Source organism: Protopterus annectens, chromosome 5.part0 (assembly GCF_019279795.1).
Source record: "Protopterus annectens isolate FY-2018-M chromosome 5.part0, PAN1.0, whole genome shotgun sequence".
In the NCBI taxonomy this organism is placed as follows: Eukaryota; Metazoa; Chordata; order Ceratodontiformes; family Protopteridae; genus Protopterus; species Protopterus annectens.
In genome coordinates, this window is record NC_056735.1 from 830,636,690 (window position 1) to 830,708,778 (window position 72,089).

At 39.8% G+C, this 72,089-nt stretch overlaps 1 protein-coding gene across 1 annotated transcript; it reads left to right on the forward strand.

Moving 5' to 3' along the window:
• The first annotated feature begins 15,507 nt into the window (after positions 1-15,507).
• Positions 15,508-17,359, forward strand: LOC122802053. Its single transcript, XM_044071772.1, has 2 exons — positions 15,508-16,603; positions 16,925-17,359. The coding sequence occupies exons 1-2, from the start codon at positions 15,993-15,995 to the stop codon at positions 17,115-17,117; spliced, it is 804 nt and encodes a 267-aa protein (XP_043927707.1). The 5' UTR covers positions 15,508-15,992; the 3' UTR covers positions 17,118-17,359.
• Positions 17,360-72,089: the final 54,730 nt, after the last annotated feature.

Sequence of the window (72,089 nt, forward strand, 5' to 3'; positions counted from 1 at the left end):
CCCACTCCAAAAGGGAGGATCCACCTTGGATCCCGGGAACTACTGCCCCATCAGTCTGACGAGCCTGATCTGCAAGGCCATGGAACGTATTATCATGGAACTTATAAACAAAGATATTGGCAATCTTCAAACACTAGACCCCACCCAATTTTGGTTCGTGAAGGGCCGATCTTGTCTCCTGAACCTGACTGATTTCTTCGAATCAGTCTCCAGAGCCGTGGATGAGGGTAAGGCAGTCCACACAGCCTATCTGGACCTTGCCAAGGCCTTTGACACCATCCCCCACTCTGGAATCATAGATTAACTTATTAAGCTGCACATTAATCCCTACATCACTCAATGGGTTGCCAACTGGCTTACTGACAGAACCCACACTGTAAAAGTAGCTGACTCCATAACTGAATCCCCAAATGATGTGGATACTCTACAAAAGGGCTTTACAGAAACAGATGCTTGGTGCCAGATCCATGGGCTCAAACTCAATGCCAGGTAATGTATAGTTATCACCTTTGGGAAAAAAACATGTACCCATGAATTATGACATAGGTGGCAGTACACTAAACACCTAAAGTGTAATAAGAGACTTAGGGACACAGGTGGACAGTGGTCTCACCTTAAATAACCACATCGCCACAACAGTCAGGAAATCCTTCTATGTGGCACACCTCATGACTAAGGGATTTTCATCCAGAAAAAAAGAGGTCATTGTCCCACTGTACTCATCCCTCATTAGACCCATTATAGAATACAACACCCCATTTGGTATGTACCTCTCAAGACATCTGCAACAACTGGAAAGGCCGCAGAAATACCTCACTAAAAGAATCACAGGCCTAAAGCACATGTCCTATGTTGACCACCTTAAAATACTCCAGCTATACTCTGTCGCATATCGTCTACTCAGAGGTGATCTCTGCTTAACATACAAGGTCATATCAAACCCAGATTTGTTGGACATGCTACACTTAAAGAAATCCCAATCCCTCAGAGCCACACGCTCCAGGGATCTAAACCTTGTCATTAAAGGAAAACAACGGGATATGCCCTACTTCAACTCAACTTATTTGAACCTTTTCTCCCTATTCCCTCCACCAACCAAAAAAAATTAACAATGCTGCCCTGAAAAACTGTGATTTCCTCTGTTTTCCTTCAATGCTACATTCTTTTCCCGTACTGTATAACTTTCACTTGAAAAAAAATTTCTCGTGCCCTGTAAAAGTTAGCTTTTGGCTCAGAAGCTGTGATGTCACAAGGGCTACAAATCAGCAGTAGTTCCTATACAAGATACCGCCCAGAAACCTACATCATCCCGGCACTATTAGCATGCTATTGTTAAAAATCCCCCCCCCCCGCCTCTTACGTGATGTAAGAGATTCAGACCTTCCCACACCTGTAAGGTGTTAAATACTTGCTGCAGGGAGTGAGAACGCCTTTTCCATAGTGCTGTATCCTGCCGAGTGGTTTATCTAGCTGGACATCTGGGAACACGTGGACTCCTTATCCAGAGGCTCCTACTGCATTCAGAATTTGCATTCCAACTCATTTCAACTGTAAGTTTTTTTTTTTAAGTCTGTTCCCCTGCAAACATGAAACTTCATGCTAAGGACTAAAAGAAATCCTGTTTAAAACATCCGGCAGCATATTTGTGTGTTTTAAACAGGATTTCTTGCAGTCGCTAGCATGAGGTCTCATTTTTAAGCTGTGTGCGTGTTTAAACAGCTTTTCTTGCAGTCGCTAGCATGAGGTTTGACTTTAGATGCTTTAAAGTCAAACCTCATGCTAGCGCCTGTTGAAACACACAAAATGAACCTCATAGCGACTGAAAAATATGTCCGGATGCTTTAAACAGGATTTATTTCAGTCGCTAGCATGAGGTTTCACTTTTAAACCCTGTGTGTGTTTTTAAACTTTTTCTTGCAGTCGCTAGCATGAGGCTTCACTTGAAAGCATCTAAAGTGAAACCTCATGCTAGCGACTGCAAGAAAAAGTTTAAAAACACACACAGGGTTTAAAAGTGAAACCTCATGCTAGCGACTGAAATAAATCCTGTTTAAAGCATCCGGACAGCATATTTCTTGCAGTCGCTAGCATGAGGTCTCATTTTTAAGCTGTGTGCGTGTTTAAACAGCTTTTCTTGCAGTCGCTAGCATGAGGTTTGACTTTAGATGCTTTAAAGTGAAGCTTCATGCTAGCGACTGCAAGAAAAAGTTTAAAAACACACAGGGTTTAAATCTTGATTGAACATGGTGTATTAATACTGTAATGTAGGCAGAGAGATTGTCATATTTGAAACTGTGTGAAATTTGGAAAACTTAGATGCTGACAATTTGTCCAGTTCAGTCAGAAGTGAGAGCTCTGGATTTCAGGAAGGCAGTGTTATAATTTAGCAGTGTCTCAGAAAATCTCTATTGAATAAGCATGCTGGTTAATTGAGACCACCACACTGCTGCAACACAAGAATGCAAAGTAAAAAGAAGCATAGCATAACTACAGTTTTTGATTGTAGCAGCATCAAAGATTAGGTAAATCGGAGAAATCAGGAAATAAGGAACAACAATAATAAAGGAAAGCAAACAGTATTAATATAAGCACTTTATATTCTATCCCCGTGTGACAGTTGGAGACCACCTTTAGCCTGTCTAGTGCTTCATTTTTCCACTCCCTATCGCCTCTTCTTATGGATTCCCTCTTCACCATCCCTTTCAGTGAAGAAGTACTATCTCAGGTGCAGGGAATGGTTGATCCTTAAAGTCTTTGCATTCATTTTCTGCAGATTTTTTTTCCCAAGGTGACCCCTTCACATCTAAAGGTTATCTAGTGGCTGATTATATTTTTCTCATCTATGCCATATTACTTTGTTTTTGTGGCATCCACAAAAAGCTATTTTTAAGAGACCTGAGAAGCACATTTTCAGGTGCTACAGCAGAAATGTTCACTTTTTTTTACTTCCACTGCCAGCATCCTCTCACTCTGGGTTCCTATTGTAAGATTGAGGATCTTGTAAGTGTGATCATTAGAAGAGAGAGCATTTAAGTGCAATATAGTGGAAATGCATACTAACTAAAATTGTTGCAGCATGAAAGATTCTCTAACATAAGTACCAGGAGAGTGGGAGATGCAGACCCCCCCCCCCTCAGCCCACACACATTGAGGGTGCATATGAAAAAGCTATTTTTAATATGTAACAGTGACTTTTGCAGTTTACTGTTATTTATGGTAAATCATACATAACGTTTTTTAGTTTGGGTACTGGCACTTTTAAGTCACTAACATCTGTTAGTCTAATCCAGGTGTGATAATCACCCTGTATCTGTCCTGTTCAGTTTTTATTAGTTTTGATCCCCCACAGATGCCTCACTCCAATCTAAGTGTGATATTCACGGTGTATTTATGTTCTGTTCCTATCAGTTTCTCTCCCCCAAGTAACATGCTGATTGTGACCTGCTGATTGTGTTCCAGAAAATCAAAAATGTTTTCACTCAAGTTATTCCTTGCAATTACCCTGCCACCTCCATTAGGCTTACTGGTTTGTAGTTTCCTAGATGATGTTCCTCTTCCATTGTTCAGTGTCATAACTCTTGCTATCTACCAGTCCTCAGGCACATCTTATTCTGGCCAGAGATTGTTGAAGACATACCCAGCCTTAGGTATAGGCCAACTAGGCGGCTGCCTAGGGCTCTGCTCTAGCAGGGGCACTTTTCCAGTATTTATTTGGTGTAAGTAGACCAGGATGGGGGCACCGGGTGGTGTGGTGGGAGGGTGCCACGGAGCCCTTTTGCCTAGGGAACAGTTGACCTAAGGCAGCTCCTGGTTGAAGATCTCCATCATGGACTTCTGTGCACACTGGTCAGATTCCTAAGGTCTTTTGAAACCAGACCATGTGGTTCCTGTGCCATTTGTTCCTACAGCTTCTGTCTTTCCATTCTACTAACAGTCTGGTGCTCTCTCCACTCTGCCCTTGCATGCTTCAAGCAAGGCATCCTTCCCTCCCATTCCCCTTGTAAAACTCTATTCCTTCCTTCATTCCATATACTATTCCAAATATTTTGTGACCTTTCTCCCATCCTTATTCAGCCAGGCTGCTTTGCCCTTACTTCCTTCTCAAATACTTCTCCCAACTCTATTGTAACTTTCACCTTTGCTGCCGTCTCCTTCTTTGCCAATGTTTGCTTCCCTTCTTACACTGATTTCTCCAGCTCCCCATCCTGCCAATCTATTTCTTATATGCCCTTTCTTTTGCCCTAATTGATAGGCTCATCTTGTACTGCAATCACATTGCATATTGACTTTCTCTTCTTTTTTCCATTTTCAGCTTTTCCTCAAATGTCTGCCTTAAGTAGTCTAATAATTAACAAATTCCCACAGCTTCTTCATCCACTGATTTGCTTCTAGCAATCAGTTCATTGTTGGGGCAAAGAAACACCCACCCAGCCAACTATTATAGGTTCATAGGTTGTACTAGGCTATCGGCCCTAGGGCCTATGCAAGCCAAGCCATAACAATTCCCTGGATATTTCTTCCCACAATATTTACTTCTCTGGACCCCTGTCTAGCAGGGCAACTGACATGATTCCCGGGGTGAATTTCCTATCTCCATCCAATCATCAAGGTTCTTTTTGAAGAGGGCCAATGAGGTGCTCTGCTTGACATGTATGGGCAGTCTATTCCAGAGTATGGGGAGACTCTGGGTCAGGAACCTATCCCTCCAACATGTTTTGTTCATTGTGATGACAAGATTTAGATCCCTGGAGTGTGTGGCTCTGAGAGATTGGGATTTCTTTAAGTGGAGCATGTCCAACAGCTCAGGGTTTGACATGGTCTTGTATGTTAAGCAGAGATCACCTCTGAGTATACGATATGCCAGAGTATAGCTGGAGTTTTTTTTTGACGGTCAGCATATGGCATCTGCTTTAGGCCTGTGATTCTTTTAGTGAAGTATTTGTGGCCTTTTCAGCTGTTGCAGATGTCTTGAGGTACATACTAAATGGGGCATTGTACTCTATAATGTGTCTAATGAGGGATGAGTACAGTGGGACAATGACTTCCTTTTTTCTGGATGAAAAGCCCTTAGTGATGAGGTGTGCCACATAGAAGTATTTCCTGACTGTTGTGTTGATGTGGTTATCGAAAGTGAGATCACTGTCCACCTGTTTCCCTAAGTCTCTCATCACAATTTTGATGTTTAGTGTCCTGCCACCTATGTGGTAATTCATGGGTACATGTTTTTTTCCCAAAGGGGATAACTGTACATTTCTTGGCATTAAGCTTGAGCCCATGGCTCTGGCACCAGGCATCTGTTTCTGTAAGGCCCTTTTGTAGAATATCCACATCATTTGGGGATTCAATAATGGCTCCCAGTTTGCAGTCATCTGCGAACTTTGTTAGCCAGAGTCCCTTAGTGTTGGCCTGTACTTCAGAGAAGTAAATGCCAAACAAGAGTGGTCCCAGGACTGAACCCTGAGGTACTCCACTTGTCACTTGTCTGGAGCTGGATTTGGAGTCAGCTACTTTTACAGTCCGGTTTCTGTCAGTAAGCCAGTTGGCAACCAACCCATCGAGTGATGTAGGGATTTATGCCCAGCTTAGTAAGTTTATCTATGATTCCAGCATGGGGGATGGTGTCAAAGGTCTTGGAGAGGTCCAGATAGGCTGTGTGGACCGCCTTACCCTCATCCACAGCTCTGGAGACTGATTCAAAGAAGTCCAATCAGATTCAGGAGACAAGACTGGCCCTTCACAAACCCAAACTGGGTGGGGGTCCAGTGTTAGAAGGTTGCCAATGTCTTTGTTTATAAGTTCCATGATAATGCGTTCCATGCCCTTGCAGATCAGGCTTGTCAGACTGATGGGACGGTAGTTCCCAGGAACCAAGGCGGGTCACCCCTTGTGGAGTGGGATAACTGTAGCTGTGATGAAGCCTGAGGTGAGGCTATGATTAAACATGACACTTAGGTGAGGTGCCAGTTCATTTTGTAGTTCATGTAGTACACAGCCTGGGATGTCATCTGCTCCCATGGATGCTGTATTCTTAGCTTTGGAGAGTGTGGTTTCTACCTGTGTGGCCGTGATTACCTGAATTTGGCAATCTTTTGGTATTGAGATGGGGGTGAAGTTGGCACTAAATCGATCTGCCAGGATATTGGCAATATCCTTGAGAGCAATATAATGCCATTCTGTTGTGGCTCAGAGCAGATCTGAGCATCGCCATTTAGATTCTTGACAAAACTATAAAACGCCTTGTGGTTGTCTTTGGAATCTTTGGCAATTTTATTTTCGTAACTAGCTTTTGAGGATTTTATGAGGGATCTCAGCTTCTTACTGAGGCTGGTGAGGGAGTTTTTTGCATCCTGGGATTTTCTCTTTTCTGCAACAGTTTCTTCCTTCTGTTGTATAGTTTGTTTATAGCAGGGGACCACCAGATTGGCTTCCTTTTTTTGGAGAAGAGCATCTTGGTTTTATTTGGGATGGCACGATTCATGCACGAGTGGATGTGCTCATTCAGTGCCTTAGTGTCGGATTCTGTAGTCGAACTTGGCTTTGGATAAGTTTTTTAAGGAGGTTTCCTTACTGGGGGGGAGGATGTGGATGTCAAGGGTGATTTGCTTATGGTCAGACCTGACCAATGAGGGGGAGACCACTGGTGTGGAGCATCTATCTCCCATGTTGGTAATGACCAGGTCTAGGATATTGGATCCCCTGGTGGGACAATGGATTAGTTGATCCAGGGCATTGAAATTTATGAAATCCAAGAGCAGTTGGGAAAAGGAGTTGGTACCCGAGTAGTTTTCCCAGTTAATGGCAGGGTAGTTGAAATCACCCAGTATTATGGTGTTTGGTTGTATCTTAATATTTTCCAGTATGTTTAGAAAGGTGTAGTTAGAATCTTGGGGCATGGTGGGGGGATCTGTAGCAAGCTACAGTTTGGATTGCAGTCTTACCTAGTGTTAGTTGCACCTGGAGAATTTCAGATGCATTGTGTTGGGCAACTAGCGTGCAGGTGTGAATATCCTTGGTGAATATGGACACTCCTCCACCTTTAGTGTTTCGGTCTTGGTTTTGTGGCCGAAAAGTGTGGTGAGAGTTGTAGCCTGGTATTGCAGGGGTGCTCTCTGGATCCTTAAACCAGGTCTCAGTTACTGCACAGATATCGATGTTCTCCATTTTTAGGAGTGCCTCGAGAGAGTGCATTTTGAGGTTTAGACTTCTAGCATTGAGTAGCATTACCTTCAGATTTTGCATGCTTGTATCTGTTACGGTGGTGGTTTCATCCTTTGAACCTTGCCTAAAAAAGGCACTATAGGGGTGGCAAGAGCTTTAGCCAGTATCCTGAATCCCAGGGGTGACAGGTGCAGACCATCTCTGACAAAGCATCGTGGTTTGTCGATCATGTCTTCCCAGGGAGACAAATACTGGATCACCTTTGAATGACACCAGAAGCTTAGCCAATTGTTGAAGTCAATCATTTTGTCCTTATACTGTGCTAACTCAGGTGTGCTAACCCTAACCGTAATACTGTCCACAACCTGAACCCTACACATAACATTAATAAACTGTCTTTTCCTGTTTTCGCCTCACAGTAAGACATTGTCCTGTTCGATTCTCAGCTAAAGCGTCTTCTGTGTGGAGACATGCATGAATGGGCATACCTTCGTTGAAGGTTGTGCGTCAGGCCTGGGAAGTCTGTAAGTAAAAATCTACTGCCAATCATTAGCGGACCAGAGTTCCGCTGTGGCGACCCCTAACCGAGAGAAGCCGAAAGATACAACAACCATTAAACAAGATGCTCACACACTAAAACATAAAAAAAATGCACTACAGACCAATAACATAATATCTATCCACTTTCCTAACAGAGCGTTTTTATTATCTACACTTATTTACAATATAAACTGCCATGTAACCTTGAAAATAGCTTTCTTATTACGCTACTTTAATTCTTTTGGAATTGACAGGTATGCCTCATTGGTTCGGACGTAAGCATAGTGTGCTGTGACTGATTTCTTGCAGCAGTCTGTGGTTTACTTATCACTAACTTTTGTGTTTCTGGGTGTGTGATCAATTTAACAGTTAAAACAAGGTTTTCCAAAATTAAATAAATACATAATAAAGTAATCCTTTCTTCACTTTTGAGCTATTGACAGTGTGGGAATTTGTTTTTTTCAAAAGCGATGGTCATCCTGTGAATAACTTCAGCACAAATTAAAATGTCTGAATGTCAAATGACTTTAGATTGGAGGGAAGTTATATGTTTACTCCAGTATATAGTATGATCTTAGAGAGTTTATAGATTTCTTAATTTAATTTTTGCTGAGCGGTTTGTTGATTTACTGATGGTCCTTTTGATGGTGGGAAATTGCATGGATAAATCCATCTCTATTATGATTTTTTTTCAGATATTTTGACTTCCAGACAATTTCAATCAGTGAGACTGTGTCATGTTATTACAGAGGTTGACTATTTTACAAGTAGGGGCTCCTTTTCTGTGTGTGTGTGTGTGTGTGTGTAAGAGAGGGAGAGATTCAATATGTTTACTGAATATATATTTGCAAATGGTATTCGTAGTTAAATAGGCTCTTCTAAGGCAAGTAGATTTGAGTAACCAATATTAGATCTTAGCCATCCAGCTAGGACAGTTTAGTATGTGTATTTTTCTTCCGGTTTGATGAAGGCTATGCTGCTTACTTAATTTAATTTTTGCTGAGCGGTTTGTTGATTTACTGATGGTCCTTTTGATGGTGGGAAATTGCATGGATAAATCCATCTCTATTATGATTTTTTTTCAGATATTTTGACTTCCAGACAATTTCAATCAGTGAGACTGTGTCATGTTATTACAGAGGTTGACTATTTTACAAGTAGGGGCTCCTTTTCTGTGTGTGTGTGTGTAAGAGAGGGAGAGATTCAATATGTTTACTGAATATATATTTGCAAATGGTATTCGTAGTTAAATAGGCTCTTCTAAGACAAGTAGATTTGAGTAACCAATATTAGATCTTAGCCATCCAGCTAGGACAGTTTAGTATGTGTATTTTTCTTCCGGTTTGATGAAGGCTATGCTGCTTACTTAAGGAGTATATTCATGGCTATCCATCCAGTTGTAGTGTTGTAGAACTACATTGTTTGATAATGAGAGGAGCTTTTTAAAGAAGTTGAAAGTTTTTGTCAAGAACCTGTCCATACAAAGTGGCTTGTTTATGTTGCAGTGAAGGTTGTGGTCTTTGTGGTAAGTCTTTTAAATATAACCAGTATTTCTGAGGTGGAGAAATTCTCTTAAGGCAGGATCTTTCTTGGCCTGGAAAGCAAGCCAGTGATGGAAATTTATAGGGGCCAGTGAGAGACAGAGGAAATAACCTAGTATAAACCTATGAACCTATCTGCCCTAAGGCATTTATAAGCCTAGCCCAAAGGTTTGTGGCTTACGCCACCCCTTATGTTAAAAAAATACTGTGCCCATTAGTTTGTTGTGCCTCTGTCCAGCAGTGACAGAGATGATTCCCGGGGTAAACCTACGATCTCCCATCCACCGGTCAAATTTTCTCTTGAACAGAGCCAGCGAGGTGCTCTGCCTCACATGGACCGGGATTTTATTCCACAGCATAGGGAGTCTATGGGTGATAAATCTATCCCTCCAGCACATCTTATTTATATCCGTGCTAAGGTTTAAGTCGCTTGCTCTAGTGGTTCTGGTGGATTTGGATTTTTTGAGGTGGAGCATGTCCATTAATTCCGGGTTGGACATGGCCTTGTATGTCAGGCACAGGTCACCTCTGAGCAGACAGTATGCAACTGAATAGAGCTGGAGTTTCTTCAGTCTGGTAATATGACAGATTTTTTATCCTTTTGGTGAGGAACTTTTGGGGTCTCTCCAATTGCTGCAGGTGTCGGGTGAGATACATCCCGAATGGGGCATTGTACTCTATCATTGGTCTGATAAGTGAAGAGTACAGGGGAACAATGACCTCACTTGATCTGGATGTGAATCCCTTCATGATCAGGTGGGCAACGTAGAAGGTCTTTCTAACCACTTTAGCAACGCAAGTGTCAAAAGAAAGGCCAGTGTCAACCTGGGTCCCCAGGTCCCTGATAACCTCTTCTGTGCTTAGTGGATTGCCACCTCTATGGTAGCTTGGGGTTACCTTGCTTTTCCCGAAGGGTATGACTATACATTTTTTGGCGTTTAACTTCAGGCCATGGCTCTGGCACCAGCTATCAGTTTCCGTGAGACCCCTCTGAAGGATATCTGTGTCCGATGTACTTTCCACTATGGTGCCCAGTTTGCAGTCATCTGCAAACTTTGTCAGCCATAGTCCTCCTATGTTTGCCTGTACTTCTGAGAAGTAGATGCCGAACAATAGGGGGCCAAGGACTGAGCCCTGTGGGACATCACTTGTGACCGGCTTGGAGTCTGACATGGTGCCAGCAACTATTACCCTGTGGGTTCTGTCCTTTAGCCAGTTTGCAACCCATCTTGTGACATATGGGTTTACATTTAAGCTGGTAAGTTTCTCTAATACCCGAGTGGGGTATTGTGTGGAAAGCTTTTGCAATGTCAAGGTAGGCTGTATTTCCCTCATCAATGGCCTTGGTGACTGTTTCGAAGAAGTCAACCAAGTTCAAAAGGCATGATCTGCCCTTGACAAAGCCAAACTGGGTCTGGTCCTAAGTCTGCGAGTCCCCTATGTCTTTGTTTATGAGTTCCATTATGATCCTCTACATAGCTTTGCAGACCAGGCTTGTTAAGCTGATGGGGTGGTAATTACCAGGGTCTGTAGAGGCACCGCCTTTGTGGAGTGGGACCACAGTTGCCGTAAGCCACTCCTTGGGCACGTATCCTGTGGTAAGGCTAAGATTAAACAGCTGCCTTATGTGCGGGTTTAGTTCCTCATTGAGTTCGTGTAGCACACAGCTGGGGACACCATCCGGTCCCATTGATGCTGTGTTTTTAGCTTTAGATAGAGCAGCTTTCACCTGGGCATTTGAGATGTCTGGGAGGCTACACTCCGCTGGGATAGTTATTTCTCCTTTTGGGGGGGGGGGGTTTCCACTGAACCTGTCTGCCAGTATGTTGGCAATGTCTGTGGGTTCAGTGATTTTTGTATCATTTTGGACTAATTCTAAGCATATCTGGGAGTTTCCACCCAGGTTTCTGACATAGCTGAAGAAGGCCTTATGATTGTCTTTTGAATCTATGGCAATTTTTCTCTCAAAGTTGGCCCTGGATGATTTTATGAGTGCTCGTATTTTTTTACTAATAATGATAAAGGGTGTCTTCCCTTTTATGGATTTTGCTCTATCATGTAATAGCTTTCTCCTCTTATTGTATAGTTTGTTTATGGCTGGGGTCCACCAGACTGGACGTTTGCCCTTGTTGGAAAGAGTCTTGGTTTTATTAGGGATTGCCTGATCCATGCAGTCCTGGAGGTGTTCGTAGAAGGCATTTGTAAGGGCTTCCGCAGCTTGGGTTGTGGTTTCCACTGGCTCCGGGGGCCTTGAAGGATACCACACCAGTCTTGAGTAGTGTGAAGTTTGCTTTATAGAAGTTCTTCACTGTGGTCTTTATTTTTTGTTTGGGGTGGGGGCGGGATGTGGATTTCCAGTGAGATTAGTTTATGATCTGATCTCACCAATGAGGGATATACTTCCGGTGTGGAGCATTTTGTCCCCATGTTTGTGATGATGAGATCTAGTATATTTTCTCCTCTTGTGTGACTAGTTGTTCCATGTCATTTGAATTTATGAACTCCAGGAACCGTTGGGCTCGAAAGTTGGGGCTTGAGTAATATTCACAGCACACAATAGTCACAAACAAGAAACTTTTAATGAAGCTTTCAGGTTTACACCCTTCATCAGCATACAAAATCACAACACACACTGTTAATGTGTTGTGATTTTGTATGCTGATGAAGGGTGTAAACCTGAAAGCTTCATTAAAAGTTTCTTGTTTGTGACTATCGTGTGCTGTGGATGATTATGGTATATAGTACTTCTGGAGTATTTCTGCTTGAGTAATGTTCCCAGTCTATATTCGGGTAGTTGAAGTCACCCAATATAATGGTGTCTGGAGATACATTTATACCCTCCAGTGTCTTCAGGAAGGCTGTGTGGGGTTCCTGAGTTTGAGAGGGTGGCCTGTAGCATGCTACAAATTGTAGAGCAGTTTTGCCTATGGTTAATTGCACCTGGATGATTTCCGATGCTTCGTGCGTTGCCACCAACCTGGAGGTGTGGGTATCCTTGATGAATATGGATACACCCACTCCTTTTGTGGTGTGGTCCGGGTTTTGGGGCCGGAACGCATGATATGAGGTAAAACCTGATGGTGCCGGGGTGCTTTCAGGAGCCTTGATCCAGGTTTCAGTCACAGCACAGACATCAATGTTCTCCATACTGAGAAGGGCCTCGAGTGCTTGCATTTTGCGATTTAGACTTCTGGCATTGAGCAGCATTACCCTTAGTTTCTTCCCATTTTTGTTTTCTAGGGTGGTAGGTTTAGAATTGAGGCTTGCCTAAAAAAGGCACTATGGGGTTGGCAAGACCCTTAGCAAATATCAGGAATCCCAGGGGTGACGGGTGCAAGCCATCCCTTGCGAAGCAGCATGGCTTGTCAAGCATGTCATCCCAGGCAGACGGACACTGGATCCCCTTTGAATGACACCAGAAATTAAGCCAATTGTTAAAGCTGATCATCTTGTCTCTATATTGTGGCATCATTCTTGGTGAAGGAAGGATACTGCTCAGGGTCTGGGTCATACCTGCCTGGGCTACATAATCAGGGAGCTCCTCTGTCTCTTTTCATGTAGTCCAGGGAGGTACATCTCAGGTTGTTCACACCAGCATGGACAATGGTCATATTTGTACTTGCTGTGGAGTGACCCGAGTGCTTGTGTTATGTGGCGGATTCTAGCACCCGATAGGCAGCTTACTGTGACCCTCTCCTTGTTCAGCCTGGTGAGTGGGACGTCAGTGTGTCTGACTATGGAGTCACCTATGACAAGTATGTTTGGTGTTCTATTTGGCCTTAAGGGCTGTGACTGCTTTGCACACTGATTTTGTGGTTTGTGTTGCCTGTGGTGTGTCATGAGGTGGCAGTTGCTTGGGTGTCTGCTTTGGGGGCCTCTGCTGTTTAGGTAAATTTTTGCTCAGAGCCTCCGGGTATGTCTGTGTTTGTGTTTGATTCATTGTTGTGATAGCTTTATGTGAGACTGTTTTGTGGTGTGTGTAGTTGCCTTCTCCTCCTGTCTGGTCTTGCCAGTCCTTGGTTTTGTGGTGTGTGTAGGTGCCTTCTCCTGTCTGGTCTTGCCAGTCCTGAGTTGAGAGAGCTCACCCTCCAGTTTGGCTAAATAGCTGCATCTCTCGCAAGTATTTGTGTTATGTGGGAGGAGGAGAGGGCTGTCTGTGTACATGAGGCAATTGTAACCTTGCCTCAATATTCCCAGATTCACCAACTGGACAGGAGAGGACGCTAGCATCTGGCCCTTCGACATGCTAGAGAAATTAAGAAGTTAGGGGTGTAACTGAATAAGAGAGGACTTAGTAAGGAAGTGGGTACTCCTGGGGGCGGGGGTTCGCTAGTGAGGGACTTTGTATAATATAGAAGTGCTTAACCTGAAATGAAGATGCTTTTAAGAAAAGTGCTGAGCTTTTTTTTTTTTTGGAAAAAAAAAAGCTTTTAGGAACAAGTGCTGCGCTTTTTAGTTAAGGGATATACTGTTTAGATTACTAGTAGAGTAGTTCTAAGGGAAAAAAATGAAGAACAGACTTTATGGAGCCAGAAAAAGTTTAATCTTGTTAAACCGGTGCTGCCCGATGCTGCTCTAAGTGGCAATTCCGCGCTAAAGCGTGCTTTATAGCAGGGGGCAGGAAAGAGCCAGGAATTGACCCAAAACGGTCAATAAAACTACAGTTTCAAGTCATGAACCACTCCCACGGGGGGCAGGGAAGCTGCTCAATGTTTTTCACTGCCACTGATCAACAGAGAGACCTTCCTTTAGCCCAAGACAAATATGGCCTCACAAACTTACAAACAGTTCAAGAACAGCAAGCCTGTAACGGAACTTTTTTCAATCTCAGTAAAGTGGGAAAAAAGCAAGATTTTTTTGTTTTGTTTTTGTTTTTTCAGAGATAGCGAGGTTCACAAGTAATATCAAGTTATAACAGTGCAGTAAATGACCCCACACGAGTGCTAGGCCAAAGACAGAAAATATGCAAGTTTTGAGAAAACTATTTTAAAATTAAGTGCAAACAGGAAATTCAAAGGACTAAGTTCACTTAGTTATCCAAACAGAATAAAAAGCAAGAAGCTTTTTAGTCTGGATAACTTAAGGGAACTTAGTCCTTTGACTTTTTTTGTTAGAAATGGTTGTACTCTTTCTTTTGGCATGTGGTTTTGCTGAGGCACGTGCCAAAAGGGTGCTGCGTTCAATAATTGCACTTTAAAGGAAGAATACAGGGATGTTACGACCTTGTCCCTGGATGAGATACCCTTACTAATTGAGGTGGGCCATGTAAAAAGCTTTCCTTACAACCGAGACAATGTGCTGGTCAAAAGTCAGGTTTCTATCAACCCGGGTGCCCAAGCACCTCACGACTGATTGCGTGCTTACAACATTGTTATTAACGTGATAATTTGTGGGGACATCACTCTCCTCAAAGGGGATTGTACATTTTTTTTGCATTTAGCTTGAGGCCATGTTTCTGGCCCAAGTTATTTGTTTGGGTGAGACCCTCTTGTAGCTTATTCAGAATCATTTTATTAAGTCAGTAATGTGAATTCTTTACTTAATTACAAATTGTTTGGCTTATTTTTGTGGATTATAGTATTGTAGGGCTGCTAATGTTGACATTGTATGTAGATGGACTGCTGGAGATGTTTTCCCAGTGAGAAATGCTAGTGCTGTAGTGAATGTTTATTTGTAACAAAAAAAAAATCTATATATTAACTAAGATGCAACTGATAGATTAGAGAATTAAAATCAGAATGAGAATTAGAATTTTAAGGCAAGTATTAGGCATTTATTACATTTATTTATTTCTGGAGCATTTCTCCACAGGCCTCCGCTGAGAACAGGCTCTGTGGAACCTAGTCGGACTTTACCGATCAACAAATGATTAAAAAAAAAATTATTAATTGTTTGAAAAATCATAGATGTGATATGTATATGTAAGGTGGTATCTGTTAACAGCCTGCTTGTGAAATTCTGGATCGACTGGAGCTGTTTCAGGACGCCATCAGGAGGCTTTACAGCAGTTTAAGCATGATAAAACAGTGCATCAACATATTCCAACTAAATTGTGTCACAGGATGTTTTACACTTTTACAAAGGCTTTGACCACTTCAAATTATGACATTTCTATCTGGCCTTCCTCTAAGCTTGCAATGTTTGTCAGTGTCAGCTGTAACTTTCTAGTTGTGAAAAATCTGAGTATTTCCTTATTTAGATTAATGTTTAGTTACAGATTTGCGTGCAGCATTGGTACAAGGCTGTCTTCATGAGAGTGAGGGAAAAGTCTTGGTTCTTATTATGCCAAGTTTGCTAGCACTGCTAGTAGCACAACACAATGATTTTCTTTATTCATATAGTCGTGCTTTCTACTCTTATGGTCAGTTTTGGAAAACTGAAACTGTACTTTGTGGTACTTGTGGGAGGATGCTGCATTCCTCAGACTGTCATTGTGGAGAAGCTATGTAATTAGTGTTATGCCATCCATTCCCGTTTGCAATACTACTCTCTTATATACTTCTGTCTGGAAGATAGACAATGTCTTCCAGGGCAGCTGGCGTTCATCCTGCCAGTGAAGTAATCCACTTTGATTTCTTGCAGGCTTTGAACATTCATATATATATTTAGACATTCACTTTTTTATTGGGCTTTGCCTGGTGCTTTCAAATCTTATTTCCACACTTTCACTGCTCTTGGTGCATGTAATGAACCCATACAGCTGAACTGGACACATGAAAGTAAAGATAACGAAGTAGCCTTTTACACTTCGCAATGCACATGTTTTCTGGGCACAGTAGCCAATACAAATTTCTCCAGGACATGCCTGATCTACGGACATTGGTTAACTGCTCAGCGGATGAATGGCTTCAATATATCTGTAATCCTTGTATTTTGGATTTACTTTTTACACATGTAAATGAGTATATGCCGATGAATAATGTAGTCTTTCGTGATCCAGTTATCCCTTCTTTTTTTAGTGTCGCTGTTGACATGGCATTTCAAGGTCACAGTTCAAGACAGGGTTATCAGTTTGAGCCGACCTATCGCCCAGGAGAGCCTAGGAGGAAACGGCGTATGAGGAGCAGCAATGACAGTGAAGAGCCAACAGTACAGCCTGAAGGCTATAGTCTAGAGGATATGCAGTGGTGCTTGTGTGGCCACTGCACAATTATGACCACAGAACGTGAATGTCACTGTTGTGCGTCATCACCACGCGCGATCGAAAAATGGAGACAACTAAACTCGGGATCAGAAAGTAACACATGCATCACCTTCCACCCCCAATTTGAGACGGCTTGCTTATTACCACACGTTCTAGAGCTACTATATAGGTATCACTGTATGCTTAGAGGAAGATACCGACATGCACAGTGGACAAACAGGTAAATTTTTCAATGATTACACTGATGCCCAAGTGGGACTGACTGGCTGCTTGTGCTGCATATTGTAATGTGTAAAGGGAGGGCATAGTTAGCAACAATTCATGTTAGAAGCATTATATCTATACAGTTTGTATGTGGCCTCTTCTGTGCAAGTGGTTAGTCTTGCATGCAACTTGAATACCATTGGTGAAATCATTGCTGCTTGACATGTATGCACATAGCCAATCCGTCTCAGTTGCTGAAGGCTCAGAAGCATATCTGGACAAATGTTGATGAGTGCTTATGAAATGGTGCAACTTACTGAAATTTGTTTTATTTCAGGTTGTACCGCCTGTTTGCTTACAGAGCGTATGTCTTGTGGGTGCACAACAATCGCAAACTTGGATTCGGAAATCGCATGATACTTCCCGCGTGTGTTGTAGCACGAATAAGAGCTGAATTTCCAGCTGAAGAAGATGACTGTTACACTGGGTTTCAACCATTTGAAGGACTATGGATTTTCTCTGAGCATTGATGTGGACTTCTGTTCATCTAAGTTTGTTTATCCTGCTGTAATGATTATAAGAAAAGGAATGCTGCTATACATTAATGTAACACTCCTGAATGTGCACTGTAATGGAGAGCAATAAAGTGTTTGAAGATTAAGATGTGTCTGTAATCATTGCTGAGCCAATAATGTCTTCATAAAACAATTAGATTTTCATTTCTGATCAACTCATGTAGACCACTGTAGCGTCTTGCCAGTAATGCAGAAAGTTGGTTGATTCATATGTCCACTAAACTACAAATACCTCTCAGTGGTAGAAGTCATTATCGTATGTAGCTGTGGATTCTACCATGATGCCACTGTAAAAGCAGAGCTATTAGGAATATGTATGTGTACTGGATAAAGGGAGGTTAGGCACTGCAACCTCTTGCCGCTATTGTGCAGTTTTCACTGTGCATCTAACTTATTAGTAAAAATTCATTTTTCATGGTAGGTCACAGTGTGTTCAGCTGAGATGTTACAGTAATCCATCCTGAAGTGGATATACGGTACAATTTCCTGATAGCTTCCTTGGTTTGCTTGAGTCGTGCAAAAGCAATAAATGTCATAGTTGAAGTATGGTTTTCAGTATGGTACTGACAAAGGCAATCAATATCGCATGTTAGTATGGATGCATTGCAGACTAACTGTAGTTTATTTTGCTAACAGAAGTACTTTGATTTGTATATGGTCTGAATGGCGACTCGGACCAAGGCCATTTAGAGACTCAACGGTACTGCGGTTATGGTGGGTAGGTGCTCTGAGTAATTGCGTGCATTTTAGCGGATATGATGTCTTGCTCAGCATTGCTGGATGGACTGTGGGATATTGCTGTCAATTAATGGATGGATTCACACCATACGTGGCATTTGCCTATTTGGTGTCGCTGAGTAATGAATTACTTCTCTTTTGCTAGCTTTTTAATAGAGAAATAGATTAGCCATGGTGCTTAACTTAGCAGAAGTTAGAATGCGAGTATACCCATAATGTCACTCATTATTTTCTAATGAGTCATGAATTGCAACATGCTGGGACAATTCGGTCCAGTTTACAATGTATTTTTCTATCTTGTAGGTGTACAACAGCCATGCCTCAGTGCTTTGCATATGGTTGCCGTATTTGCCGAGACTGTCTGCCTCCCGGTGTATCATTCCATCGGTTTCCACGTGAAATTAAACAGTGTACCCAATGGGTGGTTAACTGTGGCACAGATGTTGGTAATGTAAGCCAATTTGTCAAAGCTGAGGTAACCAGTGTAAAGCCACGGCATTTCCTGTGTTCAAACCATTTTGAAGAGAGCCAGTTTGAACTGAATTTCATGCATCAGTTACTTCCAGAGGGCATGAAGCCACGACGTCCAATTAGGAGACTAATTAGTAATGCGGTGCCTACACTATTCGGTTTCTCCATGAAAAACCGACGGACATCAACAATACGTCGCCTTCGGCGCAAACAACACAGAAATGTAAGCAATCTTCAAATATTTGCTTATTTGTTTAGTCGCAAATCTGTCCAGTAAGTGCTGTGGACATCGTAATGGGTATTATAACTATTAATTTTGTGACCATTGCAGCTTATTGATGAATTACTAACTACCACACAGCCCACATTGCCGGCGATTGTGACTGAACAACTGTCGCGAGACCGAAAGGTAAGTATTTGCTGCATTCGATTATTTTTTGAGTATCATGCTGTGATTTTGGTCACCTTTCAGTTGATGAGTGGTTGAGGTTAGACTGTGTTGTCTCTGACAGACTGACAGTGCAGCAAAACGTACAGCAAAACGTAAGCGAAGTGAACCAGCAGCTGAGTTAGTACAGCAGAATGATGAAGAGCAACCAGAAGAAAGTCCGGCCTGTGCAGAACCCGTGCAGGTAAGCAGGCATCCGTACTTGCAGGAAAACAGACTAGACAAGCATTTCTTTGCTATACTGCTACGCTTATGTATGTCACAGTAAGCTTCATTTCTATAGGCAATATGAGAACTGCTGTTGTCCAGTAGACATGGAAGAATGTCTCTGCTCTTCACAAAAGATGGTGAAGTGTTGACAGGCTTGTAGGCTGTCATTGATACGCAATCCTGGATTCAGGGAAAACTGGTTTGAGTTGATGACACAGCATGTTGATGTCAGCATTGTGTAAATGGTGTTATGCAGATTCACGTTTGTATCTTAACTAATAATTCATAGTAAACAGTCAATTTAAGGAAGATTTTTATTAACGCTTTTTTACTAAGGGGGAAATTACTGAAAGATGTACATAAGAATGTGAAACATTAAAAACAAAGTTATCTGAAGGGAGGTACCTGCTCAGAACGCCAAGAAATTTGGCAATTTGGTAATGTCTGAAAATTGGTTGCCATGTGTATAATTTCATCAATTGAAAAGCAGCCATTGCGGTGGATATACTCTTCCGTTTCTTCCTATATTTAAGGTACCTTCTATGACTATGACCTTATTAATGTCAATGCTATTGCAGGTGCAAGCAGCAGAATTGGAGGAAGAGGTGGTGCAAGATATCGAGGTATACACAATGGAAATTCAGACTTGTGATATGAAGACGGTGGCATGTCAAACAAAAAAAAAGTTTGGAAATAAAGGTCGTAGTGTCGGAGTGCAAGCAAAGTTAGATCTGGTAAGCAGAAGTTGTAAGATGATTGATGCAGCTGTACAGTTTCCAGAGGTTGCAGTGTCACCATTGACAGACCACACGTATGTCAAAAAGTCCAAAGTTGTTCAGACGGAAAATTGTGAACCGGGACTTGAAGTTAACAGTTGTACAGAATTGGGAACATGTAGCAGGAGAGTGACTGAAGATCTTCAGCAGGAGGCTAATTGCGTTAGTGAGGCATCCACAAGTAGATCCTGTACATATACACCTCTACAGATAAAGGCTTGCAGTACCCCAGTGAAGCTTCCAGCAGAACTTCTTCAGACAAGCATGATTAGTGAATCCTCATTTTCACACTGTGGAAGTGATGACAATGAGAAGGATCCAGACTGGTGCTACCCTTCTGACAGCATGTCAACCTCGGAGATGGAAGACACAATTGAAGAACTGGACGAAGATGAAAAAATGATAAGCGAGACCAAGTTCATTGTATTCGAATCGTGCCTTGATTCTCTACTCTTGAAACTGACATGTCCTCAATGCAAAACACCAGCAGTGGAAGTGGAAAAAGATTGAAGATGGGTTCCTGTGTATTTGTGAGGGTGTCTTGCATTAGTGGACATGAGGTTCTGGAGTGGCAAAGTCAACCGGTAATAGGTAGAATGCCAGCTGGAAATCTACTGCTTGCATCGTCTATACTTTTCAGTGGAAGTACATATGCCCATATTGCGCGATTCTGTGCATATGTAGGACTGGAATTTATAGGCGAGACAACCTTCTATTCAATTCAACGAGAGTACTTGTTTCCAGTGTTGCAACATACCTGGACTGAGCATCAGAGGCGGCTGCTGGAAGATGCAAAGGGCAAGGAAATCAGGCTAGCTGGAGACGGGCGATGCGACAGTCCTGGATACTCAGCAAAGTATTGCTGCTATAGTATGATGGACTTGGATTCAGGAAAGATCATTGATTTTGACCTGGAGCAGGTTACCACAGGAATTTCATCGGTAGCACTGGAGAAGAAAGCTTTCAAGAAATGTATGACTAATTTACTGGATAAAAATCTAAAGGTACGACTGGTGGCAACTGACAGACATCGTGGGATTAGATTCTTGATGCGGAAGGAATTTCCAGCGATTGAACATCAGTTTGATGTGTGGCATATGTCAAAAAGCCTGACAAAGAAAGTATGTGAAGCAGGAAAAAGGCAAGGTAGACGTGAATTACTGCAGTGGTGCCATAGCATTTCCAATCATCTGTGGTGGTGTTCGGAAACATGTGAAGGAGATGAAGTTGCCCTTGAGGAAAAATGGTTGTCTCTGCTCTACCATGTTACAGACCGTCACAGCTGGAGTGGTGCAAAGAAGGTTTCCTGTTGCGGAGATGCCAGTGATAGACGGAGATGAGAAGAAGTGGCTCGAAGAAGATGATGCGTGTCACAGCTCATTAAGGAAGATTGTTACAAACCCTGCATTTCTTAAAGATCTGAAGCACATCACGAAGTTCTGCCACACCGGAAACCTCGAGGTGTTCCATGCATTACTATGCCGGTACTGCCCCAAATTTGAGCACTTCAGCTTTGCCGGAATGAAAGCAAGAATCATACTTGCCATCCTTGACCATAATGAGAACCACAACCGGGAACAAGCTGTTGTCCGATGCCCTACCACCAAGTCAGCTTCTAAAGGAGAGCTTCGATACAGAGTGGTGTACCCAAAGGCCAAACAGGAATGGGTGGCGAAACCTATCTTTGAGAAGCGAAAGTTCGACTACATTTATGACCTCATGTTAGAAGTGGTACGAGCCAAAAGAGGCATTTTAGAAGTTTCACCCATGTTGGTACCAACTTTGCCAAAGAATATAGCTAGATGTGAGCGACCAGAGAAGACACGGGTGATCGCAAAACACATTTCTAGATTTGGAAAAAGTAATTGAGAAAGCAAGGCGATCTTTTACAGTAGCAAGTCCTGCAGTTTACTCTGGTGCGTATGTATGTTGGTAGTATATGCTGTGTGTGGTGCTTACGTATGTCTGTAGTATATGCTGTGTGTGGACTAAACAGTGATGCTGAATGTTGTAGCAGTTTACATACAGGATTCGTGGAGATGTGTTGCTGTCTTCCAGTTTAATAACTGGATTTTGATTTGTATCGTATAGTTGTGTCAAGCATGTCTGGGTATAATGTAAATCTGTGGTGTTTTAAGTAATCAATGAATGGTGATATGTGAAAGTCATTGACCGTTTATTATGCAAGTAGTAGTGTTTAGTTGGAATCTGGTGTGGCTGAATAAGAAGGTTTTACATTAACTGATTAATTTCTAGGACTTCTTGTACTTGGTCACATTTGTGACATGGTGTTGCTGATGACAGTTTTTGAAGTGTGATGTTTATTTGGGTGAGCATATTGACAGTGCCATGTAGGTAATGTGTGCTGGTTCATGAGGAGCCAATTTATGAAGAGTACATGTGAAAAGTATTAATGACTTTGATAACGGAAATCTATACTTGCGGCCTGAAGACTGGGTATTAATACAGGTGAGTAACCGTATTAATGACTTTCTGTGATAACGGGAATCTATGCTTGCGGCCTGAAGACTGGTTATTAATATAATACAGGTGAGTAACCGTATTACTGACTTTCTGTGATAACGGAAATCTATGCTTGCGGCCTGAAGCAGGTGAGTAACCGTATGAATGACTTTCTGTGATAATGGAAATCTATGCTTGCGGCCTGAAGACTGGGTATTAATATAATACAGGTGAGTAACCGTATTAATGACTTTCTGTGATAACGGTAATCTATGCTTGTGACCTGGTATTGATATAATGCAGGTGAGTAAGACTTAAACCAATTCCCGCGTAAAAATGACCTAATGCGCTACATTACAAGTGGTTGTGGCGGCGTCGGATTAAGTGCCGTGTTGTGTGGTGGCAGTCGGATTAAGTGCCGTGTTGTGTGTTGGCTAACCTATTTCGCCCCCCACAGCCATGTACAGACCCTCCAAGTTTCACTTCTATCTTTGATCTGCTACCGATGGCAGTACTGTGTATTTTTAACATTCCCTAAGATCTCCTTTCAGTCACCAGTACTGTGTATTTTTAACATTCCATAAGTCACCCCTTGCATCTTACCCCCACCATGTATTTCCATCTGTACTACCCACTCTGTATCTGCTATCACTGATAAACTTTACGTACCATTTCTTCCTAGTCTCTGCACTGGCTTCCTCCATTGCAGCCAGCAGTGCTTTATATCTGGCTTAGTGTACAGATTCATCGGCGCTGACTGTTCCTATTATAGAAATATTTTGTTATGTGCCATCGGAGATGTAACCAATGCTCCTATGTATGTATGAATGCATAGCTCACTAAAATGTCTGTGGCTTTGGCTCGCATTGTTAACTTGCATTTATATCAATTTTATTAATTTATTACCATGTCTGTACTTAAATATTTGTGTGGTGTCCAGTCTTGTTTTCCTAGTAAATGTAAATAAAAGTAATACATTTTGATGCAGGTGATGTATTATCCTTTTCACTTTGACATTCACTTTTTCACAAATTTTGTACAGTACAGGTGTACTTGGCAAGTTGAAGAAACAGGGCTGTGCAGTGTTAAGTACCTCAGTATATGTAACCTATTTTGGTTTGCCCAATAGTAAAACTTGGAGGCTATTGTAATTATTGTAAGTATTGTAATTAGTCATTTACTAAGTCACAGGCTGGTCTGATGGAAGACATTGATATTGGCACAATGCTGAATTGGGTTGCTATTGGCATTGGGGATTGTTGGCACTATGTATAGTCAACGTGAGGAGCTGTGTTTGTAGCAGTGAATATTTTTCCAATAGCATAGTAGAATGGAGAGAACAGCGTGTAGTGCATTATCTTGACATACTGTGTGGTACGGAACTGATATTCGGAGAATGATGGTGAGTTAGAAGAGTTATTATGAGAAATGGTTAAATAGGTATGTATTGGACAATGTTGCATGTAAATATTGCACATTTGGGTGTTGTGTTAAAGCAGTTTGTGGTAGTTGCTTGAATGGTGTTGTACCATACATGTTTCAGTCAGATTTTTGGACAGCTGCAGTTAAATATATGGAGTGACTGATTACTGATTCTTCGAAAAAGTCGGGTGTCTAGCATTAATAACATGGTACATGTGAGTGGAAGCAAGATTTGTATGCGCTGAGTATGGTGATGTGAGTGCAGCTCTGACTGCAGCTGTCAGTACTGTTGTGGTGTGAATGGACCTCTGTGATGCTGGCTACCTTGACGAGGTACAGAGGCTTCAGACAATAGTTCAAAGTCAAGATTGACAATTGTACATTGTAACCAAAAGCCAGCTTTCACTGAACACTGACACCATGTCTTTGGAGACGTGGTATAGTATGTTGGATGAGTATTAAGATAAAATTGCTCTGGAAGGTATGACCTGAAGAAAAATTGACATGGAATCTATGACATTAATAACTGAATATTATCTTCTACTGACAGGTGTTGTGCAAGAACCATCACGGTCAGATTTATCCATGGAGCGGTAATGTGTGGTATCCTGGCAACCTGTTATTTCATGAAAACATAAGTGGCCTGGCTGACGTATTGTGCAAGCTTGGAACTGACTGGGACAGTAGTTCTCCAAACATCTACTAGTACTTGGACACTGAGATGGGCTGCAGCACTGGTTTGCAGTGACCTTGTGTAAGGTAAGTGAATTACACTTCTAAATCCTTCCCAAGAAATGTGAAATGCAGTGTCCGACACTGATCCATACTGCCTGATCATAGCTAAACATAAATGATGATTCTGGTGTGCCTTGTGCAAGACTTATGTAACTGGCAGCTAAGTCCTGAAAACTGTTTGTCTGATACAGTCATGAGCAAGTGTGTTTTTTTTTTTTAGCAATTGGACAGTGTTATGGAAAGTGCACTGAGGACAGTCATTTGATTACAGATATCCTGTAATATACAAAGATAGTTACTATTAAGTGAATAAGGTTATGGAGAGATTGCTCGCAGGACCATATAGAAAGTTTTGTGATAGGTTCATATGTTGAAACCTATATGCCCGAAGGCATAAGACTAGCCAGAATGTGTTGGCTTTCAAGGGACCATATGATTAGTTCCTGTGCCTCTGTCCAGCAGAGCCACTGAAGTGATCCCAGGGGGAAACTTTCTCTTTCCCATCCTATCAAGGGTTTTCTTGAGTTAGCAAGGAGCTCTGCGTAATGTAGATTGGAATCTTGTTACAAAGCATGGAAAGTCTCTGGTTTAGATCCCTAGAGCCTTTGGCTTGAGGGAATAAGCTTTTCTTTCGGTGGTGCATGCCCATCAGTTCTGGGTTGGACATGGCCTTGTATGTCAGGCAGAGATCACCTCTGAGCAGGCGTTATGCAACCGAGTAAAGCTGGAGTTTCTTCACTCGAGCTGCATAGGGTATCTGAGGCCAGTGATCCTCTTGGTGAGGTGCTTCTTTAGTCTTTTTTTCTAGCTGTTGCAGGTGTCTTGTAAGGTACATCCAAAATGAGGTGTTGTACTGTATGATGCGTCTGCGTACAGGGGCACATTGACCTCTCTTGATCTGGACGTAAACCCTTTTGTGATTAGGTGGGACACACAGAAGGATTTTCTAAACACTTTGGCAATGTGATTATCAAATTAGAGAGTATCTACTTTGGTGCCCAGATCTTATGTGTTTCGTATTTAGGGGAATACCACCTATGTGGAAGTTTGCGGTACTTTGTTTTTTTCCAAAGGGGATAACTATGCACTTTTTGACATTTAGCTTGAGGCCATGGTTTTGACACCAGGTATCTGTCTCAGTGAGACCCTTTAGTAGAATGTCCGTGTCAGCCAGAGTTTTTATAGCCCATGTATACCAAAACCACCAAAAGTCTTTCGAATAATAAACTAACAAAATTAGAATGGAATAAACTTCACAAGAGTCTTCAAAAAACACAAACACCTTCATGGAATACAAATTCATCTACAAATGCTGTTTATATACATTATAAAAATTAAACAATAAAATAGGTTCATAGATCAGTACTAGGTTAACTGCCCTTTTGGGCCGATTTGAAACTTGGCCAGTTAGCCTATGTGAGAATCAAACGCTGAACCTTGTGTTTTAAGGTTAACACCTTAACCATTATGTCATCCTCCCACCCACAGACTCTTGTGAAGTTTATTCCATTGGGATTTTGGTTGTTTATTATAGCCCCTAGTTTGGGCGGCCACGGTGGTACAGTGGTCAGCATTGCCGCCTCACAGCAAGAGGTTCTCCGGTTTGATTCTCGGCTGGGGTGCCTTCTGTGCAGAGTCTGCATGTCCTCCCTGTGGTCGCGTGGGTTTCCTGCGGGTGCTCCGGTTTCCTCCCACATCCCAAAGACATGCTGCAGGTGGATTGGACACTCTAAATTGGCCCTAGGTGTGTGTGCCTTCTGTGGAAGGTTGGGCGCCGGGCTGGCAACTCTACACTGTAAAACTCCACTGCCAATCAATGTGTGGACAAGGTGATCCGCTGTGGCAACCCCTAACTGGGAAAAAGCCGAAAGAAGAAGAATTATAGCCCCTAGTTTGCAGTTGTCTGCAAACTTGGGCAGCCATAGTCCTCCTGTACTTGCCTGTTCCTCGAAGTATATGCTGAACAGGAGGGGTCATGGGACTGAGCCCTGGGGAACACCACTTGTAACCGGTTTCGAGTCACACCTAGCTCTCACAACTCTCACCATGTGTGCTCTGTCCATAAGGCAATTGACAACCGATGTTGTGACATAGACGTTTATGTTCAGGTTGGTGAGCTTGTCTAAATGGGTATGGCATGAAATGAGAGGCAGACATTGTAACATTTCATCTTTATTGTCCATGACAAAATAGTGGCAACAGTAGTGAGACCTAATGTAACGTGAAGTCCTGCATTAACAAGACAACATCTTCCAAAGTTATGTATGCCCAGTTAGTAGAAACAGTCGCAGTTGTAGACATTCCAATTATCTGTGTAGCATTTAGTTGTCCCTAGTTGGCTACTCTTTGGCTGCAACTATCTTGTGTAGTCTGCAGTGAGGGAATAGGCAAAGGCAAACATACCCATGCTATCGAATGAGGAATTGCATGCATAAAACAAAGTTGTCTGCCAGGAAAAACTATCACTGCTGCACTATTGGCAAGTTTTGTATGCAAGTATTGGGGCACTAAGGACACAGCAGCAGACATGGACCCAGTTTTTGAATCCAAAACTGATATTGTGTAAGCAGTTAATGGCTGTCTGATCAGAAGCCCCTCCAGCAAGACTGTCATTTTCTGCAGTTCACACACTGTGCAGTGATAATTCAGATAATGGGCTGCTGATGAGGGCTGGGGAACCACAATTTCTTTCAAGTATGAATTGCAGGGTTTAGTTGTACAATAGAAGAAAAGTAATTGTACAGGCATTTGAATACCTCTTAAAAGCAAAATGCATTAGGGAATAGAAGCTTGTGTTTGGGTGAAGCTGTATGGGCATGCGAGGGCTGTTACACTGCTAATGTAAGTTTTAATACTGGTAGTTTTGGAAACTGTTCATATGAGTGTATTTCACCAGTAGACAATCGTTCGGAAAATAGGAATTCAGGAATGCATTTCTACTGCCTTAGTTCCTTAGTCAGTCCAGGGAGTGATGCATATTACCTGGGATACCTGTTGTCTGTGTAATATTTAAACTGGTGCATGTGAAATAATTCCTGCTTTAAAACTTCAGCTTGGCAAGCTAAGAACTTGGTTATATTCAACTGGACGTATAAGAGAATTTAAGTACCTTTTTATGCACTTTTTCTTTTAAAAAATACAGTATTTAAATTGATTTAAACTGTGTATGAAGGAGTGTTGAAGGAATTTTTAACTGGTTATTCTGCTCTTCAGTAACTTGAACTAAAAGCTAGTGTTGGCTGAATTTTGTTATTTGCTAGTAATTACAGGTGTGGGGGTAGCCACATTCAGTGATTTCCTGTCCTTGCATATTTAAACTGGTGCATGTGAAATAATTCCTGCTTTAAAACTTCAGCTTGGCAAGCTAAGAACTTGGTTATATTCAACTGGACGTATAAGAGAATTTAAGTACCTTTTTATGCACTTTTTCTTTTAAAAATACAGTATTTAAATTGATTTAAACTGTGTATGAAGGAGTGTTGAAGGAATTTTTAACTGGTTATTCTGCTCTTCAGTAACTTGAACTAAAAGCTAGTGTTGGCTGAATTTTGTTATTTGCTAGTAATTACAGGTGTGGGGTAGCCACATTCAGTGATTTCCTGTCCTTGCATATTTAAACTGGTGCATGTGAAATAATTCCTGCTTTAAAACTTCAGCTTGGCAAGCTAAGAACTTGGTTATATTCAACTGGACGTATAAGAGAATTTAAGTACCTTTTTATGCACTTTTTCTTTTAAAATATACAGTATTTACATTGATTTAAACTGTGTATGAAGGAGTGTTGAAGGAATTTTTAACTGGTTATTCTGCTCTTCAGTAACTTGAACTAAAAGCTAGTGTTGGCTGAATTTTGTTATTTGCTAGTAATTACAGGTGTGGGGGTAGCCACATTCAGTGATTTCCTGTCCTTGCATATTTAAACTGGTGCATGTGAAATAATTCCTGCTTTAAAACTTCAGCTTGGCAAGCTAAGAACTTGGTTATATTCAACTGGACGTATAAGAGAATTTAAGTACCTTTTATGCACTTTTTCTTTTAAAAATACAGTATTTAAATTGATTTAAACTGTGTATGAAGGAGTGTTGAAGGAATTTTTAACTGGTTATTCTGCTCTTCAGTAACTTGAACTAAAAGCTAGTGTTGGCTGAATTTTGTTATTTGCTAGTAATTACAGGTGTGGGGGTAGCCACATTCAGTGATTTCCTGTCCTTGCATATTTAAACTGGTGCATGTGAAATAATTCCTGCTTTAAAACTTCAGCTTGGCAAGCTAAGAACTTGGTTATATTCAACTGGACGTATAAGAGAATTTAAGTACCTTTTTATGCACTTTTTCTTTTAAAATATACAGTATTTACATTGATTTAAACTGTGTATGAAGGAGTGTTGAAGGAATTTTTAACTGGTTATTCTGCTCTTCAGTAACTTGAACTAAAAGCTAGTGTTGGCTGAATTTTGTTATTTGCTAGTAATTACAGGTGTGGGGGTAGCCACATTCAGTGATTTCCTGTCCTTGCATATTTAAACTGGTGCATGTGAAATAATTCCTGCTTTAAAACTTCAGCTTGGCAAGCTAAGAACTTGGTTATATTCAACTGGACGTATAAGAGAATTTAAGTACCTTTTTATGCACTTTTTCTTTTAAAAATACAGTATTTAAATTGATTTAAACTGTGTATGAAGAAGTGTTGAAGGAATTTTTAACTGGTTATTCTGCTCTTCAGTTATTCCCACCCACCCGCCCTGTTTTTGTGTTAATCTTAGTGGCATTGAAACTGCCCGCCCCTCAGCCTGCCTCTGGGCCCATCTCATTTGCTCACTCAACTGAGTGCAGTGAGATCATATTCTGATTTCAGGCACTCCTACTGTGTACAAAGAGAGCATCTGGGAAATAGAAAAAAAAAATTAAGCTTATTTCCTGCCTTTCTTGTTAAGTGGTACAGACTATTTGTAGGCTTCTGAGCCCCCAAGCCCTTCTGTGTTTGAGGGAAGCCTTCTAGCTTGTTTTTTTTTTCTTGTAACTAGCCAGTTTTCTAGTTTCAGCACTCAAATCTGTTTCTTTGATCTCAGCACTTGTTCAGAAAAAAAAAAAAAAATTTCATCTGCTTTTACTGTACTTGTGTTTTTACCTACTTCTTTTACTTTTGCATCATCTTAAAATACTCAATTGTATTTATTACTGCTTGGTGTAACTCATTCTAAGCCTTTTGGTTTAAACACTTGGGCTTCGGACCAGTTAGTTGTTTTGCACTGAGAGGTTTGTGGTCTGCACTGTTGTGGCAGAACAGGTAGCTTACATCCTTCTAGGTTGAGAACTGCTGATTGAGGGCTCAGTGTCTGTTATTCTAAAAGTGTATTAATTCTGGTTTAAGCACTTGGGCTTTCAAGCCAGTTATTTTACATTAAGAGGGTTCGTGGTCTGCACTCTTGTGGGAGGAGAGGCTGGACTCTGCCCTTCTGAGCTGGGAATTTCTGGTTAAAGGCTTATAGTGCATGCATATCTGAACTGTTTCTTACTGAAGTTGGTGCGCCTTGTTTGCTGTGGCATAGACTGGATTCGGGCCTGCTGGATCTAGCTTTGTTTGTGTAACTTGAGCACTAATCCAGACATTCTCTAAAGTATTCAATGGTATTTATTACTGCTTGGTTGTAACTTGATTAAAGTGTAGCTATCATTCAAGTCTTTTGGATTAAGCACTTGGGCTTCAGACCAGTTGTTTTACATTAGGAAGGTTTGTGGCAAGCACTGTGGTGGCAGGACAGGTAGCTTTCATCCTTCTAAGTTGGGAACTGCTGATTGAGAGCCCAGTGTCCAAGTGTATTAGTTCTGGTTTAGGCACTTGGGCTTCAGGCCAGTTATTTTACATTAAGAAGGTTCGTGGACTGCACTCTTGTGGGAGAAGAGGCTGGACTCTGCCCTTCTGAGCTGGGAATTTTCTGGTTAAAGGTTTATAGTGCCTGAATATTTGAACTGTATCTTATTGAAATTGGTTCACCTTGTTTGCTCTAGCATAGACTAGATCCAGGCCTACTGAATCTAGCTTTGTTTATATACTTGTTGTTTGTTTGCTTGTTATTTCCTGGAAGCTAATTCACCTAATATGCAACTTCTCAGCGCTTCTGTGGATCACTAGTGATATCTGCATTGCTTACTGTACTTATTTCCTTGTTTCACTTGAAAGAAAGTTACTGTTTGTCGTTTTGCATTTAGTTACTTGTATCACATTGCACTCAAGTTACCTGGCACTTGCTCACTAAAGCAATTATATAAGTCAGCACTAAAAATTAAAAGCACTACACCCTCACTCCCCACTGGCCCTTGTTTTCAATTAAGGATTTCCCAATATTATTCTAGCATGTCCAAAGGTCAGTTGTCAATCTCCTCTCCGGTCCAGCTGGTGAATCTGGGAATCTTGAGGCAATGTTATAACTGCCTCATGTACACAGACAACCCTCTCCTCCTCCCACATAACACAAATACTTGCGAGAGATGCACCTATTTAGCCAAACTGGAGGCTGAGCTCTCTCAACTCAGGACTGGCAAGACCAGACAGGAGGAGAAGGCAACTACACACACCACAAAACCAGCCTCACATAATGCTACCACTCCACTGAATCAAACACATAAACACACAAAGACATACTCGGAGGCTCTGAGTAAAAATTTACCTAAACAGCAGAGGCCTCCAAAGCAGACACCCAAACAACTGCTACCTCAAGACACCCCACAAGCAACACATAAACCACAAAAGCAGTGTGCAAAGCAGTCACAGCCCTTAAGGCCAAATACAACACCAAACATACTTGTCATAGGTGACTCCATAGTCAGACACACTGACGCTCCACTCACCAGGCTGAACAAGGAGAGGGTCACAGTAAGCTGCCTATCGGGCTAGAATCCGCCACATAACACAAGCACTTGGGTCACTCCACAGCAAGTACAAATATGACACAGTCATTGTCCATGCTGGTGTGAACGACCTGAGACGTACCTCCCTGGACTGCATGAAAAGAGACATAGAGGAGCTCTCTGATTATGTAGCCCAGGCAGGTATGACCCTAACCCTGAGCAGTATCCTTCCTTCACCAAGAATGATGCCACAATATAGAGACAAGATGATCAGCTTTAACAATTGGCTTAATGTCTGGTGTCATTCAAAGGGGATCCAGTGTCTGTCTGCCTGGGATGACATGCTTGACAAGCCACGCTGCTTCGCAAGGGACGGCTTGCACCTGTCACCCCTGGGATTCCGGATATTGGCTAAGGCTCTTGCCACCCCATAGTGCCTTTTTAGGCAAGGCTCAAATTCTAAACCTACCACCCTAGAAAACAGCAATGGGAAGAAATTGAGGGTAATGCTGCTCAATGCCAGAAGTCTAAATCTCAAAATGCACGCACTCGAGGCCCTTCTCAGTATGGAGAACATCGATGTCTGTGCTGTAACTGAAACCTGGTTCAAGGCTCCTGAGAGCACCCGGCACTATTAGGTTTTACCTCATATCATGCGTTCCGCCCCAAAACCCGGACCACTCCACAAAAGGAGGGGTGTATCCATATTCATAAAGGATACTCACACCTCCAGGTTGGTGGCAACGCATGAAGCTCGGAAACCATCCAGGTGCAACTAACAATAGGCAAAACTGCTCTACAAATTGTAGCATGCTACAGGCCACCCTCTCAAACTCAGGAACCCCACACAGCCTTCCTGAAGACACTGGAGGGTATAAATGTATCTCCAAACACCATCATATTGGGTGACTTCAACTACCCGAATATAGACTGGGAACATTACTCAAGCCCTAACTTTCTAGCCCAACGGTTCCTGGAGTTCATAAATTCAAATGCCATGGAACAGCTAGTCACTGTTCCCACGAGAGGAGAAAATATACTAGATCTCATTGTCACAAACATGGGGACAAAATGCTCCACACGAAGTATATCCCTCATTGGTGAGATCTGATCATAAACTAATCTCACTGGAAATCCACATCCCGCCCCACCCCAAACAAAAAGACCATAGTGAAGAACTTCTCTAAAGCAAACTTCACACTACTCAAGACTGGTGTGGTATCCTTCAAGGCCCCTGAGTCAGAGGAAACCACAACCCAAGCTGCGGAAGCCCTTACAAATGCCTTCTATGAACACCTCCAGGACTGCATGGATCAGGCAATCCCAAATAAAACCAAGACTCTTTCCACAAAGGGCAAACGTCCAGTCTGGTGGACCCCAGCCATTAACAAACTTTACAATAAGAGGAGAAAGCTATTACATGATAGAACAAAATCCATAAAAGGGAAGTCACCCCTGATCATTATTAGTAAAAAATACGAGCACTCATAAAATCAACTAAGGCCAATTTTGAGAGAAAAATTGCCATGGATTCAAAGGACAATCATAAGGCCTTTTTCAGCTATGTTAGGAACCTGGGTGGAAACTCACAGATATGCTCAGAATTAGTCCAAAATGATACAAAAATCACTGAACCCACAGACATTGCCAACATACTGGCAGACAGGTTCAGTGCAAACTTCACCCCTCTCCCCTAAAGGAGAGATAACTATCCCAGCCGAGTGTAGCCTCCCGGACATCTCAAATGCAGGTGAAAGCTGCTCTCTCTAAAGCTACAAACACAGCATCAATGGGACCGGATGGTGTCCCCGGCTGTGTGCTACAGGAGCTAAATGAGGAATTAAACCCGCACATAAGGCAGCTGTTTAATCTCAGCCTTACCACAGGATACGTGCCCAAGGAGTGGCGTACGGCAACTGTGGTCCCACTCCACAAAGGTGGCGCTCACGGACCCTGGTAATTACCGCCCCATAAGCTTAACAAGTCTAGTCTGCAAAGCTATGGAGAGGATCATAATGGAGCTCATAAACAAAGATATAGGGGACTTGCAGACATTGGACCCGACCCAGTTTGGCTTTGTCAAGGGAAGATCATGCCTTTTGAACTTGGTCGACTTCTTCGAAATAGTCACCAAGGCCATTGATGAGGGAAAGGCAGTCCATACAGCCTACCTTGACCTTGCAAAGGCTTTCGACACAATACCCCACTCGGGTATTGTAGAAAAACTTACCAGCTTAAATGTAAACCCATATGTCACAAGATGGGTTGCAAACTGGCTTAAAGACAGAACCCACAGGGTTAGAGTTGCTGGCGCTGTGTCAGACTCCAAGCCGGTCACAAGTGGTGTCCCACAGGGCTCGGTCCTTGGCCCCTATTGTTTGGCATCTACTTCTCAGAAGTACAGGCCAACATGGGAGGACTTTGGCTGACAAAGTTTGCAGATGACTGCAAACTGGGCCATAGTGGAAAGTGCATCGGACACTGATATCCTTCAGAAGGGACTCACGGAAACAGATAGCTGGTGCCAGAGCCATGGCCTGAAGTTAAACGCCAAAAATGTATAGTCATACCCTTCGGGAAAAACAAGGTAACCCCAAGCTACCATATAGGTGGCAATCCACTAAGCACAGAAGAGGTTATCAGGGACCTGGGGACCCAGGTTGACAGTGGCCTTTCTTTTGACACTCACATTGCTAAAGTGGTTAGAAAGACCTTCTACATTGCCCACCTGATCATGAAGGGATTCACATCCAGATCTAGTGAGGTCATTGTTCCCTGTACTCTTCACTTATCAGACCAATGATCGAGTACAATGCCCCATTCGGGATGTATCTCACCCGACATCTGCAGCAATTGGAGAGACCCCAAAAGTTCCTCACCAAAAGGATAAAGGGACTCCAAAATCTGTCATATGCTGCCAGATTGAAGAAACTCCAGCTCTATTCAGTCGCATACCGTCTGCTCAGAGGTGACATGTGCCTGACATACAAGGCCATGTCCAACCCGGAATTAATGGACATGCTCCACCTCAAAAATCCAAATCCACCAAAACCACTAGAGCAAGCGACTTAAACCTTAGCACGGATATAAATAGGACGTGCTGGAGGGACAGATTTATCACTCAGAGACTCCCTATGCTGTGGAATAAAATCCCGGTCCATGTGAGGCAGAGCACCTCGCTGACTCTGTTCAAGAGAAATCTAGACCTGTGGATGGGAGATCGTAGGTTTACCCCGGGAATCATCTCTGGGTCACTGCTGGACAGAGGCACAACAAACTAATGGGCACAGTATTTTTTCATATAAGGGGTGGCGTAAGCCACAATAATTTGGGCTAGGCTTATAAATGCCTTAGGGCAGATAGCCTAGTATAAACCTATGAACCTATGAACCTATGAACCTACTGATAATGCACAGATTTTCATGTTACAAGGTGACATGAAGGCATTCACCATGGGCCACAGCAGTTTCCTTGTAGATATAGTTCTTGTAATATGTAATCTGTACTGTGTGTGTATATAATATATATATGTGTGTGTGTATGTGTGTGTGTGTGTGTGTATATATATATATATATATATATATATATATATATATATATATATATATATATATATATATATGTATATATGTGTGTGTGTGTGTGTGTGTACATATATTTATATCTGTGTACATATGAAAAAGCAACGGCCAACCTCCACTCGAAACCAACAACAAAATTCTTGGATTATTGTACCATTGTGGAATTTGTGGTCTGCAACAGTCTCCTGATCAGTTTGGCTTTCCTGTTATCTGTGTACATATATTTATATCTGTGTATATGTGTGTGTGTGTGTGTGTGTGTGTGTGTGTGTGTGTGTGTGTGTGTGTGTGTATATATATATATATATATATATATATATATATATATATATATATATATATATATATATATAATGCATTTGCATATGTAATATATTTGTGTTAAAGATGAAAACAAAAATCTCTGATATATGATGAATAGTGATGTGGCTTTTTATAAGGAGAAACACAAAAAGGGTGTGTAAGCAGGTATACTTATCAAAATGCAATTAGACACTGTCTTGCAAAAGCCTCCATCGAACATGTTGTTGCTGTACTACATGTATTACTGTTTGCACATAGTGCTTTTCTGCATGTATCTACATTACAGTATGATCACACACTGGGCCACTGTTTTCACGTAAAAAAATCAAGAAATAAACACCAGCAAACCTGTTATTGAAATCATGTAATAAGACATGTGTAACTGTTGGCATAATGGTAAACTATAAACAAAAATGTGTACATGGGCTTTACAAGACTTCGTATAGTGAGTCAGCAGTGATTTTGAGTAAGCAGATGATACCTGAACCTTAAGCAAGTCAAATTAGTATTTTTTGTCCATTAACTATTCTGTTTACAGCACTTAAAAATATTGTGTGTATTTCAGGCAAACAGGCTAGCCCAGAGAAAGTAGGCAGTTTTATTTGGCAAGCGTGTTTCCAAATACTCTGAACTATGCATCCCTGTTTCATGACAGGAAGCCATGGTGCTGCATAAATAAGTGTCCCACTGTTAGAAAGAAAAGGCTAGAACTAGGAAACATTGGATGAGTCAAGTCCCCTGTGGTGAGGTGTCAATCAAAGCAACAACAGGTAAAATTACTTTTAGCACTTTGACAGCTTGGGAGGGGAAGTGTGAAGGGGGAGGGGAGATGATCTAAAGAGCTATGGCTCAGGCATCACAAAAGAGTGCAAATTAGGATCTCTGTAAAGAAAAAGCAGTAAAACAAAGACTCCAAGTCTGTTCTTTGGCTTTGTCTCAGTTAGTTTTTTTAAGTAGGCATTTAACAGCAGTATATTTTAGTTGAAATTTGCAGAATGGAAAAACCTTTGTGTATGCATGTAAAATGAATGCAGTGACAGAAGTTTCTGAACAAAAAAGGCTGCGTGATGTAATGTGTTAAGGACAAACACTGAATTCTGGGATACATGGAGGTTTACAAAAATGTTGAACTTTCAGCAAAATGCTTGACCCCATGTGGCCAGACTCTTAAATTACATATAAAAATATTTAAAAACTTGTAAATAGTCCCACAGTGGTGTTAAAATATTGGAAACATCTAAACATGATGAAATAAACATGTTTTTTTAGTCTGTGCATGCGGTTCTCCTTTAATATAAACAAAACATGCTGGAGGGATAGGTTGTTGATCCAGAGACTCCACAGACTCTGGAATAGACTGCCCATACATGTCAAGCAGAGCACCTCCTTGGCACTCTTCAAAAGGAACCTTGACGATTGGATGGGAGAAAGGAAATTCACCCTGGAGATCTCGTCAGTCGCCCTGCTAGACAGGGGTCCAGGGAAGTAAATAGGGTGGGAAGAAATAGCCAGGGAATTGTTATGTCTAGGCTTGTATAGGACCTAGGGCCGATAGCCTAGTACCAGCCTATGAACCTATGGAGTACACATCTCTGAATTCTGATATGTAATTTTGAAGTTGTTTAATAGTTATACAAATCTTTTGTTTGATTGCTTTAAAATGAAAAAAGATAGGTGAAAACACTTTTCAACTAGCTCTTCAGAATTCATGGCAGATACATATATATATATATATATATATATATATATATATATATATATATATATATATATATATATATATGAGTCCAGTTGATCACTTTCCATTCCTTAGCAATAATTAAGATAACCAGGACACAGATGAAGGACATTTAAGACATACCTGTGGAGGCCATTCATTCTTCTTACAAAGAATCTTAATTAATTAATTAATTAATTAATTAATTAATTAATTAATTAATCTTAATAATTGTTAAAGATGAGTATATTCATCATGCCACCCATACCTCCTAATCTCTTAGCAAGAATTCTGGGCAAAGCTTAAATTAATGAGGGCTGGTGCAATGGCCCAAGACTAGGGACATATTATAAGTATTCCTCTTATAAATTTAGAAAGTTGTGAGAATAACAACATTTATATTAGAATGCATTTTCTGAAGAATATGAACTCTAAAACTCCAATGAATTTCATTATTTAATGACTTCAATCCTCTGTGATTTGCCAGAAAAAAAAAAATTTTATGAGAATTAGACTAAAAATGTGAGTCAGAAATCTGGACAGTCTGTGAAAATCTGTACAGTTGAGATATATATGCCAATTTTTACATCAAGAATCGGATACTGGCCAAGGCTCTTGCCACCCCCATAGTGCCTTTTTTAGGCAAGGCTCAAAAGACAAACCCACTGCCGTAACTAGCACAAGTAACAAAAAACTGAGGGTAATGCTACTCAATGCCAGAAGTCTAAACCTCAAAATGCACACACTCGAGGCACTCCTCAGTATGGAGAAAATCGATATATGTGCAGTAATAGAAACCTGGTTTAAGGCTCCAGAGAGCAACCCAGCACTACCAGGCTACAACTCATACCACACATTTCGACCACAAAATCCCGACCAAAACACAAAAGGCGGGGTAGTATCCATATTCATCAAGGATACCCACACCTCCAGGTTAGTGGCACAGCACAATGCTTCAGAGATCATCCATGTGCAACTAACAACGGGCAAGACTGCTATTCAAATTGTAGCTTGCTACAGATCACCCACCATGTCCCAAGACCCCCACTCCGCATTCCTGGAAACACCGGGAAACATAAAGGTCCTACCAAACACCCTAATATTGGGTGATTTCAATTACCCAAAAATTAACTGGGAGAACTACTCAAGTACAAACTCCCTTGCCTAACATTTCCTAGAATTTATAAACTCAAATGCCCTAGATCATCTGGTCAACACCCCAACCAGAGGTGACAACATATTGGACCTGGTCATCACCAACATGGGCGACCGGTGTTCCACACCGGAGGTCAACCCCTCGCTGGTTAGATCTGACCATAAACTAATCACTCTGGATATCCACATTCCGCTACCACCCCGGTCAAAGAAACCACTGTGAAAAACTTTTCAAAAGCAAACTTCATGTTATTTAAGACCAATGTGGGAAGTTTCAAAGCCCCCATGCTAAAAGATAATGCTGTCCAAGCTGCAAAATCCTTTACTAATGCACCATATGGGCACCTACAAAAATGCATGGATTGTGCTATCCCAAATAACACCAAGACTCACTCCTTCAAGAAAAGGAATCCAGTCTGTCGGACCTCTGCCATAAACAAGCTATACAATAGAAGGAGGAAACTAGTACAGAAAAGAGTAAAATCCCAAGAAGGGAAGACATCCCTGATCACTATCAGCAAGAAACTACGTTCCTTCATAAAATCATCTAAGGCTAGCTTCGAAAGAAAAATTTCCATGGACTCCAAAGATAACCACAAGGCATTCTTTAGCTATGTCAAGAATCTAAGTGACAATTCTCAGATCTGCTCGGAGTTAGTGCAGAATGGCACAAAATACACTGAACCGAACGATATAGCTAACATCCAGGCAGACAGGTTCAGTGCAAACTTCACCCCCCTCTCACCCCCAAAAGGGCCCATAACTATACCAGAAGAATGTAGTGCCCCTGAAATTACAGACACTCATGTTAAAACAGCCCTCTCTAAAGCAAAAAACACAACATCAGTGGGACCGGACGGTGTCCCAGGCTGCGTCCTACATGAGCTCAAAGATGAACTAACCCCTCACCTAAACACACTGTTTAAACTCAGCCTCTCCACAGGATATGTGCCCACAGAGTGGCACACAGCAATGGTTATTCCACTCCACAAAGGTGGAGCCACAATGGACCCCGGGAACTATTGCCCTATAAGCCTGATTAGCTTTGTCTGCAAAGCTATGGAGCACATCATCATGGATTTCATTAACATAGACATTTGATACCTCCAAACACTGGACCCTACCCAGTTTGGCTTTGTTAAGGGCAGATCATGCCTCCTAAATCTGGTTGACTTCTTTGAGACAGTTACCAAGGCTATAGACGAGGGAAAGGTGGTCCACACAGCCTACCTAGACCTTGCAAAGGCCTATGACACCATTCCCCCACTCAGGTATTATAGACAAGCTCACCAGCCTGAACATAAATCCCTATGTCATGAGATGGGTTGCCAACTGGCTCATGGACAGAACCCACATGGTAAGAGTTGCGGGAGCTAGGTCTGACTCTAAACTGGTTACAAGTGGCATTCCCTAGGGCTCAGTCCTAGGACCCCTACTGTTCAGCATATACTTCTCAGAGGTACAGGCAAACACAGCAGGACTATGGCTGACCAAGTTCACAGACGACTGCAAACTAGGGGCTATAATTGACTCTCCGGCTGACACAGACATCCTCCAAAAGGATCTCACTGAGGCTGATACCTGGTGTCAAAACCATGGCATCAAGCTAAATGCCAAAAAGTGCATAGTCATCCCCTTTGGAAAAAACAAAGTACCCGTAAACTATCAGATAGATGGTAGCCCCCTAAATATGGAAAACATAATAAAGGATCTGGGGACCCAAGTAGATAGTAACCTCTCCTTTGATAATCACATTGCCAAAGTGGTTAGAAAATCCTTCTATATGGCCCACCTAATCACAAAAGGGTTTGCATCCAGATCGAAAGAGGTCATTGGACCCCTCTATGCATCACTCATCAAACCCATCATAGAGAGTACAATGCCCCATTTGGGATGTACCTTACAAGACACCTGCAACAACTGGAAAGACCACAAAAATACCTCACCAAGAGGATCACTAGCCTCAAGCAGATGCCCTATGCAGCTCGACTGAAGAAACTCCAGCTGTACTCAGTTGCATACCACCTACTCAGAGGTGATCTCTGCCTGATATACAAGACCATTCCAAACCCAGAATTGATGGACATGCTTCACCTAAAGAAAACCATATCCCCTCGAGCCACACGCTCCAGGGATGTAAACCTCACCACAACAATAAATAGGACATGCTGGCGGGATAGATTTCTGTCCCAGAGACTTCCCATACTCTGGAACAAGATTCCAACCTACATTAGGCAGAGCTCCTTGCCAACCCTCTTCAAGAGAAACCTTGACGAGTGGATGGGAAACAGAAAGTTTACCCCAGGGATCACTTCAATGGCTCTGCTGGACAGAGGCACAGGGGACTAATCTAAGGGGGTGGCGAAAGCCAACACATTCCAGCTAGGCTTATAAATGCCTTCAGGCAGATAGCCTAGTACCTACCTATGAATCTATGAACCTAAGAGTTTATAGAATTATAGATTATCATCTTTAAATATAGCACAGCTTATTACCTCAAGTTTAGCAACACTCATCACACCATAGTCATTAGTGCCTATGTTGTTGCACTGAATGTTGATGAAAATATCAAGTAGATTTCTATACCCTCATCCAAAAAATACTAATTCTTCTTTGAGATATCATTAATAGGCTTGGAATTTATTCAGAATTTTGGAGTAGTATCATATATAAGGTTACTATAGAAAGAGATCTTGTATGCATTCTTCATATGAACATATGTGTACAACATGGCGTCATCCCCATGAATGCTGTAATGATATGTACAAAATTGTTTGGAGATATATTTCATCTGGATAATCAGCCACGATGCCTTCACTACATATTGACTATATAATTATTTGATGCTGTGATTAACTTGGAATCCCCAAAAAACTCAAAAAAAACAACATGTCACTGAGCATCAAAGTTGTAGGATTGGGAGAGATAAGTGATCTGTTCCTAAAACAACATTGCCAAGAAAAGTGAACGACATTTTATATAAATATGGGCATGCATTTTAATATCATTAAATATATCCATTAATTAGCCATATTCCAAAAATTTCCTTTATAGGAAATAAACATTACAAGAGTTTTATTTTCTGGACTACTACAATGTAACTGCAAAAGTTTGGATATTGCCTTGTTTAATCTTGTTATGCCGCTCTAGATGTTGGCCATATATATATAGATAAATACTTATTTTTATAATATTCATCTGTATAGTTAGGAATGTCTATTGCAGTAACACTGACTTTGTGACTACTACAGGGGGTTGGAATATGAGTACTGGTTTTAGCACTTGATGATCAGCCTTGCAGGATAAGGAGAATGGATGGTCATCTGCTGTAGAGGGCTAACCCAAGCAAGACTTTGCAAATCTTGATGTTCTTTAATCTTATCTATTTAATGTGCTTCTTAATTTGGAAGATAGGGTTTGTCTGCCATAGTAATCTGGTGGAGACCTGGAAGAATTGTCTTGTACAATAAAGCATTGAATGAGTCTGGATGAAGATGACACATTGTATGGTGACACTAAGGTAGCAAGGTTATGCATGCTCAATTAAAGTAAAAAAAAAAAATAATAATTTCTAGGTATATATGATGACAACCCAATTCTTGATTTTTACCTCTGTAAATTTAGAAATAGCTATGGTGCATAAAATTTAATTTTATCCTGGAAACAAGGCATGCACAAAATGACATTGTGCCTAGTAGGACAAATGACTAAGTGGGTCTATATTGCAGTAGGGTTAGAGGATAAACAGTAACAAAGTAAAAAAATAACATGTAATGGCAGGTCTGTACACACTGCCTATTGGATAACATTAAGCTGAGCATTTGTTTGTTGTTAGGTATTATTAATACTTTTTTGCCAGAGTTGGTCAGGTATTCATGCAGAATTGGGGTGAGCCATATTGTCTTCTGTGGTTCTATCAGAAATGAAATAATAAATGTATGGTTGGTTCATTTACTATGGTTAGTAAAAGTCAAGACTGAAGATATGAGAATTGTCAAAGCTCTAACAGAGCAGTAATATACCCACCATAGCCATACATTTAAATGCAAAGTTTATTAGACTCAAGTAAGGAGCTCATGGTTAATTTTCATGAAGTTTGTCTAACAGTGTTGTTTTCCAGGGACTTTTTGGCCTGATGATTTTCCAGTAATAAAGCTGTGTTTCCCCTGATTATGACAGCTAGCTACTTATACAAATATGAAGTGCTAAATACGGGTGACTCACATTCTTTGAATTTTGCTTGCTAATTCAGTGAGAGGTCATAGAAAAATAAATATTGCATTTCAAAGACTGCAAATGGAACAACATTTTTTTCAGGATTTTTAGCCTTGGGTAGATGTAACACATTAATGGGGGAATGAGTAAATTATCTTCTTCAGACCACCTGGATAAATCGAATTTAAGTTACACTACTGAATTGGCAATCACATGCGAAGGATTGCTGATTTATTTTGTGCATACAGGTATTATCACGTGGAAAGGTGTGCACTCTGATTAGTTGATACTTCTGAACATACGCATGTTTTTGACAAGCTTGACTTTTAGGGGCCGACCTGCAAATTCGATCTTACGTGTAACTCATAGGTTCTTCCTTTTTGCTACTGAGCTGTAGTGGTGAAGAAAGTCTATGCTTACTTCTTATAATCTCTCAGTTGATAATGTGGAAAACACTTTACTGTGTGTGTGTGTGTGTGTGTGTGTGTGTGTGTGTGTGTGTGTGTGTGTGTGTGTGTGTGTGTGTGTGTGTGTGTGTTAGTTTGTTTAGGTTTCTAGGCTCCTACTTAACTTACTGACAAGAAAACCAGTGAGACATTCAGCCATGTCACCCGATACTGGTAGCAGATTAATAGTGCCCCCATTAAGTATATCATCCCCATGTATCACAAGTGAAAACTTATGATCGAACCTCCAATTATCCAGACTTGTTTTAAAGGTTGGCAAGGAAGTACTCTGATGCAGAGTAGCATCAGCTGCTTTTTTTACATGGAAGTATAGGTTTAGGTCTCATGCTTTTATTTGCTTTACTATCTGCCCTATTTAGATGAAGAATTTTAAAGAATGTGGGGTTGTTTATACTGCACAAGGCTAACCAGACATTTCCCCTTAGGACCCAGTACTTTGACTGAGCAAATGGACAAGGCATTTAGTGTATCAGAATATCTAAGATTACCTAGATCTGTGATCTCTTTGGGAAGGAATCTGAAGTATTTCAAATCAGCATAGCGGCCTACTGAGATACGTACCAAAAGAGGCATTATATTCAATAATGGACCTAGTAACAGAGGAAATAAAGTGGGGCATAGTCTATCTTCGATGTATGACAACTGTTGATATGAGTCATTTTCTATGACACAGAAGTGAATTTACAACAGGTGTGCTGGACAATTTCTTATATTGCTTGGCACTTAGGCAAGAGATGTTAGTGAAGTTTGTCTGACAAAGCTTTGTTTTTTGGGGGGGACTTTTCAGTCATATGACATTCCATTGATTAAGCCGTTTTTCTGCTTATTATGACAGGTAGCTAGCTATGCAAATATGAATGACTAAAAATGTATGAATTAGATATATTCAGCACCTAAAATAGTCAGGTGAAGAATCCATCTAAGAATCCATCTAACTGTTGAACAAATAAGTAAATAAATACATTATAAAAATGAATGCCTGTTGACATGAAACTGCCCTATTCTAGTATGCACTGCTGATAACATTGATCGTACCAGATGTACTGATGTGTACATGTTGTGTACACACACACACACACACACACAAACACACACACACACACACACACACACACACACACACACACACACACACACACACACACACACACACACACACACACCTAAATGGACTGCTGGAGTGATCATTTAAAAAATGTACTGCATTTATTTTGTGGAAAGCTGTGCACATCAGCAAACATTGTGTTAAAGGTTTAACATTTTAAGGAAGCTGACACTTTACTAAATGATTTGAATGTTCTAAATAGTAGTCTAGTTAATGATGAGAAGTTTACATCTGTCAAGTGGGGTTATGACAATATTTTTAAGGAGGTTGACCAGCACTGTTTAAGGATTCTGAATCGAAAGATCCACAAGTTAGAGAGGGATTTGAAGGAATATAATGAAGGGGTGGCTTACCCACTGCATACTAAAGTTAAACAATTCAATTATAACAACAGTAAGGCGCAGGGAAATTTCAACAATAGTTACAGGATGGGGATGGCCTACGAGGCACCAAGAAATAATCGTAGGTTTACAGAAAAGGAAAGGAGTACACCCCAGCAGGAATTTCTGTTTCCCCCGAACAAGGAAGGGGGGGGTGGAACAGGTTTCCCCAGGGGTGGCAGAATCAATAAGGCAGTTTTTTCAAGCTGCTCCAGGTGCTTTAGCAATTAATGATGCTGTAAATAACACAGATGTTTTAAATAAAGTGATGGTGGTAACAGAAAATAATTTTTCTGTTTACAATTATACCAACATCAACTTGAGGAGAGAACATTTTGATTTGTTCACAAAAGGATTACATTTTGTGCCAGCAATTTCAAGTAGATTAGAGCAGGATTTGATAGACTTGAAGCTGTTTAGTAGACAACTAAACTTACTGCTTTATTTTAAAGGGGAAATTCCTTCAAACATGGGACTCTCCAGAAAGAGTGTATTCAATCCACCTATGGATCCAACAGTAAAAATATTTGAAGAAATGACGGAGAGAGATATTAGGATGATTGGCAGAAACAAACAGAACAGTATCCCCCAAAATATTTGCATGAAGGAGATGAACTTGATTAAGGAACTTAGAAGCAGTAACTGCAGGGCAATGAAAACAGATAAGGGGGGGTCTTGTTTTGATGTATAATACAGAATATGTTCATCACATTAATGAAATGCTGCAGGACCCAGAGCAATATGAACAGGTATCTAGCAATGAGCTACATATGGCATATTCCAGAATTGGTTTCATTCTGTATGATCACCTTTTGCAAGGTGTTTTTAATTAAAGATTGTATAACTTTTTAACTGTTGCCAAACCAAGAATTCCTGTAATATTTGGGATCCCGAAAACACACAAAGGGTTGGATCCCTTAAACTTTAGGCCTATAGTATCGGGACAGGGGAGTATTACAGAACCTGTTGGGAAATTTATAGATCATACCCTGAAACAGTTTACAGCTTCTTTAAAATACATTTGCAAGGATTCTTGGGATTTCCTCAGGGGCTTACAATCCCTAGAATACCATCCAGATTTTTTATTAGTTACTATAGATATTGCTCAACTGTTTCCCAGTATACCGCATTCTACAGGATTAAATTGGTTTAGTGATGTTTTTGTCAATGAAGCTAAGCTTGTTCCCAATACCACCAATTTACTGGTGGAACTTATGGAATTGGTTCTGGAAAACAATTTTATATGCTTTAATGGCCAATTTTTTAGACAACAATCGGGTGTGGCAATGGGGGCGGCCTGTGCCACCGTTTACGCAAACATTGTGTTGCATAAATGGGAACAGACATATATCTTTGGCACAGAATGGTCACGATACATCAGGCATTATGTCAGATTTCTAGATGACATTTGCCTTATATGGGAAGGTACCAGGGCCAGTGTCCAGGAATTTATCGATTACATCAATTCCACTACCTCCTTCTTAACCTTTACGCATTCTTTAAGCTTGGATAGCTTAAATTATTTGGATGTGTGTTTAGTTAAGGACAATGTCAATAATAGGTTTAATTCTAAAGTGTTTAGGAAATCCACTTATTCAAATGCATTTTTGCATTTTCAAAGTAATCACCCTGATTATCAAAAAAGAGGAATAGTCAAGGGCCAATTTATTCGTGCCTCCAGAATGTGTAATACATCACAATTTTTCAGAGAAGAAGTTAATTTTTTAAAAGAAAGATTTTCTGAAAGAGGGTACCCAAGTGGTTTGGTTGAGGAGCTGGCAAAGGAAGTGAGCACCAATAGGGGGACGAAATACCAACCACTGCTGATTAATACAGGTATGTTAAATGATGGGATTGTTGGTGTGAATATTCTACAATAAAGCGAAGGTTTTTTACTCTACTGGCAGCCTTTTATTTTCTACTAGTGTGGAAGAAGGAGTACCAGCATTTGTTTTGGACTTTTTTGCTTCTGGATTTCCAGCGCCACCTTTGCAGCTGTGGAGCAATTTGTTTTATTGGCTTTTTGTCCTTTCTGGCAGTTTTAAACATTGTGTTAAACATACAATAAAAACTACTCCATAATATAGCTACCACTTCTCTGTCTCAGTAATGTGCACCTATAAAGAAATTTCAGAGGGAAGATACACCACTAGACAATATTTAAGAAGAAATTTTCGAATAAGCTCATTCATTAAGAACATGGTCCTGCATTAGATGTTCATCTGTGCTGTTATGATGTGCTTCTGTTATAGATAACTTTAAATGCATATAATCTACATCAACTTTGTCATCCAACAGTGAAGTTAACATTGAGAAATATAGTTGGTCAAATGCAAACAAATGACATTATATTCTATGCAACATGGAAGCTGTTTTCGCTGTCATAGCACATGGAATACCTTAGGAAACAATGACTTTGTTAAGTAACAGCAAAACCATTAGCACACGTCTGTTGACTAACATAAAGACCAACAGCACTGAGGTGAATATGAATGAAAATAATGGCCCCCAGTACCAAATATATGGGTCTAGTAGTTTAGTGCTCTGGATCGCCATGTCTTTCTTCTCTTTGGAAGGCCCACCCCATTTTTGTTTATTGTCAGTTGTATTGCAGCGGCTTTCTCATTTCTTTGCTACAGGGTTTTCACTTTTTCTTTGAGTCCGCCCCAAGCCCCATTGAGGAATTAAGCTAAACATTTCTGAATATCTAACCACAGGACATGAGCACCAGTATTGGCTTTAACTGAATGTATCACTGTCAAGCAAGTCTGTCATATTTAGCAAAGGGGTACATCCTTACTTTGCTGAAGACTTTGCAAAGTATGAGATACAAGATTTTCATCAAAATAGAAAAAGAGTTTTCTATTTAAATTCTGCTTAAATAGTTTAAGGTGCACTTATAGTGACCTGTGTGGTGATACGTTTTGGTACTTCTTTGCTTTTTGTCCATTTATCTTTTTGCATTTTAGGTGCATTGTGACCTTAGTCTTCTAGCTTCATTTGTAGTTGTGTGAAGATTGTGCATTGCTGCAAGATTTTGGCATTGTTTATACATTATACTTCATTTCTCTTTCCATAAGTAGAATTATGTGTAAAAGTTTTTTTTAACCCAGTCTGGACAATCTTGTAGCTTTTGTCACAAGTTTGGCAAGACTGGGATATCCTGCTAGATTTGAACCTTATTTAGTAATTTATTACAGCATTATTGCTAAATGTCTGCATTGTCTAGGGTCTTAATCTCTGGTCTGATTGCAGTAGTGGCAGTATTGTGAATTCTGCTGCAGGATTTTTGCTTCAGTATTTTTTATAGCTGTATATAACTGCTTAATGTTTATCTTGCTACTGTCCCACCCCCCCACTGAGACATTAAACTAACAATTTCTGAAATTCCAACTGCAGGACGTGAACTCTAGTCTGTTTTTATTAACCCTCCTACTCTTTTCTTTTTGTGGTTTAAAAAGGTTGTGTGTCTAGCTCCTGGTCTTTATGGTAGTCTGACTTGCAATGTCCCTCCCTCCCCTTTTTATTTATTTATTTATTTATTTATTGCAGTTGGTTTACCAGGATAGTCCATTGGGCCACAAGGAACCCGTTTTCAATGGAGTCCTGGGGAGAAAAGCTCCAAAAATACATTTTACATACCTACAAACATATATTCACACATACACTCAAAGGTTAACAATAAGGTAAAAAAGCAAAAAATGTACAGCTAGATACAGTGTGCAAAAAATGTAATAATATTAATTTGTACAGACATATCCATTTATACATAATAGTTAGGAAAAACTTAATCACTAGAAAATTAGAGGAGATTCAGTGAGATGATGAAGTGGTGGAAGAAGAGAATCACTGGACTTACCTAATAATTTCTGTAGAAATTTAGGTATAGTAAGATGTAGCAGAGTATGGAGGGAGATAATGGAGAAGAGTAGGTTATGTAGGGTGGGAGCAGGAGCATTCCCACTGAGATGCTAGGTATGTATAGAGAGATTTTTTGAAAGCAGAGTGATTAGAGGTGGTACATATGAGTGAAGGAAGGGAGTTCCAGATGCGAGCTAGGGTGAAAGATAGAAGGTTTTTGCCTGGGGGATATGTCGGTTTATGGACTTTGAGTAGGTTTTGATTGTTTGATCTTAATACTCTATTGGGTAGATGCATATTAAATGCAGAAGAAAGGGAAGGACAGAGGGAGGGGTTGAGAATAAGCTTGTGGGCTAGAGTTAGCTGAGTGTAAGTGAGTTGATTGGGAAGTTCTAGCCATTTTAGTTTCTGGAGGGAAAAGCAGTGGTGAGTGGAAGATTTGTGGCTGGTGGCGAATTTTGCAATTTTGTTGTAACAACAGGAAAGTTGTTTTTTGAGAGAGGATTGAAGATTAGTTAGGAGTGGGGCACCATAGAGGAGGGAGGGGATAAGGAAGGATGAAGCAAGTGTTATTTTGGTAGCAGAGGTAAGGTAGGCATTTTGTCTATAAAGCATACCAAGTTTTTGGTGGGTTTTTTTGATGTTTTTTTGTAGGTGGGAGGTAAATTTAAGTTGGCTGTCAATTAGTACTCCAAGTAGCTTGGTCTCTGACACTAATTCTAGGGAAGAGTTATCTTGGCTAGTGATTGAAAATGTATTCATGTTGAGATGAGTAGCTTTAGAGGGAGTAAAAATCATTAGCTTGGTCTTGGAGGCGTTAAGAGCTAGGTGATTCTTTAACATCCATTGTTCTGTTATAGAAAAGGCATCTTGAGTTAGTTTTTGAAGTGTAGAGATAGAGGTGGCTGAGCAGATGATGGTGGAATCATCTGCATATTGGATGATGTTTTAGAAAGGGATTGATTTGTGGAAGTCATTTATAAATATGTTGAAGAGAACAGGTCCTAGAATGGAGCCTTGTGGAACACCTGTAGGGGTATTAAGGAATGAGGAGGTAGTTTTTTTCCATTTTACTGCTTGTTTCCGGTTGGCTAGGTAACTAGAGAACCATTGCAAGGAAGAGGAAGAAAGGTTAAGTTCTGAGAGTTTAGATATGAGCAGGCTATGTGAGATGGTATCAAAGGCTTTGGAGAGGTCTAATAATAAGGTAGAGACAATTAGGCCAGAATCACGAGCTCTATTTACTGTTTCAAGGAAGGAAAGGAGGGCTGTCATAGTACTGTGATTAGGTCTAAAGCCATGCTGTGTAGGAGTTATAAGGTGATTTTCTAGGAGATGAGGGAGGAGTTGAAGGTGGACACATTTTTCTAGGATTTTGGAAATGGGGGACAGGATGGCTATGGGACAGAAGTTTTTGACGGTGTTATTGTTGCCCCCTTTGTGGAGTGGAATGATGTATGCTTGTTTCCAGATTTGAGGAACTGTACATTCTTTTAGGGAATGGTTAATTAGGATGCTGATGGGATATGCGAGTGTATCAGCAGCTATACTAAGAAAGTAGGAAGGTATATTGTCAGGGGCATTGGTACAAGGTTTCAATTTCTTAAGCAGCTTCTTTATAGAGGATGTAGGCATGGGATTGAATGAGAGGGAAGTGGAGTTTGGGGAGGGAGAGTTGGAGGGTGGAGGTGTTTGGAGTAAAGGTTGTGTAGTAGAAGTGGTAGAGGAGTTAGAAGATGGGGAACAGGGAGTAGAAGTGGTGAAGGATAGAGTGTGAGTAGGGGGGAGGGGGGTGTTAGAGAGCATAGTGGAGTTGGAGAATGAAGATATCAGTTTTGCAATAGAATCAATAAAAAATGAGTTAAATTGGGTGGCTAGGTCTAGTTCAGAGGCATTAGAATCAGGGGTGGGAGTGTCTGGTGTACTAGGATGAAGCAGAGTGGAGATCCCTTTCCAGAATTTTTGAGGGTTGTTTTTATTTTGGTTTTGGAGTGTATAAAAATAGTTTTGTCGATCAGAGGTGATGAGTTTCTTTACTTTATTTCGAAGCATTTTATATTCATTAAGGAGTAGACTTGTTTTAAGCTTCTGGTAGCATGACCAGACTTTATTTCTATGTGTCATGGTAGCAAGAGTGTGTTTAGAGAGCCAAGGGGCAGATTTTGTCTTTATTCTCTTTGTCCTTAGGGGAGCTTGAGAGTCAAGTAATGTCAAGAAAGTTGTATTAAAGTGTGACACTGCTATGTCTAGTGGAAGGGTTTTTAGGCAGTTCCAATTAACTGCTTGTAAGGAGTTTACAAAGGTAGTTGGGTTGAAATGTTTTTGGTCACGGATAGTTATATAGTTGTGAGTTTGTTGAAGGGCAGTGGGAAGTCGGTTGGCGAAAATGGGGGAGTGATCGCTAAGGGACTCTGGAAGGGTACCACTGTTGGAGAAATAGTGAGGGTGGGAGACAAGGATCCAGTCCAGTATACTTCCACTGGAGAGGTTTTTAGTAGGGCGAGTTACTGAATTGATTAGTTGAGAGAAATTGTATAGGTTAATATTTGAGGAGTTTGTTGGAGATTGGATGCAGGCCCAGTTGATGTTTACATCTCCCATGATTATGGTTTCATTGGTAATGTTATTAGACATCCAAGAGAGGATATGTTCAAGTGTGGAGATATTGTCCCCTGGGGGTATATAAATGGAAGCTAGACAGATGTGTTTGTGATTATTGATTTGTAGTAGAGTAAGGAGAAGTTCAGCATTGTTGAAGTGTGGAATAGGTTTATTGTAGGGAGTGACTGCTAGGGTGGATGAATATATGAGGGCAACCCCACCACCCTTTTTGAGGGGCCTGTCTTTCCTGATGATGGAGTAGTTTGGGGGAACAATTTCAGGGTCTTTTATATGTGGTTTTAACCAGGTTTCAGATATAGATAGGATATCAGGTTTATTGTGTATGAGCCAGGCATGGAGGTTTGGGACTTTGTTTACAATGCTTTGGGAATTTAAAGAAGTAAAAAGTAAGGATTTCTTTGTGTTTATTGTAGGGGAGGGGCCTGGGTTTGGGTGGATATCACCAGACAAGAGAGTGGTAATATGATATAGTATGGAACAGTTTATGTGGGCGGATAGTAAGGTAAAGATGTTGGCTTTTGTTGTAGAGTGGAGGGATTTGCTAGTAGTTATGAAGATGGGGAGTGTATGGTAAGAGAAGAGTTTGTATTGGAATAAAAGGAGATAGTTAGAAGGATATAGATAGGGGGAAATAATAGAGTATGAATGAGGGAGAGGTAAGTTTTGATAATTAGTGATGTGAAAGTGTTGCAAGTGTATTGAAAAAGTGGGTTCGGAGAGATGGTTGTAAATGAGTGAAGAGGCGAGAAAGAAAAGAGAAAGAGATATGAGATAAAGTTTTAAAGACATGTTTGGAGGAAGGAGACAGAATAAATGGATGTGAGTAGAGGTAGATGGTGTATAAAGGAAACTAATTATAGAGTAGCAGGTAGTTTACTGATGTAGTTATAGAAGATATAGTTATAGATATGTGGAGAGTAGTACTATATGAGAATATATATGGAAGAGGAGTGTTTAGGCCAGGAAAATAGATGATGGGGGTTTGTAAGAGGGCTAGTTTTGGCGGGAAAAAATGGGGCATGTCCAGATGTTTGACACTGATTGGGGTAGAGTAATAGTGGGTGTGGTGTATGGAGGTATAAAGGTAGATGTACTGGGGGCGGGTGGAATTTGGGGGCAGGGTAGGGGAGCGGAGTCAGCCCGCAGGGCGAACGGAGCGGGTAGAGCCCAGTAGAGAAGAAGAGGAGCGAAAAACTATCAGTAGAGCAGTGTACAAGAGGGGTAAGTAGTATATGGGTTTCATGATTTCATTAACTGCTCTTTTACATTGTTATTGTCTGTTGTTTAACCTGCTTAACTACTTTCCCACCTGCTCTTTTTCCATAGATCTCTAATACATAGTGCCTACCCAGCAAACTATTGCACTTTAGAAAACCTCCCCTGCTACAAATTTTCTCCTGCTCATTTCCTAGACCTCCCATCTGCTTGGCACCCTATTCATACTCTGAGGGGTCCTGAGTTAATCATGCACCATTCTTGGTAGATAAGAGATTTATTTTATTACTTTGCACTTCCGTTTACTCTTTAGAGTGCTGCTGCTTTATTTTTCTTTATTTGCTGATTTTGTCTTTAAATTATTCTAGTGGTCCTTAATACTTGAAATTGCCATGTCAAAGTAGTTTTTAGAAGTACACCTGCAAGCAGTATTTCTTTCTATTATTACACCAGGAGGTTAGCAGTGCCATGTATAGACAAAATGACTTGAAAGTAAATGTTATATATAAAACTTCCCTTAGAAGAGAAACCTGCAATTTAGTGTGGCTAAAACAAAGCAGTTGTGAGGAGACAAGCTTTGAACATCTGGTTTGCACATTAAACAGCACTACTAATACAGTCTAACTTAGTGCAGTGCTAAACCCCAGATACCAGCTAAGAAGACCTCTGAACAACCCATTCCACAACCTACAGTACCCCCCCCCACACCAAATTCAGGTCCAGGCAACATGGATATGCAATTTCCAAATGTTTCCATAGTCAGCTTCGTAGACATGGGCTTCCTGAGATAATGTAGCAGTTGTGTCATATCTACAACCATTTAATCCTTAGAACACAATCAAAAAAAAAAACTTAGGGAGGGATGTACATACACAATTTCACTGGAAGCAAGAATCCCACATAAAACAAGTTTGTCAAGAACACGCACAGATGCGCGCACACACACACACACACACACACACACACACACACACACACACACACACACACACACACACACACACACACACACGCACGCACACGCACGCACACACATACACACACACCCACATACACACACACACACACACACACACACACACACACACACACACACACACTACTTTCACCACACAGTGTCCACTACATACACATAGACCAACTTATGCTGAAGCACTAAAAAGCAATCTTTGCAAACCTCCAAGAATTGCTATCCTGTAAATGGTAATGCCTATGCTCAACAATCTCTAAAGCACTCACAAAAATCAACAACCAACTCCAGTCATACTTCTGCACCCACTGAAGTCTCAAAAGCAAAGGCCAGAAAGCAAGCCAACAGATTACCGAGGATTCTTGTCCTAAGGTACTCCATTGTACAATGCACAAAAGTACCCCCCTCACCAGACAGAACAAGAAGAAGATGACAGTTACTTTTTTATCTGGAACCAGGATCTGCCAACTTACAATGCACTCAAGTGACTACACCATCAGCAAGAGTATAATTCTATCAGTTCACTTCCCTGGACTATATTAAGGGAGACATTGTTGTTCTCTCTCTGAATATGTGTCTAAGGCAGATATGTGTCTTGCATTGAGCATCATTCCACCTTCACCAAGAATGATGCCTTTGTATGAGGAAAAGATGACTGATTTCATTAACTGTGTTAGTTTCTGGTGTCTTTCCAGAGGAATTAAGTATTTGTCAGCATGGGAGGTAATGGTAAATAGGCCATGTTGCTTTGCAAAGGATGGTTGGCATCTGTCTTCTCTAGGCTTCCTAATATTGGCTAAAACTTTATCCAACTCAATAGTGCCTTTTTTGGCAATGTCACATTGACAAACCTACCAACATAGCAAATAAAACCCAAGGGAACATGGAGGTGTTACTGCTCAATGTTATGAGCCTAAACAAAAACTTCACACTCTACAAGCTCTCCTTACTCTTGAGAATATCAACACCTGTCCCATTACTGAGACATGGTTTAATTCTGCAGAAAATACTCCAAACATTGCAAGGCTTCAGTGCCTTGCACAAATCTGGGCCATCAGCTACACAGACAGGGAAAAAGTGGAGAAGTCTCAATGTATATTAGCAACAAACACAACTTTATCTTGGTTAAACAGGATGATACTCTGGAATTTATCCTAGTGTAAGTCATAGATAAGGTTCCATATCATATACTTAGCAAGCTATATTTCACCCTCAGTGTCCTCAGAATCCCATAGCTTGTACCTAGAATTACTGGAAAATTAACCATTAAATCAAATACCCTATTTATAGGAGGCTTTAACTATCCCTGTATCGACTAGGTAACATATAGTACCTCATACCCACAGGGATAATGATTCTTGGGCTACAATAACACAAACGCCCTTGACCAGAAAGTGCACACACCTACCAGAGGTTCAAACATACTGGACTTGATATTCACTAATATGGGACAAAGCTGCACTGTCATATCCTCACTGGTGAGGTTGGACCACAGAGCTGTCTCTTTTATAATAAAAGTCACCTTAATAACCAAAGCAAACCTTGTAACATTTAAGAACTATTCCAAAGCAAGCTACACTCTATTATGTAATAGTTTTTCAAAATTCAATGACCTTCCCAACCCCAAATTCACAACAACTTATGTGGAATTGTTCACAGAGACCCTGTACAATCAGATAAAAGGCTGTGTAGAGGCTGCTGTATCTACTAAAAGTAAGCTCAAAACAAACTAAAAACAAACCACACTGGTGGAGTCTTAACCTTAATAGAGTATAAAACAAAAGTAAAAAAGTTGTGGCTAAACTATGGAAGAGGAACTCCCATAGGTTCATAGGTAGTTACTGGGCTATCAGCCCTCATGCCTATATAAGCCTAGCCAAAAAGGTTCCCTGATTTTCGCCACCCAAGAAAATTATTTTCCTGTGCCCCTGTCGAGCAATGCCACAGAAGTGATTCCCAGGGTGAATTTTCTATTTCCTGTCCAGTCATCAAGATTTTTCTTAAAGAGGGCCAATGAAGAACTTTGCTTGACATGAATGGGTAGCTTGTTTCAGAGTATGGTAAGTCTCTCGGACAGGAATCTATCCCTCCATCATGTTCTGTTTATTGTGGTGACAAGGTTTAGGTCCATGGAGCATGTGGTACGGAGAGATTGGGATTTCTTTAAGTGTAGCATGTCCAACAGTTCTGGGTTTGAAATAGCTTTATATGTTAGGCAGAGATCACCTCTGAGTAGGCAATATGAGACAGAGTAGAGCTGGAGTTTTTTTGAGATGGTCTGCGTATGGCATCTGTTTGAGGCCGGTAATCCTCTTAGTGACCTGTTTCTCTGGTCTTTCCAATTGTTGTAGGTGTCTTGTGAGACACATACCAAACGAGGCATTGTAGTCTATAATGGGTCTGATGAGGGATGAGTAGAGAGGAACAATGACCTCCTTTTTTCTAGAGGAAAACCCTTTTGTGATGAGGTGTGCCACATAGAAGGATTTCCTGACTACTGTGGTGATGTGGTTGTCAAAGGAGAGACTACTGTCCACCTGTGTCCCAAGGTCTCTTATCACAATTTTGGTGTTTAGTGAGCTACTGCCTATGTGGTAGTTCATGGGTACCGAGTTTTTCTCAAAGGAGATGACAATGCACTTCTTGGCATTGAGCTTGAGGCCATGCCTTTGACACCAAGCATCTGTATCTGATAGGCCCTTTTGTAGAATGTCTGCATCATTAGGTTATTCTATTATGACTCCCAGTTTGCAGTCATCTGCAAACTTTGTTAGCCAAAGACCTTCTGTGTTGGCCTGCACTTCAGAGAAGTAGTTGCTGAACAGGAGAGGACCCAGGACAGAGAGCTATGGTACTCCACTAGTCACTGGTCTGAAGTCAGACTTGGAGTCAGCTACTTTTACTGTGTGGGTTCTGTCAGTGAGCCAGTTGGCCACCCATCTTGTGACATAGGGATTTATATCCAGTTTAGTGAGTTTATCTGTAATTTCAGAGTAAGGGATGGTATTAAAAGCCTTGGCAAGGTCAAGATAGGCTGTGTGCACTACCTTGCCCTAGTCTATGACTCTGGAGACTGCTTCATAGAAGTCAATCAAGTTTAGTAGACATGATCTACCTTTTACAAACTCAAACTGAGTGGGGTCCAGGGTTTGGAGGTTACCTATGTCTTTGTTTATAAGCTCCAAGATGATATGTTCCATGGCTTTGCAGACTAGGCTCATCAGGCTAATGGGCTGGTAGTTTCCAGGGTCCATGGTGGCACACCCTTTGTGGAGTGGGATAGCCATCACTGTGCGCCATTCAGTAGGCACATAGCCTGAGGTGAGGCTATGATTGAACATGGTACTTAGGTGGGGTGCCAGTTCATTCTGTAGTTTGTGCAGTATGCAGCCAGGGATGTTGTCTGGTCCCATGGATGCTGTGTTCTTGGCTTTGGAGAGTGCGGTCATTACTTGTTCATCTGTGATTACAAGGGCTTTGCATTCTTCCGGTATTAAGATGGGCCTTTTGGACGGTGAGAGGGTGGTAATGTTAGCAGTGAACCTATCCGCCAGGATGTTGTCAATATCAGTTGGTTCAGTATATTTAGTGCCATTGTGCTGTAGGTCAGAGCAGATCTGAGTGTTGCCATTGAGATTCTTGACATAGCTGTAGAATGCTTTGTGGTAATCTTTGGAATCAGTAGAGATTTTATTTTCATAACTGGCTTTGGTGGATTTTATGAAGGATCTCAGTTTCTTGCTCCAATCTTGGGATTTTACTTTTTTTGGCAACAGCTTCTTCCTTCTGTTTTAGAGTTTGTTTATGGCAGAGGACCATCAGATTGGCTTCCTTTTTTTTGGAGAATAGCGCCTTGGTTCTGTTGGGGATGGCACAATCCATGCACTTGTGTATGTGCTTATACAGTGCATTTGTGTAAGATTCAGCAGTCTTACCTCTATTTTCCGTCTGCATGGGTATCATGAAGTTTGCCACTTCTGTCTTAAGATGCATGAAGCTGGCTTTGGAGTAGTTTTTGATGGTGGTTTCTTTAATGGGTGGCAGGGACGGGATATGGATGTCTAGGGTGATTAGCTTGTGGTCAGATCTGATCAGCGAAGAGTTGACTTCTGGCATGGAATACCGGTTAGCCATATTGGTACTGACCAGGTCCATGATATTGCTGCTCCTGGTGGGGGTGTGGACAAGCTGATCTAAGACACTGGAATTTATGAATTCCAGAAAACATTGAGCGAATGAGTTGGTACATGAGTGTTTTCCCAGTTAATCGTAGGGTAGTTGAAATCACCCATAATTAAGGTATTGGGTTGTACCTTAATATTTTCCAGTATCTTAAGAAATGAAGAGTGGGAATCTTGGGGCATGGTGGGGATCTGTAACAAGCTACAACCTGGACTGCAGTCTTGTCAAGTGTTAGTTGCACTTGGATAATTTCAGATGCATTATGTTGAACAACTATCCTGGAGGTGTGGATATCCTTAATGAATATGGACACTCCTCCGCATTTAGTGTTTTAGCCCAGGTGAGGTGGCCGAAAGGTGTGGTATGATTTATAGCCTGGTAATGCAGGGTTGCTCTCTGGAGCCTTGAACCAGGTCTCTGTCACTGCACAAATGTCAATGTTCTCCATTTTAAGGAGTGCCTCGAGTGAGTGCATTTTGAGGTTTAGACTTCTAGCATTGAGTAGCATTACCCTCAGAGTTTGCTTGCTTGTACCTGTTAGATGGTGAATTTGGCATTTGAACCTTGCCTAAAAAAGGCACTATAGGGGTGGCAAAAGCCTTAGCCAGTATCCGGAATTCCAGGGGTGACTGGTGCAGGCCATCTCTGGCAAAGCATTGTGGTCTATTGACCATATATTCCTAGGCAGACAGATACTGGATCCCTTTAGAATGACACCAGAAGCTTAGCCAGTTGTTGAAGTCCTTATAGTAGCTCTCTAAATAGACAGGAAACTATGAGGACTAATTAAGTCCAGCAAGGCCAATTACAAAGTCAAGATATCCTCACTGGCTAAAGACACTCACAAGGCTTTCTGTAGCTATATCCAAAATCTCAAAGGCAGAGCAGAACAACATTGCAAATTTGCTGGTTAACAAAATTCAGCTCAAAAATCACCCATCATTCCTACCAACCTCCCTCCATGAAATACCTGCTAATCTTGCTGTCCAAATTATAAACAAGGAGCAGGTCCCAGCATTATCCCAGGATGCCTACAAAAGAGCTAGAAACATGACCTATGAAGACCACTTGAGTCACTTTTCAGCTATAAACTCAAAACAGGCTTTGTACCATGAGACTGGGGGACTGCAACTATTATCCCACTTGACAAGTGTGGAGCATCAACTGACCCTGGAATCTCAGACCTATTATTCTGATTAGTCTAATATGTAAACGCATGGAATGAATTATCATGGAAATGATCAGCAAAGACATAACTTCAGACATTGGACCCAACTTCTGCATGCATCCTTTATTCCAAATGAAGGATGTTCAATGCTATAGAAGATGTGCTACTTGACTGAAAAGATAAAGATGCTTCGGGAAAGCTTAGTAAACATTTATGATTCTTGATTCCTCAATGCTTGTGTAACATTGCAACCTCAGCCCATAGAAGATGAAAAATGGGTTTAACTACACATAATGTGTAACAGCAGCTCTAGCCATTACACAAATAAACAAATAAATAAATAAATAAATGAATAAATACAGACAGCTACCAGCCAACTCAAGACTTAGCATTCCTTAGTGGTTGACTCTGATGTTTTAAAAGTCCTCCTTGCTATCCACCAGGATTCTTAAGAGGGGGTAATCACTCCTGCTTTGATCAAGCTGTCGAAGGTCTGACTGCCATTTAGCATGCTTTGAGAGAAGAAAATACCTCCTATACTTAGCTTGTTGGCTGAGTTTGTAGTCTACTTTTTGGCCAGTACATCATCCTTCCAATGTCATCAGTCATGCATTGTTACTGAAAAAAATAGTAATTATGCAAAAATTACAACAGTAAAACATCTCCTTCCATCTCGTACAGTGCCAGAGTTGAATACATCTTTTGGCCCATTCCAACCAATATCATCCCTCCTCCATCCACTGAATCATGCAGCCCAACTCTAAGCTGTGACATTGACTCTGTAAGCTTGGGCAGCACAAGTAAACACAATTCAAGATCTGAGTATTATAGAAAGAATGTCACACAAACATATTTTGTGCCAGATGTGCATTGGGCAGTTAGTCAAAGATATACTATATATTATTCACTGCAAAAACTATTTGACCAAGTGTAGTATATTTTGTGTTACTAATTCCATACACAGCTATTGCTTTAGCTAAATGAAACATTTCTGCTGCTGCATCTGTTTTCTTCTGCTGCTATTTCTAAAGATCCCAAGTCAAGGATGATATTTTTGAAAATATTCATTGAGTCAAAATTGGAGTCTGAGCAGAAGCTGGGAAACCGGGACAACAGTTTGCTGTGCTAGCTAATGTAGCTCCTAATCCAAAGGAAAGCTCTACCATGGAATAAAAAAACATGGAGGATGACCCTGAATAACGCCTGGTGATTTTTGAGCATTAGGCCAACACAGAGAAGTGTGAGGCAGTAGCCCGGGGAAAATTATGATATCACTACTGGCATGAGAAGCACTGAAAATGTATAAGGACATGAAGGAAGTGGATTAGATAGACTGTGACAACCTTAAAATACAACTTTTTTACTAAGGGTCACATAACCACTGAAATAAAAACAATGCCATTTGTTTATAGATGTCTGTTTACCGGAATGGTCCATTGGGCCAGAAAGAGCCCATTTCAGTGGAGGCCCAGGGAGAAAAGCTCCAATATCACAATAACAATTAAATACAATGTTTCAAAAGTACAGACATTTGAGAAGCAAAAAAAGTTCAGAGTAGCATAAAAATCAGCGAAAATCCAAAAGTAGCATATGTCCAGCTTAAGATAGAACAACATTCACTAGTTTCAAAAGTAGACATACGTATCTAAATTCTGTATCACTTATAAGAGGTTAAACAATAAGATACAGATAAGTGCAGAAGAAATACTATATTTCATAGAAAATTCAATCTGCAGAGGGTTACATTTATTTACAGGGATTGCCTGAATGAAGTTGTCACTTCTATAGTTTGCTATTAGTGTGGCTAGGTAGACTGAAGTGAAATATAAAAAGCAAGAGAGAACAGTGAATTTGATAGTGGGTCTAGTGTAGGAGCAGGAATAGTTCTGAAGAGTAGAGAAATCAGGTGATGGTATAATGTAGAGTAGAAGACCCAGTAGAGCAATTACATATCCACTTAGAGAAAAGGTACCTTTGTAGAGCAGTTTTAAACCTAGAAGGGCATTGTTCACTGTGGATGGAGGAGGGACAGTTATTCCATAGTTTAGCTTTGGTTCATGAGTCTATACAACTCACTAAGTTGGGTTTATAAATATGGAGTAAGGATTGATGTTCTGATCATAGTGGTCTAAGGGGAGTGCAAGTGGTGAGTAAGGTGTTAAGGGCTGGGCAGTCTTGTAGTTTATGAATTAGTTTATGTGTGGTGGTAAGCTGAAGGAATAGCAAGTAGTGGGGGAATTCGAGCTATTGAAGTTTTTTTAATGCGATACAGTGATGGGAAGAGAGGCGGTTATTTGTAGCAAATTTGGCAATTTTATTGCAACAAGATTCTAGTTTTAGTTTTGAAGCAGACTGCAAATTAGTTAATAAAGATGCACCATAGATTAAGGAAGCTATTAAATAAGAGAGTGCTAATGCTTCTTTAGTTGGTAAGGAGAGAAATCTATCATGCTTGTACAATGGTCCTAGTTTTTTATGTGTTTTATTTATATTGGACTGGATATGCAGATCAAATTTTGCATCTCTGTCGATTATGACTCCTAAAACTTTAGTACTGGCTACTAGTTCAATTTTTGTGGAGTTTGATGAGAATATGTTGAAGTCTACTTTGTTTAAGGACGTAATTCTTTTGGGGGTAAACAACATAAGTTTGTTTTTCCTGGCATTTAGAGAAAGGTGTTTTTTATGTAGCCAGAATTCCACAGTAAAGAAGGCAGCTTGGGTATTTTGTTGTAATATGATGGGATTGGGAGCAGGGCAGACTATAGCTGAGTCATCTGCATACTGAACAAGGGATGTATTTGGGATAGCTTGGTGAAGATTGTTTATGAATATATTAAAGAGAAGAAGGTCTAATATTGAGCCTTGTGGTACACCAGTAGGGTTATGAAGGTAGGGGTAAATAGAGTTATGCCATTTAACAGCATGTTGCCTGTTTGCGGGATAACTTTAAACCAGTTCAGTGACTTGGAAGATAATCCTAAACAAGAAAGTTGGACCAAGAGGATGGAATGAGAAATATCATCAAATGCTTTTGATAGATCCAGAAAGAGAGCAGATACTGTATGACCTCAGTCGTGGGCTTTATTGATGATTTATGACTGGACGTTTAATGCTATCAAACAGGAAACAGTGCAGATATATATTTTAAAACACATTTTAAATGTATTGATCACATGGGACAGGAATGGTAAAGTGAAAATTTTAGAAATTTTAGCAGTAGACAGGTTTAAAAGTACTCTAATTAGTACCATAAGATGTTAATATTATAATGCGCGATCTCAAGAACTCCAATAAACCAATAACTTGATTAGAACACTTACTAATTACTTACAATGTTTAGAAATAAACTGTCTGTTAAGTCTAAAATTGTAGTAAGATATGTGCCATCTTTGGTGAACAAAAAGATAATGGTGATGTCTTAGCAAAAATGGGAGGATGGAATCACATTTTTAAGATCTGATTGTTAGGGGAATGCTAGTCATAGAAGTGTGAAAACTGAAATACATGCAACATTTGATGTTTTCCCAAGAAGTGTGACAGACACTGCAGCAAGGATAACTGAGTCAGTATTATGTCAATATTTTACAACTAAGCTGGTGAGCGGTGCAGTATTTATAAAGGGGAGGGGAAAGTCAAGCTTTGCAAGAGTCTAGAAGCATGATTACTGTTGTCAAGGGATAGCTGATTTTTAAGCATAAAATTGATAGCAGCCAAATGTGAAGGTAGTATATGTTCATGCAGATAGAAAAAAAAAATATTCCCACTACCATCACACATATAGAGATTCAAACAGTGCTTGGGCTACTGTTTTATCCTGTGTTGATAGTCCCACATTCATTGTAATGTAGGAAAAGTTTTCCCCATTCTAAAATACTATAGAAAATGTAAGCATAGGGAGAATCTATCGAAGCAGTATGTCAGACATACAGAGATAATGGGAAAGTGGTAGAACACTATCTTAATACACCCAGAGAGTGACACTCATATTTCAGTTAAGAATCAGGTCCAGAAGGACACAGCATAGAAGCATAGCTGTCCCTAGGCATAGGCCAACTAGGCGGCCTCCTAGGGTGCCGGTCTAGCAAAGTCAGTTTTCCAGTAATCTGGATGGTGTAGATAGAGCAAAATGGGGGCACCAGGTGGTGTGCTGGGCACTGTGAAGTCCTTTTTTCTAGGGTACCAGTTGAGCAAAAGGCCATTCCTGCATAGAAACTAAAATGGTCCAGAATTTGGTTTTGTTTAGACAAGCAAATTCATCCTGTACGTTTCTAGAAGCCAGCCCAAATTATGCAGAAAAAGAAATCTAAAACTGTTAAAACTGTTAAGAAATCTCTGTTAAGGAACTAAAGATGAAAAAATATAGACAGAAAGCTGCAAAGAAACTAATAAACAACATTAGCACAGAAACAAAGATAGATGATGTTGGATACCTGAGTAAGGATCTCCAGAAAAAGAAATAGTAGTAAATAATAAAACTGACATAATTAGGGAAATGTACAGTTTAGAAAGCATATCTAGTAATGTTAAACATGAAACATAAAGTAAAGTTAGAGGATAAGCGACAGATATGTGCAAATAAGAAGAACAAACTGGGGCTACATTTTCTTGTGAAATACCCTTTGCAGAGGCACAGCAACAGTAAGAACAAAGAGAAAGTTAGAGCGTGATATCCACTTGCACTAGGATAGAAGAAGAGCAACACACAAAAAAAGAGGCATTTGCTTGTAGCATAGATAATAAAGTAAAAAGGTGATTTTTTTTTTGTAGAAATGTTCTTTACAACAAAAGATATAGAAAAATTGTATGGTTTTGTTTTTATAGGAGGAACTGTCTACCTCTGGACAATTTACTGAAGAAAGTAACCTTGAGTGGGGGACTTTTTTTAAGTCACATACACTTTAGAAAAGCACACTGTGCACGTGCTAATTTAAACAGGGCAGGAGACAACATAACTAGTAAAAACATGTCCATTGCTATCTATCACAGTTTTAGATTAAATGCTAAAAAATATTTTCTACACAATAACTAAATAAAGGGAAAGAAAAAAGAAAGACGAGGGTGCTAGCAGGATTTTACTGCCTAGGCATAATGAAAGTGTTGTAAAATTTCAATGCTTCTTGTTCAGAATGCCATTAAACAACACTCCTTCTCAAGTATAAAAAACTATTGATTCAAATACCTATCATGCAATTATCACTTGAGCAGAAAATACCACACTCATCATGTTTCCAGTAGTAAAATCTACTAATAGGTATCAGTAAATACTAGTAATATTGGACTATGCTACACAATTCTGAGAAACATTTGCATTATGCAAATCAAATGCTAGGTCTTTTTTCCAAGTAACTGGTACTGTTATTCTTCAGGGTGGGTATCCCTAAATAAACACTTTCAGATCAAGCTACTCCCTTTATGTTAATAGTACTGCAGCAGTCATGTCAGTACCTTAAAATCAAACAGTTGAGTATATTAGACTATCATTCCCAGACTGACTGATTAGTAACAATTAAGTATAGATGTTTAATAGAACATGGACACCAATATTATGAAAAGTTTTTGCCATGTATAGGAAGAACCAAGAGCAGTTGTTATCCAACTCTCTGCTTTCTAGAAGAGAAGTACTCCAAGCTTCAAATGGGTTTACCCACATTTGAAATCTTGGACAGTAAACATACAAGGCAATAGTTTACTTTATTAAGGAAATGTGAAGAGGATAAGTCACCATTTAAAATGAGATAGGATTTAATAATTGTTTGAGGATTGATTAAAGCTGGTTGTGCCTAAAATAAAAGAGTGTCTGCAGAGAGCAGTATATACAACAAAGGAAAAAACTCCCAAAAGATCACAAAGATACAAGCATATTTTGTATTCCATATTTAATAAAATTCAATATACCAAGAGGCTTACATACTTTCATACTCAGTACTTCATCAGGTTTGCTTAACCTTAGTTTTTTTTTTTGTTTTATACATTGTCAGACCTTAAACTCTTAAACTTGCTTTGAGCTACTGTTCATTGTAGAATTGTTATATATGGCATAGAGGATAATGAGTCGATTGTCAATTATGGACTGATACATGGATGCCAAGGAATTCACCTTGAGAGCAAAGCTCAATAGGGGAATCATGGCATCCATGTCATGAACACAAAATACAGGGTTGTGGTTTTAGACCTGACCATAATTCTTTGTATTGTAAAAGATGTATTTCTCCAGACACTACTAGTTAGAGAAAATGGGAAAAAAAATTATGAAGCATTCATAGCCAGTAAAGCACTTAGCAGGCACTGTCAAATGGACATTAATGCACATCCTGGTTTGCAATTTTTCAGAAATTTGGGGATAGATTGGAGGCACTGCAGACACAAATGAACCTGATTTTTGTGTTCTGCCACCATGGTTTGCTGGCCAGCACTGTCATTTGTGTGAGGCCTTATGTTAAAAGCTGTTCGGGGGTGCTTAGCAACTGTTAAGATCAAGTCTCTTGCCACTCTAGTGCTTAACTGAGTTGTCTTTTTCCAGATATCAGAGTGTAATCACTGCTCTCCATGCACTACAAAGCATTTATAATAAAACTGCCTCACTAACAGAATTTAACACTGGATAAAAGGGAAAGATTAATGTTATTCTCTTCTTCAGAAAACAAAATTATGTCCTAGTATCCAAGACATTTGAGGGACTTAAAAGCAAAATTGTTGTGAACTAGAAAAGAATGTTAGAGTAAATCTATCATGTTAAAGTACTAAAGCCATTAAAAGAAATCAGAGTTCTGTGATTAGTCTCTAACTGGAGTACAGCTTGAAGCATCATTCTCATAAGTTCAAAGGTAGGAAGTAAGTGAATTTCTATTTAAAAATAAGAAAAAGGGTGTTCTTAGAATTATGATGGAGAGATTTAACTGTGGTGCCCATGCCATACTGTGCCATCCCCTGCTCTTCCATTCCATTAATGGTTGAGCTGACAATCTGTCTGACTGTTGGCTGTGGTCATAGTAGTAATAGTAAGCAATATATCTGTTGAGATGGTGAGTAGTCACAGACTGCCTGCTGCTTAAATTCCTTAACACCCACTCCTGCACTGGGTTACATGATAATCATTGCTGAACTACTGTAGCTGCTCTGTCTGCTAGTGCAAGCATGGCATTAGTAACTACAGTGAAGCACAGAGTGGCAGCCTACACCGGGGCTTGAGGTTGTTTCTTTTGCTTTTAGAGAACAGATTTGAAAAATAAGAAGATTTCAGTGTGAGACAAAAATCATGATAATAATAATAATAATAATAATAATAATAATAATAATAATAATAATAATAATAATAATAATAATAACGATTACCTTCAAGTTGTTTTTGTAACTAAAGAAACTATTATTGTAAATGTATAAATTACATTACAAATATTTCTTTTAGTTCATAGGTTCATATGTGTGTACTAGGCTAATTGCCCTGGAGACTTTTTAAGCCTAGCCCAAAAAATTGCTCAGGCACCATGCCAGCTGATGTTAGTTCACAGTGCCCCTATCCAGTAGGGCAACTGGAATGATCCCTGGAGTGAACTTTCTGTTACCTAACCACTCATCAAGATTTCTCTTGAAGAGGGCCAGTGAGGTGCTCTGCTTGACATGAATGGGAAGCTTGTTCCAGAGTATGGGCAGTCTTTGGGAGATTAACCCATCCCTCCAGCATGTTATGTTAATTGTGGTAATGAGGTCATGATCTCTGGCACTTGTTGTGCATGGGGATTGGGATTTCTTTAGGTGTAGCATTTCAAGCAGGGCTGGGTCAGACACGGCTTTGTAAGTCAAGCAGAGATTGCCTCTAAGTAGGTGATAAGAGACTGAGAACAGCTGAAGTTTCATGAGTCTGTCCATGTAGGCCATGTGTTTAAGGCCTAGTATCCATTTGTGAGGTACTTTTGTGGCCTCTCCAGCTGTTGTAGGTGTTTGGTCAGGTACACGCCAAATGGGGCATTATACTGAATGATTGGTCTAATGAGGAATGAGTAGAGAGGGATGATGACCTTTTTCTTCCTAGATGCAAAACCTTTGGTAATAAGCTGTGCCATGTGGAAGGACTTTCTGACCACAGTGGTGATGTGGTGGTCGAAGGTGAGGTGGCTGTCGAACTGGGTGCCCAGATCTGTTATGGCCCCTTCAGTGTTCAGTGGGCTCCCATCAATGTGGCAATTCATGGGAACTGAGTTTTTTCCAAAGGGGATGATAATGCATTTTTTGGCATTAAGCTTCAGGCCATGGTTCCGACACCAGTCATTGGTCTCAGAGATGCCCTTTTGTAGGATGTCTGCATCACTTGGGGAGTTGATAATGACTCCTAGCTTGCAGTCATCTGTGAACTTGGTAAGCCAAAGCCCTTCTGTGTTGGCCTGGACTTCTGAGAAGTCAATGCCAAACAGGAGAGGGCCCATGACCAAGCCCTGTGGGACTCCACTCATAACTGGTCAACAGCCTGACTTGGAATCCACAACTTTCACTCTGTGAGTCCTGTCTGTGAGCCAATTGACAACCCCCCCCCTCCAGTGATGTAAGGATCGATGCCTAGTTTGGTGAGTTTATCAATCGTACCTGAGTGGGAAATGGTGTCAAAGGCCTTGGCCAGGTCAAAATTGGCTGTATGCACTGCCTTACCCTCATCCACAGCCTTGGTGACTGCCTCGAAGAAGTCTACCAGGTTCAGCAGACAGACTCTCCCCTTGACAAACCCAAACTGTGTGGGGTCAAGAGTTTGGAGATTTCCCATATCTTTGTTAAGCAGGTCCATGATGATGCGCTCCATAGCTTTGCATACCAGACTCATCAGGCTAATGTGGAGATAGTTCCTAGGGTCTGTAGTTGCTCCCCCTTTATGGAGTAGGATGACTGCAGCAGTGCTTCATTCGTTAGGGACATAGCCTGAGGAAAGGCTGTGATTGAACAGGGCACACAGATGTGGTGCCAGTTCGTTTTGTAACTCATAGTGTGTGACTATCTCTTAGATAATCTTCATTTTGCATATTTGTCATCAATAGCTGGGTAGCTTGAAAGATTTTGTAAGCAGGAATGCAATGAAATGTAATGAATGGCAAAAATCTGTAATGTACCTGCATTTGTCAAATGTCACATAATACAAATAGTACTGTGTTTTGTGGAGATTTTCTCCCCAGGCTACTACTGAAAATGGATATATATCCAGTTGGACTAGCTCGGTCCACAAATGTAAAATAAAACAAAATAAATACGTTTAACACTTTTTAGTTGGAGTCATTCATTTTGACTGAAACTAGCACACTTTTTTTTTATAAAATTAGGGGACTTTTGTGCATGCATTTTGTGCTTGGAGGTGTATAACTGAAATTGTCATTTTATTCAGTTCATTCTTTAAAAACATAGACTTCAGGTTATTTTTTGGTCTCATGTTGTATGTTAAACATTTTTTTTTAAAACAAATTTATTGTTTTAACATATAAGAGAAATATCATAACAATTTTATACAAATAATTAAAAATAGGTATTATTATAATATTCAACAAAACAACTAAAGTATTTACAAAGACATCCACTACAATCAGATCAATTAATTAAACTAAAATACTGTGCTATTGAAATTAGAACACTTTTTAGTTGGAGTCATTCATTTTGACTGAAACTAGCACACTTTTTTTTATAAAATTAGGGGATTTTTGTGCATGTATTTTGTGCTTGGAGGTGTATAACTGAAATTGTCATTTTATTCAGTTCATTCTTTAAAAATATAGACTTCAGGTTATTTTTTGGTCTCATGTTGTATGTTAAACATTTTTTTTTAAAACAAATTTATTGTTTTAACATATAAGAGAAATATCATAACAATTTTATACAAATAATTAAAAATAGGTATTATTATAATATTCAACAAAACAACTAAAGTATTTACAAAGACATCCACTACAATCAGATCAATTAATTAAACTAAAATACTGTGCTATTGAAATTAGAATTTTTTTAACAAATTTTGTAAATTATCCCATACAATAAAATGTGATGTTTTTCTAGTTGTTCTCATTCTAATTGTGCTTATTTCCATATGACACATTATATTCATAACATTTTTAAATTCATTGAACGAAGGAGGTGTATCTGAAATCCAATTTCTAGTTATTATTTTCCTAGCCACTGCTAGGATAGACCATAACAAGGGAAGCTTAATCTTTTTAACACATTGAGGTACAGGTGTGTTGAATAATATGAGACTTAGAAATAATGAAATTATCTGTAAAAAGAGCCTGCAAAAATTCATTAATTGACTTCCAGTATTCTTTCAACTTCATACAGTCATAAAACATATGAGCCCAGTCAGCATTAATTTCTACATTACATCTCTTACATAGATTATCTTTATTATTAATTTTATTCATCATCAAAGGTGTATAAAAAGATCTATGTAAAAATTTCCATGTATAAAGTCTCCAGACAATGGAAGATGTAGTTCTATAAGCAGATTCCAATATATATTGTTTATCTTGTTGAGTTGGTGGGTCCCCATTAATAGAGGTGAAATAATTCCAGTATGAATCTACATTGTAAAAAGTTTCTTGTCTGATAATTGTATGTATATATGAAAGTTTACCTTTATCAGAAACTTTATGCTGTAAATTTATTATCAAGTAATCAATCAGTTTTGGAATAGATTCTTTAACTGTTATAGACATTAGATCTATTCTATCAATGAGATGTTGTCTAAAGATCTGAACCTCTAACCAGCAAGTTTCTCTTAGATCAAATTCTTGTTTTAAGAAATCTAGATTTTTAACTTTATTATCAGATATCAGCTGATACCAGTACTTTAGATTATTATCTATAGCTAAATGAGCTCCTTCAGAAGTAGATGACATAAGCATACCCTGAGTATAAATTATAGGAATACAATAAAATTCCATTCCCTATACTTAGGGTGCATGAATATAAAGTTACGATAACTAATAATAATATTTAATGGGTAACAGACCATATGTTTAGGTGTAATAGGTGAAGTACAAAATTCCTTTAGCAACCACAACATGGAGTTATTTATAATCATATTTTTATGTGTTAAGGAGATTTTCATGAAGTGCATACTAATTAGCTCCCAATAATCTTTCCATTTTGTGACATATGACCGATCTATTAATAAAGTAATAACTTTTATAATAGAAGAGATAATATATAAATTAAAGTCTGGAAAAGAAATACCCCCTTGAGACCAGCTATTAGTATGTTTCTTTAATGCAATCCTAGGTCTATCAGGTGCCCATAAGAAATTTAACATTAGTGTATTCAGTTTCTTGATAGTTATTTTTGTAGGTGAAAGTATTATTGATTGTATTAAGTATAAAATCTTGGGGAATATTATCATTTTAATAATTGTAAGTCTCTCCTCCATAGTAAAAAACATATTATTCCAGGTATTAAAAAGATTTTGTATAATAAGAAAACAGGTATTATAGTTATTATATATAATATATTTAATATCTTTAGATAGTATTATACCTAAATAAGTTATCTGACCTGAGTTGGGTACATATTTAGTAAAATCACTAATGAGAGTATTTTTCGTGTACATATAGGTAGTATTTTAGTTTTTTCTTCATTGAATATTAAACCAGAAATACTTTTAAAATTCATCATTTTATCAAATAAAGACTGCATAGAAGAATTAGATCCTGCTGATGTAATTAGAACATCATCTGCAAAAAGTTGAATTTTGATGATGTTGTATTTTCTTCTATTTCAAAACCCTCTATGTCAGTACTGTTTCTAATCAAATTAGCCCAAGGCTCCATTACTAAAGTGAATAATAGTGGAGAAAGTGGACATCCTTGCTTTGTACCTTTAAGAATGGGTATTTTTGTGAAACATATGTTCCTACCTTAATATAAGCCAGCGTTCCTTTGTATAAATGCTCAATTAAATTTACAAATGCATCAGAGAAATTTGTGCATTTCAGTAAGGTAAACAGATAGTCCCAACTTACTGAATCAAATGCTGAACCTATATCAAGACTAATAAGTGTTAAATCTTTCTTTTCCTATTTGCAAAATCAATTAATGTTAAAGTTCTTCTTATATTATCAAAAGTATTTCTATTTACAATGAAGCCCGTCTGATCTATGTCTATAATGCCGGGGATAATTGTCTTCACTCTATCAGCAAAAATACTCATAAACATTTTATAATCAACATTAAGTAATGAGATGGGTCGATATGAAGAACATCTAGTTGGATCTTTATTAGGTTTTAAAATTGGTGAAATAAATGTATATTGCCAAGATGGGGGGGTTATTAACTCAGTTTGGGCCAGAATAAAATCCTTATGTATTAATGAATATGTAGTTTTAGACAGGATTTTATATATCTCTGGTATAATACCATCATTACCCGGTGCTTTGTTTGATTTAAGCTTATTTATTTGTGTAATAACTTCTGTATATGAAATACTCTTGTCCAATAGTTTAATCTGTTGTTTATTAAGCTTTTTATTCATGTTTGTGGTTATAAACTCCTTTATTTTATCTTTAGGTTCCATGTTAATGTTGTTATGGTTAATCTTGTGAAAGTGATTTCTAAATTCATCCAGTATTTCTGGTATACTAGAAACATTCTTCTTTTTCCTTAGAGAAAAGATTTCTTTGATATGGTTTTGTTTATTCAATCTTTTTGTTTTATTTTTAAGTCTATGTAAGTATTTGGGGCTTATTGAATAAGACAAAACTTGTATTTCTCTAAAGTTATTTTAACTTTATGAGTCAAAATTTCTTTGTATTTCTCATTTAGTTTGTTTATTTCTTCAATAACTTTCTTGTCCATAATATTTTCTTTATTATTATGTTTATAAGAGTCTAGTTTACTTTGAATATCTAACAATTCCTTATCCCAAGATTTCCTTTTGTTATTATACCATCTGATACTTTGTCCATATAGATATGACTTTAAGGCATCCCAAACATAGACAATGGAGACTTCAGGAGTATTATTTATGTCTAGAAAATGTTGTACTTCTGAAAGTATATATTCTTTATAGTCTTTTAGCTGAGTTAAGTATGCTGGTACCCTTTTGATCTGAACATTATGAGTATTTTTTATCATGAATTCAAAAACAATTGAGTTATGATCAGATATAGGACATGAAATGATTTTGGAATTAATTAAATCTGTTACCATCTGGTTAGAAATAAAGACCCTATCTATTTTTGAATAAGTTTTGTATCTGTTAGAAAAAAAGGTGTATGGTAATGATTTTAACTCTATCTGATTATTAATATCATTCAAATGATAAGAATTAGCAAAATCATTTAAATGTTTTGCATTAGATGTAATTCTGCTTTTCTTTATAGTGGTAGTATCACTTTCATGTAGTATACAATTAAAATCACCAGCTAAAATAATATCCCCTACAGAGAATGATATGATCTTATCAATATGATGTTTCACTGTATTAATACCAATTCCAGGTATCCAATATACATTAATTAAAGTGTAAGTCTTCCCATTAATTTGTATTGTAACCATACAAAACATTCCTTTGTCATCCTGATAAGACTTAATGGTTTTAGGAATGGGCATACTTTTATTCCATAAAATAGCCACTCCTCTTTTTTCTGAGTGTGCTCTGAACTAACCAATACTGTATACTTATTAGTGGCTAGTTTATCAATATCTTTTTTTCAAGAGATGGGTTTCTTGCAGGAAGACTAGATTGGCCTTGTGTAGATTAATGTATCTTATTAGGCTTGCCCTTTTACACGGATTATTCAATCCATTAATGTTTAAAGAAATTCCTTTTAAAGATGTCATTTGGCATTTTTAAAACTCAAGAATCTTATGATCGAAATAACAAATAACAAGATAAATAATGTTACATCTCCT

Bases quoted from the DNA above. Each gene is read 5' to 3' on its own strand.
- LOC122802053 (XM_044071772.1), top strand. From the start codon at position 15,993: ATGCACATGTTTTCTGGGCACAGTAGCCAATACAAATTTCTCCAGGAC. The intron at 16,604-16,924 runs GTAAATTTTTCA...GTTTTATTTCAG, and splicing joins CATGCACAGTGGACAAACAG to GTTGTACCGCCTGTTTGCTT.